At 38.8% G+C, this 72,089-nt stretch overlaps 1 pseudogene; it reads left to right on the top strand.

Annotated features, from left to right (window-relative positions):
- The first annotated feature begins 33,181 nt into the window (after positions 1-33,181).
- On the top strand, positions 33,182-34,112 carry LOC138097475 (beta-1,3-N-acetylglucosaminyltransferase manic fringe pseudogene; annotated as a pseudogene).
- Positions 34,113-72,089: the final 37,977 nt, after the last annotated feature.

Below are 72,089 nucleotides of genomic sequence, written 5' to 3'. Positions count from 1 at the left end.
TGGTGACTACAGCCATGAAATTAAAAGACACTTGTTCCTTGGAAGAAAAGTTATGACCAAGGTAGACAGCATATTAAAAAGCAGAGCCATTACTTTACCAACAAAGGTCCATCTAGTCAAAGCTATGGTTTTTCCAGTAGTCATGTATGGATGTGAGAGTTGGACTAGAAAGAAAGCTGAGCACTGAAGAATCAATGCTTTTGAACTGTTGTGTTGGAGAAGACTCTTGAGAGTCCCTTGGACTGCAAGGAGGTCCAACCAGTCAATCCTAAAGGAAATCAGTGCTAAATATTCATTGGAAGGACTGATGCTCCTGCTGAAACTCCGATTCTTTGGTCACCTGATGTGAAGAACAAACTCACTGGAAAAGACCCTGATGCTGGGACAGATTGAAGATGGAAGGAGAAGGGGATGACAGAAAGTGAGATGATTGGATGGCATCACCTCCTTGATGGACATAAGTTTGAGTAGGCCCTGGGAGTTGGCGATGGACAGGGAAGCTTGGTGTGCTGCAGGTCATGGGATTGCAAAGAGTTGGACACAACTGAGCATCTGAGAGTAACTGAACTGAGATAAGTTGGTTTGGGTCAGACTATGAAAATAGGATTGGAATAGGAACATATGCAAGAGAATACAAAAAATAATTTGGAGAGAACAGTATTAGATTCAAACTTGATAGACTTCTAGACTATAGAAACCACAGTGAAGCTGCTTTTTATTTGAGGTAGAAATAAATAAAAATTACTTGAATTGTAGATACTTTAATCCAGTGATAACAATGTGAGATCCAAGTAGAAAGGTGTAGAGAGTTTTGAAGACAAGAGAATTCTTGGGGAATAAGAAATTGAGCCAGAGTAACAGTTTTAGTGGTCATCTACATGAGATTATATTCAGGATAGCTGAAGTCAGTGAGTTTTCCAAGGGTAAAGTATGTACAAGAAGAAAAAACTTAAACATAAATTGAAGTTTAAAATTATCCATAATAGGGCAAAGACTAAATTTTATTCATTATTATAGCCGTAACACCTTGAGAAATGTCTGGGATATGGAACAAAATTAATATATTTAATGAATGGATAAAGAAATGATGCAATGGAAGATGAAGAAACAATTACAAATATATAAAGGAGTTCCTTAAAAAATAAATGAATAAACAGGGACTCCAATCTTATTTGTTTCTCCCAATAAGATAATTAAATTTTCAAATTCCTGTGTTGCATTCCAGGCATCTTGATTTATCAATTCTGAAGTGAGGGCCAGATACCTGAAACAAGAATTTCAACTTCCTGATGAAAGGTCCACAAACCTTGCTTGGATAGGCACTGAGCTAAAGCATGAAAGCCAAGTGAGTTTCCTTTCACCACCTCCACCAACTTTTAAGGACTGTCTGGAGTTCTGTGCTGAGAAAGATTACAAAAGAATGACTCCCATGAGTGTACAAGAGTTACTGAAAAGTATGCAGAATGAATATTAGGCATACTAATATGCCTAAAGTATACTAGTACCTTCTGAGTATCAGTCATGGACCTTCTGAATATCAGGCATGCACCTTCTTTATCGTTAAGATTATTTAAGCCCTAACGAAATGAGAGAAAAACCATATGATCCTCTCAATAGGTACATAAAAAGTATTTGAGAAAGGCCAACAATTTTGACAAAAAATAAGTCCTCAAAGTTGGTAAAGATGGAATATAACCACAAAATAATAAAGACTACATGAGATAAGCCCACAAATAGCATCACACTCAAAAATGAAAAGATGAAAACATTTCTTCTAAGATTACTAATGAGACAAGGATGTCCTTTCTTGCCACTTTCATTCACCATAGTAAGTGTTAGAAGTCCTATCACAACAACTAAGCAAGAAAGGAAGAAATAAAAACTGTCACTATTTGCAGATGACATGATGCATTGTGTGTGTGTGTGTGTGTTAGTCACTCAGTTGTGTCCAACTCTGCAGCTCCATGGACTGTAGTCCGCCAGGGTCCGCTGTCAATGGAATTCTCCCAAGCAAGAATACTGGAGTGAGTAACCATTACCTTCTCCAGGGGATCTGGCCAACCGAGGGATCTAACCCACATCTCCGGCATTGCAGGTGGATTCTTTTTACCATCTGACCCACCAGGGAAGACTGATACTGTATATTGGAAACTCTAAAGACTCCATCAAAAAATCTTTAAAACTAATAGGTGATTTCAGTAAAGCCACAGGATACAAAATCAATATAGAGAAATCTGTGGCATTTCTGTACACTAATAATGAAATATCAAAAACAGAAATTAAGAAAAAAAAAGCCATTTACATTTGTGTCATAAAGTACCATAGAAAGAAATTTAACTAAGTAAGTGAAAGACCAATACACTGAAAACTATAAGACAGTGATGAAAGAAATTGAAGAAGATACACACACAAAAGGAAAGATATCCTGTGCTCATAGATTGGAAGAATTAATATTGCTGAAATGTCCATACTACACAAAATAATCTACAGATTAAACATGAAACCTATTAAAATTCCAGTGACATTTCATAGGCCTAGAATAAATAAATTTTGTATGGAAAACCAATATACACTCTCAAGAGTCAAAACAATCTTAATAAAGAAGAACAAAACTGGAGACATCATACACTTGATTTTAATCTTTACTACAAAGTGATGGTCATCAAAATATTATGGTCTTTTCACAAAACACAGACCCATAGATCATTGGAAAACCGAAAGTCCAGAAATAAACCTTACACATATATGGTGAATTAATCTATGATATGGAGCCAATAACATACAGCGGAGGGCTCTTCAGTGAATAGTTGAAGAGCCACATGCAAGACTACATGTGATAGCCTTGAAATCCACATGCAAAAGAATGAAACTAGAACACCGTCTTACACTATTTATAAAAATTAATGCAAAAACTTGAATATAAGAACTAAAATCATTAAAATCCTAAAAGAACACAATGGTAGTAAAATCACTGGCACTGACCTTACTGGTTTCTGTGGAACTGATGCCAAAGGCAAAGGAAATAAAAGAACAAATAAATAAACTGGACAATACCAAACTAAAAAGCTGCTGTAGGGTGGAAGAAACAATCATTAAAACATAAAAGTCAGCCTACTGAATGAGAGAAGATACCTTAAAATTATATATCCAACAAGGCATTAATATACAGAATATATAAAGAATTTATTAAAAAATCACAATGATCAGAACAGAAATAGGTGAAAAATAAGTGAAGGACACAGTAGTAAAAGTCAATAAAACTAAAAATCAGTTCTTTGACAAGAAAACAAATTTGACAAACGATTAGCCAGACTCGTTAAAAAAAAAAAAAAGATGAAGAAAAAAAAGACTCAAATCAATAAAATTAGAAGTATAAAAGAAGTTACAACAGACAGCACAAAAATACAAAAGATCTTAAGAGACTAATACAAGCAACTATATACAAATAAAATGGACAAATTCTTACAAAAGAAAAACTTTCCAAAACTGTACCAGAAAGAAATAGAAAATATGAAGCACTGAAACTGAAACTATGATCAAAAATCTTCCAGCAAAAAAGCCCAGGGCCAAATGGCTTCACAGGTGAATTCTATTAAAGTTCAAAGAACATGAAATATCCATCCTACTGAAACTTCCAAAAAATGACAGAGAGAGGAAAACACATTTCATTCTACAAGGCCACCATCATGCTGATACCAAAACCAGACAAAGATATCAATAAAAAAAGAAAATTACAGGCCAATGTGACTGATGAACATGGATGCAAAAATATTCAGTGAAATTCTAGCAAACAGAATTCAACAATCCATTAAAAGAATCATACACCATAATCAAGTAGAGTAAATGCCACATTTGGGATGGAAGGATTTTTCATTTTATGTAAATCAATCAATGTTATCCAACATACTAACAAAGTGAAAGTTAAAAACAATGTGATCATCTCAATAGATGTAGAGAAAGCTTTCAACAAAATTCAACACCCACTTAAAATAAAAACTCACCAGAAAACCAACATAGAAGGAATATACCTCAGTATAATAAAGGTCATATACCAGCATATTAAAATGTAGAGACATCACTTTGTCAACAAAAGTCTGTATAGTCAAAGTTATGGTTTTTCCAGTAGTCATGTATGGATGTGAGAGTTGGACCAACCATAAAGAAGACACAGTACTTAAGAACTGATGTTTTCAAATGTGGTGCCAGAGAAAACTCTTGAGAGTCCCTTGGACAACAAGGATATTAAACCAGTGAATACTAAAGGAAATCAACCCTGAAGATTCACTGAAGTGTTGATGCTGAAGCTGAAGCTCCAATACACTGGCCACTTGCTGTGAACAGCCAACTCATTGGAAAAGACCCTGATGCTGGGAAAGATTTACAGTTAGGAGGAGAAGGGGGCGACAGAGGATGAGATAGTTGGATGGCATCATTGACCCAGTGTACATGAATTTGAGCAAACTCTGGGAGATAGTAAAGGAAGGGGTAGCCTGACATGCTGCACTCCATTGGGTTGCAAAGTTTAGACTGAACGACTGAACAAAAACAACAGTGACAAACTTTCAGCAAATATTCCCAATGGTGAAAAACTGAAAGCATTTCCTCTAAGATCAGGAACAAGACAAGAATGCTCACTCTCACTAATATTATTCAATATTGTTTTGGAAATTCTAGTCACGGCAATCAGAGAAGAAAAAGAAATAAAGGGAAATGCAAGAAGGCAAAGTGGTTGTCTGAAGAGACCTCACAAACAGCTGAGGAAAGAAAAGAAGCAAAAACCAAAGGAGAAAATGAAAGTTATTCTGATCTGAATGCAAAGTTCCAAAGAACAGCAATGAGAGATAAGAGAGTCATCTTCAGTGAACAATGCAAAGAAATAGAGGAAAACAATAGAATAGGAAAGATTGGAGAACTCTTTAAGAAAATTGAAAATTCCAAAGGAATATTTCATGCAATGATGAGCACAATAAAAGGCAGAAAAGACAAAGACCTAACAGAAACAGAAGAGATTAACATGAGATGGCAAGAATACAGAGAAGAACTATACAAAAAGGGTCTTTTTGACCCAGATAGCCATGATTGTGTAATCACTCACCTAGAGTCAGACATCTTAAAGTATGAAGTCAACTGTGCCTTAGGAAACATTACTCTGAACAAAGCTAGGGGAGGTCACAGAATTTCATCTGAGCTATTTCAAATCTTAAAGGATGATGCTGTTAAGGTGATAGAAAGGATCAATTTTCATTCCAATCCCAAAGAAAGGCAATGCCAAAGAATGTTCAAACTACCATACAATTGCTCTCACTTCATGTGCTAGAAAGGTAATGCTGAAAATCCTCCAAGCTAGGCTTCAATAGTACATGAACCAAGAACCTCCAGATGTACAATCTGCATTTAGAAAAGGCAGAGGAACAAGAAAATTGACAACATTAGTGGGATCACAGAAAAACAAGGGAATTCCAGAAAAAAAAATTAAAGTCAACTTCTGCTTTATTGACTATGCTAAAGCTTTTGACTGTGTGGATCACAAAAAAAAAAAAAAAAAAAAACCTGTGGAAAATTCCTAAAGAGATGGGAATACCAGACCACCTTACCTGCTTCCTAGGAAACTTGCATGCAGGTCAAGAAGCAACAGTTAGAATAGGACATGGAACAATGAACTGGTTCCCAGTTGGGAAAGGAGTATGTCAAGCCTGTATATTGTCACCCAGTTTATTTAACTTCTATGCAGAGTACATCATGCAAAATTCTGGACTGGATGAATCAGAAGCTGAAATCAAGACGACCAGGAGAAATATCAACAGTCTCAGATATGCTGATAATACCACCCTGTGGCAGAAAGAAAAGAGGAACTGAAGAACCTCTTGATAAGGGTGAAAGGGAAAAATGAAAATGCTGGCTTAAAACTCAACATTCAAAAACTAAAATTGTGGCATCTGGCCCCATCACTTCATGGCAAATAGATGAGGGAAAAGTGGAAATAGTGACAGCCTTCATTTTCTTGGACTCCAAAATCACCGTGGACAGTGACTGAAGCTTTGAAATTAAAAGGTGCTTGCTGCTTGGAAATAAAGCTATGACAAACCTAGGTGACATGTTAAATAGCAGACACATCACTGTGACAAAAAAAGGTCTGTATAGTCAACGCTATGGTATTTCCAATAGTCATTTACAAATGTGAGAATTGGACCATAAAGAAGGCTGAGCCCTGAAAAATTGATGCCTTCAGTTCAAGTTAATCCTAATGGAAATCAACCTTTAACATTCATTGGAAGGACTGATGGTGAAGCTCCAATACCTTGAGTACCTAATGCAAAGACCTGATTCATTGGAAAAGACCCTGATGCTGAGAAAGATTGAGGGTAATAGGCGAAGGTGACAACATCGGATGAAGATGGTTGGATGGCATACCAACTCAATAGACATGAATTTGAGCAAATGTGAAGGACAGGGAAGCCTGGTGTGCTGTGTGTAGGTCATGGGGTCACAAAGAGTTGGACATGACTTAACAACTGATTAGAAAAGAAGTAAAATTCTCACTGTTTGCACATGACATGATACTGTGAATATAACACCCTTAAGATGCCACCAAAATGTACTAGAGCTAATGAATGAATTTAGTAAAGCCACAGGATATAAAATTAATACACAGAAATCCCTCACATTCCCATATACTGACAATGAAAATTCAGAAAGGGAAATTAAGGAATTAATCGCATTCACCATTGAAACAAAAATAATAAATTATCTAAGAACATACCCACCTAAAGAGGCAAAATACTTGACAGAAAACTATAAGACACTGATGAAAGAAATCAAAGATGATGCAAACAGATGTAAAGATATACAATATTGATTGATTGGAATGATCAGTATTGTCAAAATGACTATACTAACCAAAGCAATCTACAAATTCATTTCTTTGTCTATCAAATTACCAGCGGCATTTTGCACAGAACTCAAAAAATTTTTTCACAATTTATATGGAAACACAATAGACCATGAATAGCCAAAGTAATCTTGAGAAACATAAACGGAGCTGGAGGAATCGATCTCCCTGACTTCAAATTATACTACAAATCTTCAGTCATGAGGACAATATGGTACTGGAACAAAAACAGAAATATGGACCAATGGAACAAGATAGAAAGCCCAGAGATAAACCCACGAAATAATGGGCACCTTACCTTTGACAAAGGAGACAAGAATATACAATGAAGAAAAGACAACCTCTTTGATAATGATGCTGGGAAAACTGGACAGCAATGTGTAGAAGAAATGAAATTAGAACACTTCCTAACATCATACACAAAAATAAACTCAAAACGGATTAAAGTCTTAAATGTAAGGCCAGAAACTATAAAGCTCTTAGAAGAAAACATACGCAGTACACTCTATGACATAAATTGCAGCAATATTCTGTCTGATTCACCTCCTAGATTAATGGAAATAAAATAAAAAAATAAAGAAATGGCCCTAATAAACTTTAAAAACTTTGGCACAGTGAAGGAAACTATAAGCAAGATGAAAAGACAACACTGAATGGGAGAAAATAATTGTAAGTGAAGAAACTGACAAAAGGTTAATCTCTAAAACATATAAGCAGCTCATATATCTGATTGTCAGGAAAAAAAAAAAACTAATCAAAAAACAGGAAGACATTTCTCCAAAGACATAGAGATGGCTAATAAACATGTGAAAAGATGCTTAACATAGCTCATTGCTAGAGAAATGCACATCAAAACTACAAAGAAATATCACCTCACACCAATCAGAATGACCATCATCAAAAAAAAATGTACAAATAATAAATTCTGGAGAAGATATAGAGAAAAGGGAACCCTCTTTGCATTGTTGGTGGGAATGAAAACTGATTTAGCCATTATGGAGAACAGTAGGGAGATTACTTTAAAAATTAGCAACAAATCCTATTTTTGTGCAAAGCTTCCTTTTTCTCTAATAATGAGCTATGTTAAGCTTATAACACCCAGTAATCCTACTACTGGGCATAAACAATGAAAAAGCCACAATTCTAAAAAAAAAAAAGACAAAAAACACCCCAATGTTAATTGCAACAACATTTACAATAACCAGGACATGGAAGCAACCTAGATGTCCATTGACAGATGAATGGATAAAGAAGTAGTGGTATATTTATACAATGGTATATGACTCAGTCGTAAAAAGGAACAGATCTGAGTTAGTTGTAGTAAGGTGAATGAACCTAGTGATTCTTAAAGTGAAGTAATTCAGAAAGAGAAAAACAAGTCTCTTATATTAATGCATATATATGGAATCTAGAAAAATGCTACTGATAAACCTAGTAGAAAACAGACTTGTGGACACAGTGGGGAAGGTGAGGATGGGATGAATTGAGAAAATAGCATTGACATCTATATGCTATCATGTATAAAATACATGAAGTTGCTAAATAACACAGGGAGTCCAGCCTGGCACTCTGTAATGACCTAGAGGGCTGGGATGGAAGGAAGGGAGGGAGCCTCAGCACTAATTCAAAAAGATATGTGCAACCCCATGTCTCTAGCAGTATGGAAACAACATAAGTGTTCATTGATGGAGAAATGAATAAAGGAGATGTGTTACACACACACACACACACAAACACACACACAGGGAATATTATTTAGCCATGAAACAGAATGAAATTCTGCCATTTGTATCAACATGGATAGACTTTCATGGAACTATACTAAGTGAAATAAGCCAGACAAAGAAAGACCAATACTACATGATTTCACTCATATGGAATCTAAGAGACAAAACAGAACAAAACAAATGAATAAACAAAGATAAAACATATACAAACTTATAAATGTAGAGAATTTTAGTGTCCAGAAGGGTAGGTTGAAGGATGAATGAAATGGGCTAAAGGGGTCAAATACATGGTAACTAGACATGTGGTGGTGATCACTGTGTAGTTTATACAGATGTCAAATTATAATGCCGTATGCCTGATACTTCTACAATAAAATTTTAAACTAGATAACCATTATTTGTAACCTCTATAGCACCTAAGGAACAATCTGGTTCAATCTTTCCATTTCAGAATGATGGCAAAGTAGTAAATAGTTAGTGGCTGGTTCTAGACTAGAACCCACAACTCCCAATTTCTATTTCACTACTATATTTTGTATAACTGGGTTTTATTTTGTATAACTAAAAAATACCAATAACTATGGAATAATTGTAAGTTTTAAAAAGCTACTGCTTTGTGAAATAATGTTTATGAGGATATAGTTCTCATCTCTAGGAAGAGGAAATAGGATAAATTTCATTTTGCTTCTTTATATATATTTACATTTTCACAATGAATACATAATATTTTATATTCATATTTTTATTAATTTCTGAAACTGGTGATGGGTCAGTTCAGTTCAGTTCCGTCACTCAGTCGTGTCTGACTCTTATGACCCCATGAACCACAGCACGCCAGGCCTCCCTGTCAATCACCACCTCCCGGAATCCAATCAAACACTTGTCCATTGGGTCGATGATGCCATCCAATTATTTCATCCTCTGTCCTCCACTTCTCCTCCTGCCCTCAAACTTTACCATCATCAGCATCTTTTCAAATGAGTCAGCTATTCGCATCAGGTTCCAATGAACACCCAAGACTGATCTCCTTTAGGATGGACTGGTTGGATCTCCTTGCAGTCCAAAGGACTCTCAAGAGCCTTCTCCAACACCACAGTTCAAAAGCATCAATTCTCCAGCGCTCAGCTTTCTTTAAAGTCCAACTGTCACATCCATACATGACCACTGGAAAAACCATAGCCTTGACTAGATGGACCTTTGTTGGCAAAGTAACATCTCTGCTTTCTAATATGCTATCTAAGTTGATCATAACTCTCCTTCCAAGGAGCAAGCATCTTTTAATTTCATGGCTGCAGTCACCATCTGCAGTGATCTGGGAGCCCCCAAAACTAATGTCTGACACTGTTTTCACTGTTTCACCATCTATTTCCCATGAAGTGATGGGACCAGATGCCATGATTTTTGTTTTCTGAATGTTGAGCTTTAAACTAACTTTTTCACTCTCCTCTTTCACTTTCATCAAGAGGCTTTTTAGTTCCCCTTCACTTTCTGCCATAAGGGTAATGTCATCTGCATATCTGAGGTTATTGATATTTCTCCCAGCAATCTTGATTCCAGCTTGTGCTTCTTCCAGCCCAGCGTTTCTCATGATGTACTCTGCATAGAAGTTAAATGAGCAAGGTGAAAACACACAGTCTTGATGTACTCCTTTTCCTATTTGGAACCAGCCTGTTGTTCCATGTCCAGTTCTAATTGCTGCTTCCTGACCTGCATATAGGTTTCTGAAGAGGCAGGTCAGGTGGTCTGGTATTCCCATCTCTTTCAGAATTTTCCACACTTTATTGTGATCCATACAGTCAAAGGCTTTGGCACAGTCAATAAAGCAGAAATAGATGTTTTTCTGGAACTCTCTTGTTTTTTTGATGATGGGTACATACAGGTTTTTCTGCAATTGTTTGTTATTTATAGACATTATTGATGATTCTAGAGTAACATAAAGTTAGAATTGGAAGTTATTTCAGAATATCCAAAGTACCTCATTATATAGGTGAGATAAATTTCAGACAGTTATCTCATTGAAACCTGTAAATAGCATAAAACAAAAGTATAGGTATTCTGCATCTTAATTTAACTGTGGGATGTGCTTGAAAATTGATGTGTTATAGATGAAGCAAGGACTATATCCTTCCAGGAAGAAAACTAACATTTATTGAGCAGCTACTACATGACAGACAGGTATACATTCTTAATCTCGTTTCATAGTTACAATAATTGATGTTTTAAATTTTATGATTCAGGAAATCTGAATGTCAAAGTTTAAAATAGAACATGGGTTAGATTGCAAAAGAGATCTTTCAGACTCTTCTTTTGAGGTGAACCAGAGTTAGTATCCCATAAAAGAGAGATTCCTAAAGGCTCTTTTTGCTCTTTGTAGCATTAATCAGTAACGGTTAAAAGTTCAGTTGTCTGACCATTGCCATAGTACCTTTCCAAAATCTGTTGCCACCAGGCATTTCCAGTTGGAAGTGAGGTGGCTTTTTGATACACTTCAAGATTTTAAAGTCAAGATAGGCCAAAATGTGCCTGTGGGGATATTCATGTTATAACAATTTATCACTTTATGTTTCTAATTCATTTTATAATATTCAGTAGTTTCCACACAAGAGGTTAATATAATTGCTTGACAAAGTAGATCAGGAAACAGGACTTTGCCTAGGACTGAGGGCTTTTCTGAACATATGATTTCCAGTGCTAAAACAAGGACAGTCTTGGGCCAGTTGGAATGAGCTGATGATCCTGAGAAAGCTTAAATTTCTCATCCTCAGTCACATTGCAAGTTAGTGATGGGATTGGACTAGAACTCAGAGCTCCTAGCAACTAGTCCTGGACCCTTCCAACTAAATCACAGTGACTAAGTGATTATTAAATTTCAAAATACAGACTTTAACTCTTCATGTAAGTGTTATATGAAGTGATTATATGAAGTTGAGTGGTACAGACTCCACCTGCCAGTGCAAGGAATGCAGGAGACGTGGGTTCCATCCCTGAGTTGGGAAGATCCTTGAAGGAGAAAACGGCAACTCACTCCAGTATTCTTGCTCAGATGATCCCATGGACAGAGGAGACTGGTGGCCTACAGTCTATGAGGTCACAAAGCATTGGACATGACTGAGCAACTGAGCACACATATAACCTTGTATGTTTAAGGCAAATGGATGGCATATTAGCAATTAAAAAAAAAATTGATGACATCCTATTTTGTTCCATTCTCCGCATTCTGACTTACTTATTTTAATCAAGGACCTCACACCCTCAACTATGACAAGTGGCTGCCTTATGCAGAATGGAGTTTCCTGTCCTGGCTTTATTGCTTCCTTTCTAGCTGTTGCACAAGTAAACAACTCAGGCCCGTGCAAGTTCACACACAAAAGATTCTGCAATGGTAACATTTATCTTGTACATGTTCCATTTATCTTTGGCAAAAAGCTTCAAATCCAAACTATCTTAAGTGATCTCAAAAAGACAGTGATAAGTACCTTTCCCCGTCATTATTGCTCCATTTTATCACAGTGGTGATAGCAATAATGGTGGTTTTAACCCCCATCAAGTCCATTTAACATGGCTCATTTTCAAAAGCCACTCAATGCCTTGTGACAGTCTGGCCAGGCAGTTTGAAAAGATCACTTAACCCTGATGATCTGAGGAAGACTCTGAGTGGGGAAAGAAGGCCCTACAGTCAGAGGCGAGATGGTGAATGGAGGGATGGGATAAAAAAAAGACCATTGATTTTATGACAAGGGACAGAGTTACTGTCAAAACTGAGCAGCACAAATTGAAGGAATGTTTCAATTAGCTCTTTGCAAAAGAAATTCCTCAAAAGTTGTGATGCACTAGCTTGTGGTTATTGTTGGTTATGTTCATTCTTACAGTTTTTACATGTGTGTGATTTTTCTTAACACTAAAAGGAAAATCTGAGATTCGAATCTCTGTTAGTAATGAAAATCATTAAAGAAAGACCCATAGTAATTTTAATAAGATGTTTTATGAAGTGACAGTGACCTGGATAATGATAGCAGGCTGAAAGGGAGAAAGTGGAACCTATACAAGCCACATGTCACACACTCCAACGTGAGGTTGCCTAACACTGCTACCTGTTCTGCAATCCCACAGCTGGTCTCTGTAGGTGTCAAAACTGTTTTAAAAAAGCACACCAGTTTCTAGAGGTGCTGAATGTGGATGAGGGCAAAGGATGAGTAGATAATGACAGGAAGAAAAAAATCAACAGCACTCCTTTTGCACCTTATGCTTGCTCAAAGAATAACTCAGAGCTAGTGTTGCCTGAAAACTCTCAACTAAGAACACAGAAATATTCTCAAAGATAACACAGTTATTAAAGCAGCAGACTCAGGAGCCAAAGTACTTGGTTCAAAGCCCCCTTCTTCCATTTCCTGACCATATGACTTTAGGTTAAGATTTTCTCTCTCTAAGCGGAAATTTGTTTGTCAGAAAAATGGGAATAATAGACTGTATTTCATAATCCTGTTGTGAAATTAAAATAAAATAATTTATGTGGCATATTCAAAACAGTTTCTGTACTGTAAAGTACATTTTATGGAAAGGTGATTATTATTGTAATTAATTCATATAGCATACATAATTTTAAGCCTGATTTTCTAAGCATATGTTCTTAATGAATTAATTCTCTTTTCATTCATTGCAAAATGTAAGTCTTGCCATAAAATAGCTAAAAGGCATAAGGGTTTTTAAGAAAGAGCCTTTGACTCTGCATTTATGTTCAGGCTCCATTATCCATGGGCTTTATGATCTTGATAAAATACAATCAATATTTAACATCAAGGATAATATGACACAATGCTTATAAGCTGAAAATTTGGGAACATATTAATCTGGTTTTGAGTCATTCCACCACTTTCTAATGATAGAATATTTTATATATTCACATCACCTGTACAGTGGTGAAACTATTTGGATTTGAAATCAAATATCATTTCCTCCAGTTGTCTTTCTCACCCCCTATCTCATATTCTCGGGGCTCCCTGTACTTATCCCTTGTGACAGCTATCAGAATTACTATGAAATTAAGTGTATAATTACTGTCCAACTTTCCTAATAAATCACAAGTTTCAAGAAAGCACAAAACTTGTTTATTTTTCTTCATGCCAGAATGTCCCTGGCTGGCACATGATAGGTGTCAATTATTGAATGAATAAAGAGTTTTGAGTAAAAATGTGACATGATATGAATTATATTTCAATAGAATCACATGGGCTGCTCTCTTTAAAAGAAACTGTAAGTTTACAAGACTGGGAGCAGGAAAACTATTTAGGAAACTACTGCAATAATTTAAGTTAGAGATGTCGGTGGCTTGGACAGAGAGTAGTGACGGAAGTGGTGGGAAGTGATGTATTTGCTAACAAATTTGATATTAGGTATAAAAGAAAGAAAAGAGTCAGAAATGATTCCAGGGTTTGAATCCTGGGCCACTGGAAGGATGAAGTGTCATTATTTTAGACAGGAAAAACTACAGAGGGGCAAATTTATTGTAATAGTTCAGGAGTTCATTTTGGAACATGTTAAGTTATAATGCCTATGAGGCATTCAAATGAATATATCAAGCTATCCACTGTATGCCCAAGTCTGTGGTTTAGAGGAGGGAGATCTGAGCTGAAGATACAAAGCTTAAAGTCATGAGACTAGATGAGCTCACCAACAAAAGAGAAGAGAACTAAGGAATATGTTCTGAAGCAATATAATGTTAGAGGTCAGGAGATGATGAGGAACCAGCAAAGGATAATGAGAATGAGCAGTCAATGAGGGGAAAAAAATAGATGCTGGAACCCTTATGTGACAAACCACATAAAATAATAAGGGGACTAAGGATTTCTCATTTGACCTGCCAAGATGAGGATTGTTGGAAACCTTGACAAGAACCATTTTAGAGTGAATTGGTGCAGGCAATTCCCTCATGTAAGGATTTAAAAGAGAATGAAACTTAATGCAACATCATAATAAGATACCTTTTCACATTCACTAGAATATTAACTAAAATCAAAGAGACTACTCACTAAATATAGGTGAGCATGTAAAGCAAATGGAGCTCTCGTACAATTCTGATTGGAATATGAAGTCTTATAATTACATTGCAGAATTTTTTGGCAGATTCTTTAAATGGAAATATATAGTTATCATAATACCCAACACATACACCCAAGACAAATGTCCAAAATAAACAGAAACATATATCCACTCAAAGACTTATACAGCAGTACTCAGAGGAGCCTCTTCATAATAGCCAAAACTTAGAAAAAAACTAAAATATCCATCAACCGGAGAGTGGATATTCACATTGTGGTGAGAGCTTTCCTGCTAGCTAAGTTGGTAAAGAATCTGCCTGCAATGCCAGAGACCCCGGTTCGATTCCTGGGTCAGGAAGATCCATTGGAGAGGGGATAGGCTACCCACTTCAGTATTCTTGGGCTTTTCTTGTGCTTCAGATTGTAAAGAATCCATCTACAATGGGATAGAACTGGGTTTGATCCATAGGTTCAGAAGATTCCCTGGAGAAGGGAAAGGCTACCCACTCCAGTATTCTGGCCTGGAGAATTCCATGGGCTGTACAGTCCATGGAGTCACAAAGAGTCAGACACGACTAAATGATTTTCACTTTCTTTCACACTTTTGTATAGTGTTATTACTCAACAATACAAAAGAATAAACTGATACTGATGGACAAATCTCAAAAACATTATGTTGAGCAAAAGAAATCAGATTCAAAAACATAAATACTGCATGATTATATTAGGACATGAAGTCCAAAAGAAAACTATATGCAAATAGAAATTCATGTGGGGAGAAAGCTAATTGATTAGAAAAGGGCAAAAGGAAATTTTCTGGCTTGATGAATATGCTCTGTATCTTGTTTTTGGTGCTAGTTCCACGAGTGTAAGCACTTGTCACAACTCAATGAACTATACACTTGAGGGCTGTGCATTTTATTGAATGTTAATTAAATCTAAATTTTAAGAAAGAATCAGAGATGACTTGGAGTCAGTAAATTATAAGCAGCTCTTCAAATGGAAAGAGGATCAGGGAAGAAGATCAAAGGGATTAGGTGAAAGCTGGAGAGACACTGGAGTTAAGGAACATTTATTTTCTCCTATTATTTAAAATGAGTGGTGTTATTATATCTGCATGCTGATATATTAATAAATGATCCTTTGAGAGAAAAATAAATGATGATGCACAAGATTATTACACCTATCTTTCAGAATTGTTCTTAGGATATAATTATAGATAATGAGTGAGAAGGATTTATCTCAATACCTGGAATTTAGTAAAGGGTTCAGTACACCATAGCTGATTCTGCTATTATTGTCATGTAGTGATTATGGACTCTCTGCTTTCACTCTAAGTGTAGCACACATGATGACAAATTTTTCTTATGACTTTTACTTTATCCTTTCTTTGATAGCACCTCATGATTAGGCTGACGCCGCCACTAGTCCACCAACACTATTCACATTAAGGTCACTTGCCACGCTATCAGTAAGTCTGAAATTTCAATGACTTCTTCCCCTTCCAATTTGCTATCTGTAATCTGCAATGTGCTGTATAATCCAGATTATCAAATTGCTATAACTGAATCTGTCAAAGAATGGTGAATAGGCTAAGAGAGAAAATTATGCCATTTTAACTAATCCTTCTTCCCAACTTGGCCAAGTCAGTTTCTATTCTTTCTTAAAGGGTCCATTTAGATTTCACTTAACCAGAGAAGCTTTTTCTGACCACCAAAGACTAGGTTGTCTAGGTCTATAAGTTAGGAATTTTTCAGCTACAAGCAACAGAAACCCAACTAAAATTAGGTCTCAAAAACTATTTACAATAGCCAAGGCATGGAAGCAACCTAAATATCCATCAACAGATGAATAAATAAAGATATGGTCCATATATATAATGAAATATGACTCAGTACAAAAGAGAATGAAAAATGCTATTTTCAGCAACATGAACTGACCTAAAGATTATCATACTAAGTGAAGTAAGCCAGACAAAGACAAATATCATGCAATATCACTTATAAGTGGAATTTTAAAAAATTAAACAAATGAACCTATATACAAAATAGAAATAGACCTACAGACATTGAAAATAGACTTACAGTTTTAAAAGTTGGAATAGGGGGAGAAATATATAAGAAAGTTGGGATTAATGTATATACACTACTATATCTATAAAAGGTAAACAACAAGGATCTGTTTATACCACAAGGATGTATATTCGATATTTTGTAATAAGCTATAATAGAAAAGATTATGAATATATATATAAATATATATATATAGTTTGACTGGATTGCTTTGCTGCAGACTTGAAACTAAAAACTTTCATTTTAAGTAGTTGTTGTGGTTCAGTCACTCAGTTGTGTCTGACTTTGCCATCCAATGGACTGCAGCATGCCAGGCTTCCCTCTCCTTCACCATCTACCAGAGCTTGCTCAAACCCATGTCTATTGAGTCAGTGATGCCATCCAACCATCTCATCCTCTGTCATCCCCTTCTCCTCCTGCTTTCTATCTGTCCCAGCATCACGGTCTTCTCCAGTGTGTTGACTCTTTGCATCAGGTGGCCAAAGAACTGGTGGTTCAGCTTCAGCATCCATCCTTCCAAAGAATATTCAGGACTGATTTCCTTTAGGACTGATTGGTTTGATCTCCTTGCAGTCCAAGGGACTCCCAAGAGTCTTCTCCAACACCACAGTTTGAAGTCATCAGTCTTTTTTATCATGCAGCTTCAGCACTCAGCCTTTTTTATTGTCTAACTCTTGCATTCATACTGCTGAAAAAACGCCATAGCTTTGACTACACAGACCTTTGTTGGCAAAGTAATGTCTCTGCCTTTTAATACACTGTCTAGGTTTGTCATAGCTTTTCTTCCAAGGAACAAGTGTCTTTTAATTTCAAGGCTACAGTCACCATCCACAGTAATTTTGGATCCCAAGAAAATAAAGTCTGTCATCACTTCCATTGCTTCCATGCCTTGAAGTGATGGGACCAGATGCCATGATCTTAGTGTTTTGAAAGTTGAGTTTTAAGCCATCTTTTTCACTCTCATCTTTCACCTTCATCTAAACATCCTTTAGTTCTTCTTCACTTTCTGCCATAAGGGTGGTGTGATCTGCAAATCTGAGCTTATTGATATTTCTCCCAGCAATCTTGATTTCAGCTTGCGCTTCATCCAGCCTGTCATTTTGCATGATGTATTCTGCATCTAAGTTAAATAAGTAGGGTGACACTGTAGATTCTTGACGTACTCTTTTCCCAATTTTGAACCAGTCTGCTGTTCAACATTCAGTTCTAACTATTGTTTCTTGACCTGCATACAGATTTCTCAAGATGCAGGTAAGTGGTCTGGTATTCTCATCTCTTTATGAATTTTTCACAGTTTATTGTGATCCACACAGTCAAAGGCTTCAGCATAGTCACTGAAGCAGAAAGAAATGTTTTTCTGTAATTCTGTTGCTTTTTATATGGTCCAACAAATATTGGCAATTTGACCTCTAGTTCCTCTGATTTTTCTAAATCCAGCTTGAATATCTGGAAGTTGTCAGTTCACATAGTATTGAAACCCTTACTTGGAGAATTTTGAGCATTACTCATATGCAGTAGTTGAATATTCTTTGGAATTGAAATGAAAACTGACCTTTTCCAGTCCTGTGGCCATTGCTGATTTTTCCAAATTTGCTGGCATATTGAATGCAGCACTTTCACAGTATCAACTTTAGGATGTGAAATAGCTCAGCTGAAATTCCATCACCTCCACTAACTTTGTTCATAGTGATGCTTCCTAATGCCCATTTGACTTCACAATCCAAGAGTTCTGCTTTACGTAAGTGATTACACTATCGTGGTTATCTGGGTCATTAAGATCTTTTTGGTATATTTCTTCCATGTATTCTTACCACCTCTTCTTAATATCTTCTACTTCTGTTTGGTCCTTACCATTTCTGTCCTTTATTGTGCCTATCTTTGCATGAACATTCCGTTGGTATCTCTAATTTTCCTGAAGAGATCTCTAGTATTTCCAGTTCTATTGTTTTCCTCTATTTCTTTGCGTTGTTCATTTAGGGAAGCTTTCTTATCTCTCCTGGCTATTCTTTGGAACTCTGCATTCTGATTACCTTTGCTACATTGCCTTTCACTTCTCTTCTTTTCTCAGCTATTTGTAAGGCCTCCTTAGACAACTGTTTTAAATGGTAGAAATGGGTGTTAATTCATATAACTATAACATTCCAGAGCTAAATCTGGACAAATGTGGCTAGATTTAAGAGTTAAAATATGTTTTAGGAATCTGTGCGTGCCCCCCCCCCCCACCCCCCACCATCCGCACTTCTTCACATTACTCCTAATTTCTGGACTCTAGTTTCCTCTGTTTTGCTTAATTCATTAAAAATGCTAACACAGGTGATCAGGTAAGTTGTTGAGACCTAAAGAAGTATTAAAAAGAAATTCTTTTTTCCCATTAATTCTAGCATAGGTTCAAGGTGATTTATTTTTCTGATTTTAATGAAGTGTCCATCAAGTGTCCCTTGGGTGATAAGTTTCTCTGAATGACAGTATGTCTGGTCCTAGGAGCAAGGAGGTAGTATGAGCCACAGATATGAATTCTTGACTAGGAACAGGAAATTCATTCTGGACAGGTTAAGATAGGGTCTCCATGTTGTCTGCCCTAATCACTCCAAGATACCTTGAATGAGCCCTATATTATCATTTAAAAATAACCACTACTGCTAGTATCCACTAAAGACTATACTGAGAATGTTACAAACAACATTTCAGTTAATTGTTGCAAAAGCCATTTTGTTACCATTTAGTTCTATTTTACAGATAAGGAAACTAAAGCTCAGAGTTGTTCAATACACCCAAGGTGAGGCATGAAGAAGAAAGAAATGGGCCTACAGACCAAGGACCTATTCTTACTGATTCTGGAGACCCTTTCACCATGCACTCCTGATGACTTTGATAGGTGGTCTGTCCTCTGCAGCTTCTCATGGAAACATACCATTTTTTATTTTTCCAGCCATTTATAGTGCATGTATTACAACATACTTAATTCCCTGGACATTTGACTCCCACAATCTCCACAATCTGCAGTGCTAACTGCAGCATTAGAACTTTGTTCAGTGTGAGTCATGGCTTTTTCAATGCTTCAGGGACAGGGCTGCCATCTATGGGGTCGCGCAGAGTCGGAGACGACTGAAGCAACTTAGCAGCAGCAGAAGAAGAAGCTATATTAGTAGCAATTTTACACAGTTTCTTTAGGTCCAGAATACTAAATCATATATGTCAAGAAGCTGATGGACCACATTTTGTCAGAACTCTCCACCATGACCTGTCCATCTTGGGTAGCCCTACACAGCATGACTCATAGTTTCCTTAAGTTAAAGAGGGCTGTGATCCAGGTGATCAATTCGTTTAGTTTTCTGTAATTGTGGTCTCCATTCTGTCTGCCCTTTGATGGATAAGGATAAGAGGCTTGTGGAATCTTCCTGATGGGAGAAACTGGCAGGTGGTAAATCTTTAATCCACTTTTCTGTTGATTGTTGATTGATTTTCTGCTGGGCAGTGTTCCCTCACTGTGGTAGGGGTAATGGTGGCAATGGAGACCTACTTTAAAAGGACTTGAGCCAGGACTGCTGTACTCAGTGCTCCTGATTTTCACAAGACAGCAGAGTAGAAGAATATGTGCTTATCTTCTCCTGTGAGAACTCCAAAATTGCAAATAACAGCTGAAGAACCATCAACAGCAGAATGTTGGATCCCACCAAAAAAAGATACCCCACATCCAAGGGCAAAGGATAAGCCTGAACAAGATGGTGAGGGGGTGGTGAAATCGTGTTTAGAATCAAACTGCATAGCTGCCAGATGCTCAGAGGGCTCAAACAAAACCTTGAGTACCCTAGAACCCAGGGACCCCACAAGAGCTGTGCCAGACCTGCCTTTGAATGTCTGAGTGTCTTCCTGTGAAGGCACAGGTCAGCAGTGACCTGCTGCAGGGACAAGGGCTCTGGCTGAAGCAGACCTGGGAGATGCAGCATGTGAGAACCACCACAGAGGCCCAAAGCAGACAACCCACAAACTGGAGAACAATTATACCAAAGAATTCTAGCACTGTTGTGAAAGTTCTAGGGACCACAACAGATTTCCCAACCTGGGGATCTGACAAAGGGACTGAGGATCCCTAGGAAATTTGACATTGAAGGCCAATGGGATTTGATTACAGAACTTCCACAGGACGGGGGAAAACTGACTCTTGGAGGGCACAAACAAAACTGTGTGCACACCAGGACCCAGGAGAAAGGAGCAGTGACCCTGCAAGAGACTGAGCAAGACTTGTCTGTGAGTGTCCAGGAGTCTCCAGCAGAGGCATGGGTCAACAGTGGTCTGCCATGAGGTCAAGGGCACTGAATACAACAGTCCAGGCATAAGTACTTTTGAAGGAGATTGCCATTACCATAACCCATACCGTTGTTTGGCCTCAGGCCAAACTGCAGAAAGGGAACACAGCCACACCCATCAACAGAAAAATTGTTTAAAGATTTATTGATCATGATCCCACCCACCAAAGCAAGAACCAGATTTCCCCACAGCAGTTTATCCCATCAGGAAGCCTCCAAAAGCCTCTTATCCTTATCCACCAAAGGGCAGGCAAATTGGAAACTACAATTATAGAAAACTAACCAAACTGATCACTTGCATCACAGCCTTGCCTAACTCAATGGAACTATGAGCCATGCTTTGTGGGGCCACCCAAGGCAGATGGGTCATGTTGGAGAATTCTGACAAAATGTGGTTCACTGGAGAAGGGAATGGCAAACCACTTCAGTATTCTGAACCATGAGGTTCTCAAGGACAGTATGAAAAAGCAAAAAGATATGACAGTGAAAGATTAACTCCCCACATAGGTAGGTGCCCAATATGCTACAGGAGAACACTAGAGAAATACCTCTGAAAGAATGAAGAGGCTGAGCCAAAGCGAAAACAATGCCCACTTGTAGATGTGACTGGTGATGGAAATAAAGTCTGATGTTGCAGTGGAAGTGATGGAATTCCAGCAGAGCGTTTTCAAATCCTGAAAGATGGTGCTGCTAAAGTGCTGCACTCAACATGCCAACAAATTTGGAAAACAGCATGCACCACAGGACTGGAAAAGGTCAGTCTTTTTCCAATCCTAAAAAAAAAAGCAATGCCAAAGAATGTACAAACTACCACACAATTGCACTCATCTCCCATGCTAGCAAAGCTATGCTCAAAATTCTCCAAGTTAGTTTTCAACAGTGTGTGAACCAATAACTTCCAGATGTTTGAGCTGGATTTAGAAAAGGCAGAGGAACCAGGATTAAATAGCCAACATCCACTGGATCATAGGAATTATAAGATAATTCCAGGAAAACATCTATTTCTGCTTCACTGACTATGCTAAAGTCATTGACCATGTGGGTCACAAAAGAACTGTGGAAAATTCTTAAAGAGATGGGAATACCACACCACCTGACCTGCCTCCTGAGAAATCTGTATGCAGGTCAACAAGCAGCAGTTAGAACCAGACATGGAACAACAGACTGGTTCCAGATTGGGAAAGAAGTATGTCAAAGCTGCATGTTGTCACCCTGCTTATTTAACTTGTATGCTGAGTACATCATGTGAAATGCCGGGCTGGATGAAGCACAAGCTGGAATCAAGATTGCTGGGATGGGGAGGGAGGTGGGAGGGGGGTTCATGTTTGGGAACACATGTAAGAATTAAAGATTTTAAAATTAAAAGAAAAAAGAAACAAAAAGATTGCTGGGAGAAATATCAATAACCTCAGACATGCAGATGACACCACTGTTATGGCAGAAAATGAAGAGGAACTGAAGAGCGTCTTGGTGAAAGTGAAACATGAGAGTGAAAAAGCGGTCTTAAAATTCAACATTCAAAAAACAAAGATCATGGCATCCGGTCCCAACACTTCATGGCAAATAGATGGGGAAACAATGGAAACAGTGAGAGACTTTTTATTTTCTTGGGCTCCAAAGTCACTGCAGATGGTGACTGCAGCCATGAAATTAAAAGACGCTTGCTCCTTGGAAGAAAAGCTATGACAAACCTAGACAGTATACTAAAAAGCAGAGATATCACTTTCCTGACAAAGGTCCATATAGTCAAACTATGGTTTTTCCAGTAGTCATGTATGGATGTGATAACTCGACCATAAAGAAAGTTGAGCGCTAAAGAACTGATGTTTTTGAACTGTGGTGTTGGAGAAGACTCTTGAGTCCTTTAGACAACAAGGATATCAAACCAATCAATCCTAAAGGAAGTCAGTAATGAATATTCATTGGAAGGACTGATGCTAAAGCTGAAACTCCAAAACTTAGGCCACCTGATATGAAGAACTGACTCATTGGAAAAGACCCTGATGCTGGGAAAGATTGAAGGTGGGAGGAGAAGGGGACGATAGAGCATGAGATGGTTGGATGGCATCATTGACTTGATCGACATGAGTTTGATCAAGCACTGGGAGTTGTTGAAGGACAGGAAAGCCTGGTGTGCTGCAGCCATGGGGTTGCAAAGAGTCAAAACACCACTGAGTGACTGAATTGAACTGATATGTTCAAGAAAGAGTTTTCAGGGACTTCTCTGGTTATTATCCAGTGGCTAAGATTCCACACTTCCACTGCAGGGGGCACTGGTTTGATTCTTTGTAGGGGAACCAGGATTCTGCATGCTGTACCATGTAGCCAAAAAGTTAAGCAAGCTCCCAGGTCAATAAATTCTTTTCCATAACATTCTGTGTTTGAGGACTCTGGACCTAAACTGCTAAGAATCTAGCCTCAGGAATACAGTAAGTCCCCTGCATAAGAACATTCAAGTTGCAAACTTTCAAAGATGTGAATATGCATCACTGGAATGTTTTTTGAAGAGGGTGAATTGTGCTCAGTTGCTTCAGTCATGTCTGACTCTTTGACCCCATGGACTGTAGGCAACCAGGCTCCTCCATCCTTGGGATCTCCCAGGCAAGAATACTGGAGTGGGTTGGGGTAGATAGAATTGAATTCAGCAAGGAGCAGAACCTGTGCCATCAACATCAGGTGTGAGTGAAATTGCAGCTTGCCCTCCAACTCCTCCTTCTGATGATCCTTCATCTCTACTATCTTCCACTTTTCTCTCCTCCAGTCAGTAATTCTTCTTGCCTGTTCACTCGATACCAACCCCTGTATGCCAGCTATTGTACTATAATACTGTACTTTCAAGTATATACTGTAAGATTAAAAATGCTTTCTTTCTTGTGTTTACTTTTTAGGTATTAATTTGTGTGAAAATTTATTAAAGTATTATGTAGCTGGTTGCATTAGTTGTGTACCTGGGCTTACTTTGTTGGCCTTACAAACAAAGGAGACGTAGGAAGGTGCTCCAGGAATAGACCTTGTTTGTATGTAGAGGACTTACTGTACTGTGAGTGTATGTCAGCTCAATTATGTAGTTAATTTAAGTCAGAGTCCCTCCTCTCTCCAAATCAGGCCCAACACAGATCCAGGTGGGTGAAAGGGGAATCTAGGCAATGTGTCTTAATGTCCATCATATGTCACAAATCACTTAGTCTGCTAGAGCAGATTGCAAACTTGGATATATTGTATGTAACAATCAATTTGGTGAATATAGTCTTTTGTTTATCAAGCTAGAAAAAGATTTTAAATAGTTTACATTCATATGGAATGAACAGTGTTATACATTAAGAGTTATCTTCTTAAGCTATATTAACTCTCCTTCCCTAGGTCATAATATAATTCAGAGACAGCTGGCGACATGCCACAAAAAAATCACATTGATAACATTAGATTGATTGGGCCAAATAAGCAAGAACTGACTGGAGCACTGGAGGCCTTAGAAAGGCATTGTACATACCTTTGCAAAGGAAGATGCAGGAATCAAATACATCTGTAAAATCTGTGGTTGTTCAGTGGTTATTACTGTACCAGGACAGTTGCATCAAAGTAAAGACAATCATTGTATCTTGCTCCTCTTACCACAAAGAATAAAGCCTAAATCTCATGTCCTAGAAGCTGCATGTTCTACGTCTAGGAATATGGCTTTGCCCCTTATATAGAAAGAGGCAAGATGCTATCAGCTTTGACTAGGCCCAAAGTAAGAGAGGACTTTCCAGAAGATCTAGGCTGTGGTACCAACTGGTAGCAACATAGTCCAAGGTATCACTTGGACTGTGCTCCTCTGGTGTCAGAAGTATCAATGATGGGAAAAGATGCTGCATGGAGTTTGTGAGAGAATAACATGGCAGCACTTGGGATTCTGAAGTGGGACTTTGCCATCTGCTGAAGACAATTATACTCCTTTTGAAAAACAACTCTTATTGTGCTTCTTGGACCTGGTAGAGCATAGGCGTGACCATGAGACGCAGGTGACCATGCACCTGAAACTTCCCATCATTAACTGGCTCCTATCAGACTCACAACATTTTGAGGGCAATGACCCTGTGATCATCCACTGTGGGATTAAGTGTCACTTCTAAGACTGAGATCAAGTAGGATCAGAGGGAAGAAGGAAGCTGCATAAATAATAGCCAAAATTTCCCATACTATCCAACATTGTTGTAACCTTCCTTGGCTTGCATCTAGAGCTCTGTGGGGATTCATGAAGGAGGAAGGAAAGTTCCTAACTTGGGACAGTGCCCCTGTTCATGCACTTTGTGCTGAAGGAGAGGTGACCCCACATTAGACTTCATGGGCAATGGTAAATAACTGACCAGATGGCAAGGAGCCTAGAAGGAAACAGATTGAAATACTGGGGATAAGTCAATCTTGGGTACAACCACATAAAAGAAGATATTGGAGTGGATATAAAGTATGAATGTCTTTCAAACACAAGGTAACACCCACCAAAGAGCATTCCCCACATAAGTATTAAATAAAAGAAAGGAAAAAAGTGAAAGTCATTCAGTTGTGTCCAACTCTTTGCGGCTCCATGGACTATACAGTCTGTAGAATTCTCCAGGCCAGAATGCTGAAGTGAGTAGCCTTTCCTTTCTCCATAGGATCTTCCCAACCTAGAAATCAAATCCAGGTCTCTCATATTCCAGGCGGATTCTTTACCAGCTGAGCCACCAGGGATCCAGACAAATAAGTATATCAAATGACTTTATATAATGGACAAATGAACAAAGTGTCCATGTTGACAGAGATGGAGGCTATGCATGGACTCGAGTGCATGAATTCCTAATAACAAAGACTGATATAACTATTGCTGCCATTGGAGGTTTAAATGGCAGCAACTGAAACCAGTACTTGACACCTTCATGGCACTATTTCTCTAAAATACCATATGGCCACTTGATGACAAGTAGACCACACTGGGTCACCTATATTCCAAAAGGGCCAGCAGTTTATCTTCACAGTGACCCATTTGCCATATGGGTTGCCCTTTCTTCTTTACAAAGTCTCAGTCATCACCACTGTCTTACAGAGTGGCCAAGGCTGGGGCCCACTTCACAGGGTCCTCAGTGAGGGCACAAAGCAGGATCCAATGGTCATCTGACATACTCTAATGGCAGAAGCAGCTGGCCTCATAGAATGCTGGGATGGCCTACAGAGGCACAGTTACAGCTCCAGCTCCAGCAGAGAGGCTATAATTTTAAGAAAGGGTTGGCAAATTCAGTCTGCCACCTGTTTTTGTAAATAAGTTTTATTGGAACACAGCCATCCTTATTCGTACACATATTGTCTACGGCTGCTTTCGCACTACAAGGGCAGACTTGAGTTGTTGTCACTGAAACCATATGGCCCACAAATTCTAGAATAATTACTATCTGGCTCTTTACAGAAAAAGTTTGCCAACCCCTCTGCTAGACGATGTGTTGCCATCAACTGGAAAAATGTATACACTGTGCCCCCAGTAAGAAAAAAAGGTATAGTTCCAGGAATCAAGAGGTGGAGGCATCAGTGGTCTTAACCATCACAAAGAATGATTCACTGGATTTTGTGTTTCCAGTATCTAGTACTCTGGGTTATAGGTCCTGGTTTTCAAAAGTGGCACACTTTTTTTTAGGGGACACAGTAATTGTCCCACTGAATTACATGATAAAGTACTACTGTATGGAAAAGTGGATCTGAGTGGCATAAACAATGGAACATAGTATATAGAAAGATGAATTATCCATAGTCTTTTGCAAGGAAGAACCTAATACCATTCTGCACGGAATGCAGTCAAAGATTCCTTCTGCCTTGTTGAAAATGGGTTTGCCCAAAATCATGACCTTTACAGAGCACCCCATATCCAGAGACTTTGCAAAGCAGAGGAACAGAATTCTGGCTACTGGGGTCTGATGCAGCTAGTGATTAGCTGACACCATCTCACAGGAATTGTGTGTATACATTTCCTCTTTATTCCCCACTCAATGGCATCACATTTGTAGTTTCAAGTCAGCCATGGTAGAGGAATTTAAGTGATGGAAATTGGCAAATACTACAAATCCAAATCGGGATTCCACCCCCACAGAGAACTAGCTATTAAATATTTATCAGCACAGCACCAAGACACCAGTTGGGCAATAGTCACTCTAAGTCACTGCCAGGGTGAGTGAGGCTTGGTGTCATAGCTTTCCTCCTTCCTCTAACCAACACTACTTCCTCCCTTCCTTCCATACGTATTGAGCACCAATAGAAGTGTTAAATTTTATCTTATGTCTGCTTCCAGAAACTCCAGGTTGCAATTTAAGATTTTTAGAATAAATATTACTATTAGTAATCTTGGCGTATAAATAGCAAAGGAAGTTGTATTTATTTTAAGTGGTGTTATATATTGCAATTATATATTTGAATCAGGTTTTTGAACACATCAGTATAGAATTTTAACTATTAGCACTCTTAGAAAACCAAATGGCAAGCAAAGGACAGCTAACTTAAAGCTATGAAATCTTGTACTATTTCTGAAGGGCACATCAGCATGAAAATAGGGGTACTAGAACCAAATATCACAGGGAAAATTATTGTAGTTCAATTAAAACCTCATAATTAAAAGTCTTAGTTGAAATAGCCTAATGGAACTGCTCCCAGTACTAGTTAATCAATCACCTCTATACATAAAAATAGCTACAACAGACCTTCTTAACGACATTTTAAGATCTTCATTTCAGTTCAGCCGCTCAATCGTGTCTGACTCTTTGCGACCCCATGAATTGCAGCATGCCAGGCCTCCCTGTCCATCACCAACTCCTGGAGTTCACTCAGACTCACGTCCATCAAGTCGGTGATGCCATCCAGCCATCTCATCCTCTGTCATCCCCTTCTCCTCCTGCCCCCAATCCCTCCCAGCATCAGAGTCTTTTCCAATGAGTACAGTCTTCGCATGAGGTGGCCAAAGTACTGGAGTTTCAGCTTTAGCATCATTTTTCCAAAGAACACCCAGGACTGATCTCCTTTAGAATGGACTGATTGGATCTCCGTGCTGTCCAAGGGACTCTCAAGAGTCTTCAACACCACAGTTCAAAAGCATCAGTTCTTCAGCACTCAGTTTTCTTCACAGTCCAACTCTCACATCCATACATGACTACTAGATAAACCATAGCCTTGACTAGAATGACCTTTGTTGGCAAACTAATGTCTCTGCTTTTTAATATGCTGTCTAGGTTGGTCATAACTCTCCTTCCAAGGAGTAAGCATCTTTTAATTCCATGGCTGCAATCACCATCTGCAGTGATTTTGGAGCCCCAAAAAATAAAGTCTGACACTGTTTTCACTGTTTCCCCATCTATTTCCCATGTAGTGATGGGACTGGATGCCATGATCTTAGCTTTCTGAATGTTGAGTTTAACTTTTTCACTCTCTTCTTTCACTTTCATCAAGAGGCTTTTGAGTTCCTCTTCACTTTCTGCCATAAGGGTGGTGTCATCTGCATATCTGAGGTTATTGATATTTCTCCCGGCAATCTTGATTCCAGCTTGTACTTCTTCCAGCCCAGCGTTTCTCATGATGTACTCTGCATATAAGTTAAATAAGCAGAATGACAATATACAGCCTTGATGTACTCCTTTTCCTGTTTGTAACCAGTCTGTTGTTCCATGTCCAGTTCTAACTGCTGCTTCTTGACCTGCATACAGGTTTCTCAAGAAGCAAGTCAGGTGGTCTGGTATTCCCATCTCTCTCAGAATTTTCCACAGTTTATTGTGATCCACACAGTCAAAGGCTTTGGCATAGTTAATAAAGCAGAAATAGATGTTTTTCTGGAACTCTCTTGCTTTTTCCATGATCCAGCCAATGTTGGCAATTCGATCTCTGGTTCCTCTGCCTTTTCTAAAACCAGCTTGAACATCTGGAAGTTCACAGTTCATGTATTGCTGAAGCCTGGCTTGGAGAATTTTGAGCATTACTTTACTAGCATGTGAGATGAGTCCAATTGTGCAGTAGTTTTAGCATTCTTTGGCACTGCCTTTCTTTGGGATTGGAATGAAAACCAGATCTTAAAATATAATAAATACAATCACTCACCCATGATTCACAAAATATTCAATAAAATGTTGCATAAAATTCTCAGTTGCTCTTAAGATTGAAAAGCATTATTTTTCATGGATGCAGTCACCAATTCTTTGTGCTTGGAGAAATAGAATGTGGACATGTTGATGCCAAAGGAGCCATTCCTAATCTGAAATGTCCTAGAAAACTAAGGGTAAAAATGTAGGGCCAAGCCCCTAGGTCCAATACATGTTAAGTATGGTCTTAGATCCTAGATTAATATAGTCATCTGTAGCATACTACCAACACACACACACACACAAACACAAACATACACACACACACAAAACCCTTGCCTCGAAGCTAGATACTACCACATCCAAAATGAGTATTATTATCTTATCTGTTTTCTGTGGCTTTCGCATATTAGGGAATATGTTGCAGCTCTTTCTCCATACCCTTGAATACAACGTTTTAATTTATCTTTTACTTTTTAAACTGCCCCAGCCCTGCTTAAGTAAACAACATATTTTGCTTGGTGTCCAGCCTAGATGTTGGTACCTACCCTTTACCAGATTTAGACTTTAGCTCTGAGCAGCAGATGCAGGCTGGCTCCATTCACTTCTATATCTCTCTCCTGCAACCACATGTGGCAGGATGTTTCAGCCCTCCCATACCCCTCTTCACTGCTCTAGCTTCCAGAAAGAAGGCACCAGTCACTAACTCTTCATGACTTTGGAGAATAGGAATAATAGCAACACTTCTGAAACAAGAAAGCTACATTTTTATCAAGTTTGGAATGTTCCCCATTAGAATTACAGTGCTGTTGACTCTTATGATAAAAACTGACATGATAATAAGACAAGATTTCCAAAGGGCTGTTCCCAGCAAGGGAGACCATGTGTCAAAACTCAGCCTGTGAAGGTACAGAGTGGAGTTGTCAAAAGTGGACAGAAAAGCAATGTTGAGACAGGAAGAATGGAGGTAGGGAATAAGGGAGTTAGGGAGAGAAATACAGCCTTTCAAAGAAGAAGATGCATTTAAAGAGAAATTTTATGTATATATGTATTTCTGTTTTCTGTATTGTAGGTTGCCCTTAATGATACTTATGGCACTTTTACAGAGATCTAGACTAAAGACCTATGTTATTCTTCAAGGTTTCTGGAGGCAGATTATCATTTCATTAAATATTGCTATGAAGTTATGCTATAAGGCAGTTAGGTTTCTATAAGTAAGATGGAGAAAAGTATATAGCCTACATTGAGTTCTTCATTTTTGTCAGTATACATTTAAACTGAATTAGCTGGAGTAAAAGCCAAATAAATGAAGATTCAGTCCACACAACTTGAAAAGCTCTGTGATTCTAAGATGCTCTATATTTTAATGAGATGGAATGTTTTTATATATATAATTCCAAAATTTGTGCCTAACGTATAATCAGAGCCCCATAAAGATTTATTTACTTTCCCTACTTATCTCTTCTCTCCAAATGATGAATAATAATTCATCAAAAATAGCACATCAAAATAGTTGAGAATACTATAAATTATGCAGAAAAAGAGAACAAAGAGGGTAAGATGTCAACCATGAAGAATTAAACTGTTAACTGACTTCCAGCCTTTTAGGCACAGTGAGGGTCAGTGTGTCCTAAGACCCTAAAACGCTTTGATTATGCTAATCCTTGGAGTTGTTTTTAAGAATACTGTCTCCAGTTTCTCTTTAGTGATATCAGGCTCTTCCTTTGTAGATACTACTTTTTTTCATGTTTCCATTTTTTCTGTTCCACCTTTCTTAGGCACTCAGCACCATTGTCCCAAGTATTTACATCTTATAGTAGGGAAAAAACTGGTTATCATCCTATTTGTCAGCTGTAGTCAGTTCATGTAGTGACTCCCTGAAGGCTGCCTCAGAATTCTTCTCAACATATTACTGGGCAGAATGTGAGGGGAAATGTGCTGATTAATCAGTTTACTCACGATGCTTCTGATGGGTTGGAAGGCTGATGGTATTATTGAACAGCTTACCTGTCATATCAACTTTTGTGTAATTTTAAGTCATTAAGCTAGTAGCCTGGCTTCCCACTCCACCAGAATACTTTAAATATTTAATATTTTTAATTTTTATTATGAAATATTTTAAATATTTATTTAAATATCTAATATTTTTAAAATTTTTATTATGAAATATTTTCGGAGAAGGCAGTGGCACCCCACTCCAGTACTCTTGCCTGGAAAATCCCATGGACGGAGGAGCCTGGTAGGCTGCCATCCATGGGGTCGCTAAGAGTCGGACATGACTGAATGACTTCATTTTCACTTTATACTTTCACGCACTGGAGAAGGAAATGGCAACCCACTCCAGTGTTCTTGCCTAGAGAATCCCAGGGAGGGGGCAGCCTGGTGGGCTGCCGTCTATGGGGTCGCACAGAGTCGGACAAGACTGAAGTGACTTAGCAGCAACTATGAAATATTTTAAAGATTTATTTAAATACCTCTAAACACAAATAGAGATATTTAAATATCTTTATTATTTAAATAGAGATATTTAAATAATAAAACTGATTTATCCAAAATTTAGATCCATCTCATATCAGTACATGGCCAGTCTTCCTACAGCTATTTCTTGAAGCTCCACATTCTCTTATTTCAAGATTATTTTGAAATAAATCCCATAAATTAGACTATTTCATCTGAAAATATTTCAGTATGTATCTCTAAAGAGACAAGTACCTTTTTAATATTTGTATTATCCATTTCCTCCTAGTAAAGGAATGAAAGATTCCACAGTAGACATTTTGGGGAAGCAGATGTTCTCCTCTGAATTGCCAAAATCACATAGAATAGCATTTCCTTGCCTTTTACAAAACTGGTGATTCGAGAATTGCAGGTGATTGTGTTCAATTGGAAAGGAGATTTTTGTCTGCTTTTTCTGACTGGGCAGACTCCATCGCACATGTACAGGCAGAAATATGGGAAATGAGAGTGGAGCAGTAGGCAATGTGAGACATGATGTGAACCAAGGCCTTCCAAACACTGATGAGGATGAATGATCAGTCCGGATCCAATTTCATTAAGATAGAAACCAAACTGGCTCCTGGCCAACAAAAATGATGCTCCTCTCCTGGGTTGGGGTGGGTGGGGTGTTCTTGTTGAAGCAATGGTTCAGTATTATACAAAATATTCAATAAAGAGTCTTATTAGATTCTGGCTTCTAATTCTATAAAGTATCAATAAAAGTTAAGGAGAGTCAAGAAAACTATCCTCATGTTCCACTTCCTAAGAGGAGCTAACCTGGAGGTTGAATTTTAGTCACAAGGACTGGAATCAGGTTTGTGTCTGTGTGTGTGTGCTCAGTCACTTCAGTAGTATCTGACTCTTTTGAGAAACCATGGATTGTAGCCCACCAGGCTCCTTTGTGCATGGGATTCTCCAGGCAAGAATACTGGAGTGGGTTGTCATTTCCTCCTCCAGAGGATCTTCCCAACCGAGGTGTTAAAACTGTGTCGCCTGTGCCTCCTGCATTGCAGGCAATTCTTTACCCCCTGAGGTTTGCATGTAACTACCTTATCTGCTCATTATTGGTGAAGCCATCACAAGTAAGCAAATATCAAGGCCACATGAACTTGATTATTTGAAAGGGGTATTTCAACAAGCCAAAATTATAAAATCATTTTCTCTCAAACCATGGTTCCTTTTTTTTTTTTCCTATAGCCAAAGCTTAAATGATCATCTCAGTTTCTAGCAAAATAAAGTGATTTTTATGTGCAATGTTTGCTTGCTCTCTGCTTCTTCTTCATTTCATGTCAGCAACCCAGGTGTGTCTCACTCTTTTCCATCACATGGACTGTAGCCTGCCAGGCCTTTCTGTCCATGGAGTTTTCCAAGTAAGAATACAAGAGTTGGTTGTGAAGCAGGTGGAGGGCTGGCAGCCACGGGGCTACGGTGGCTCGGCCTGTGGGTCCAGAGCTCCGACTCCCACCTCTCCCCTCCAGGCCCTCCAGCCATGCCTGCCAGCCCTTTGCCTTTGCCAGGGCTCCCACCTGACCAGCCTCCCTTCCCCGTCTGGTTGGGATTTGGGAGCTGAGCCGTCTGGGGCCCTAGGGCCAATGCAGTGCCAGCTCCTCTGGGGCCTGGCTGGAGTCCTCCTCACCCTTCTGTGCATGGGGCTCCCCTCCCTATAGTACCACTCAAGCCTGTCCCCACAGCGTGTGCCCAAAACCCCTGAGCTGAGCCCACCAAGCCCTCGGCCCTCAGAGCTGCAGCTCCATGATGTCTTCATCGCAGTCAAGATGACCCAAGTCTTCCACCACTCCTGCCAGGAGCTGCCGCTCAACACGTGGACCCGGCCATTCATCTTCACTGACAGCCCAGATGAAGGCCTCCAGGAAAGACTGGGGTCCCACCTTGTGGTCACCAACTGCTCTGCAGAGCACAGCCACCCTGCCCTGTCCTGCAAGATGGCCGCTGAATTTGATGCCTTCTTGGCCAGTGGGCTGAGATGATTCTGCCATGTGGATAACGACAACTATCTGAACCCAAGGGTGCTACTGAAGTTGCTGAAAACCTTCCCCCAGACCCACGACATCTACGTAGGCTGACCTAGCCTGAATTGGCCAATTCATGCTTCGGAGCCCCAACCTCACAACCACACAAGGCTGATAAACTGCACAAGACTGATAGAGTTCTGTTTTACCACCAGGGGAGCTGGCTTCTGCATCAACTACAAACTGGCTTTGAAGATGGCCCCCTGGGCCAGTGGCTCCCACTTCATGGACACATCTGCCCTCATCTGGCTGCCTGAAGACAGCACCGTGGGCTACATTGTTGAGTGCAAGCTGGGCAGCCTGGAGACCCTGCAGCTGCTGGAGGCTGCCCAGCTCCCAGAGCAGGTCACCCTTAGCTACAGCATCTTTGAGGGGAAACAACGTCATTAATCTCCATGGCCCCTTCCCGCCTGTGGAGGGCCCATCCAGGTTTCACTCCCTCCATTGTCTCCTCTACCCGGATACTCCCTGGTGCCCACAGCTGGTGGTCTGATGAATCCTGAATCTCTGGGCAAAGACTGGGCTGAGGCTCTCTGGTTGTCCTTAGCCTCCCAGGAAGCCTTGAGGGCCCATGGCAGGTCTTGTGTGCGTGTTGGGGGGCAGTCCCTGGCAGGGCCTCTGAGAGATGGGCAAGCCCAGGATTTGATGATGACTGGTGCTGAATGCATCTCAAGCCCCTGGGAGGCATGTTGCACAGCCCAGGATTGGGGGCACCAAGTAAGGGCCGGAGAGGTCTCAATGGCTGAGCCTCCATGGGCCCAGGGTGGCTGAACTGAATAAGAATGGAGGGTCCTTAAGCTACTTGGACTCAGGAATCCTAACCCTCCAGAGAATTACCTGGGCCCCTGGGTGTGTAGAGCCCCCAGCTCTGGTCTCTCAGTTCCTCTCCTGGGATCAAGCACTGGGCCACTCACTCCTGGCTTCCTTGGCTGGATCCTCAAGCACTGAGGAGACCCAAGTGGAAAAAGGGCAGAATCCAGAGTCTGTGGCAGATAATGTTGTTGCTGACCAGTCTCCAGCCCCTGCTCCCCACCTGATGTTGTTTGGAGCATCAGCATGTCCAGATCCAGATGATGAATCAGAATGGGTCCCAGCCCATCATGAGGTTCCTGTTGCTCACTTTCGCAGCTTCCCATGCTATTAGGAACTACTACAAGGCAGAGGAACCAGAGATCAAATTGCCAACATCCACGGATCATCAAAAAAGCAAGAGAGCTCCAGAAAAACATCTATTTCTGCTTTATTGACTATGCCAAAGCCTTTGACTGTGTGGATCACAACAAACTGTGGAAAATTCTCTAAGAGATGGAAATACCAGACCACCTGACCTGCCTCTTCAGAAACCTGTATGCAGGTCAGGAAGCAATAGTTAGAACTGGAGATGGAACAACAGACTGGTTCCAAATAGGAAAAGGAGTACGTCAAGGCTGTATATTGTCACCCTGCTTATTGAACTTATATGCAGAGTACATCATGAGAAACACTGGATTGGAAGAAGCACAAACTGGAATCAAGATTGCCGGGAGAAATATCAATAACCTCAGATATACAAATGACACCACCCTTATGGCAGAAAGTGAAGAGGAACTAAAAAACTTCTTGATGAAAGTGAAAGAGGAGAGTGAAAAAGTTGGCTTAAAGCTCAATTCAGAAAATGAAGACCATGGCATCTGGTCCCATCACTTCATGGGAAATAGATGGGGAAACAGTGGAAACAGTGTCAGACTTTATCTTTTTGAGCTCCAAAATCACTGCAGATGGTGATTGCAGCCATGAAATTAAAAGATGCTTACTCCTTGAAAGAAAAGTTATGACCAACCTAGATAGCATATTAAAAAGCAGAGACATTACTTTGCCAACAAAGGTCAGTCTAGTCAAGGCTATGGTTTTTCCAGTGGTCATGTATGGATGCAAGAGTTGGACCGTGAAGAAAGCTGAGCGCTGAAGAATTGATGCTTCTTCTCCAACAGAAGTGTTGGAGAAGACTCTTGAGAGTCCCTTGGACAGCAAGGAGATCCAACCAGTCCATTCTAAAGGAGATCAGTCCTGTGTGTTCTTTGGAAGGAATGATGCTAAAGCTGAAACTCCAGTACTTTGGCCACCTCATGCGAAGAGTGGACTCATTGGAAAAGACTCTGATGCTGGGAGGGGTTGGGGGCAGGAGAAGGGGACGACAGAGGATGAGATGGCTGGATGGCATCACCAACTCGATGGATGTGAGTTTGAGTGAACTCTGGGAGTTGGTGATGGACACGGAGGCCTGGTGTGCTGCGATTCATGGGGTCGCAAAGAGTCGGACACAACTTAGTGACTGAACTGAACTGAACTGACTTGGCCCAGCTATGGCCAGAACTGGATCTCTGTCTGTCAGTGAGAATTAAATAAAGCCAATAGAGAGGCTTCTGGGGAAGGTTTTGTAGCCCTGTACCCCATCTTCCTACTGCAAATATGTGTGTGATGTCTGGATCTAGGGAAGCCACCTTGCTGCCGTGAAGGGAATGCCAAGACAATCATTTCCACAGCTGTCTTTTCCAACATCTTGTTCTCTAAGAAGATTACCCCTTATTTGTTAAAAAAAAAAAAAAAAAAGAGTTGGTTGCCATTTTCTATTCCAGGGGATTTTCCCAACCCAGGGATCAGACCCAAGTGTCTTTTCTCTACCACGTTGGCAGGTGGATTCTTTAACACTGCACCACCTGGGAGGCTCGTACTCTCTGCACTGCTCCTCATTTCCACACAAATTCAAGAACCAGAACTGCACGAACTAATCAGTACTGTTCCTCTTTGCTTGTCTAAGACTCCATTGCTCTATCCAGGACTTCCTCATTTTCAGGGAATTTCCATTCACTCAAGCTGCTCATGGAGCCATTTTATTCCCTCTCCTCAGATGTATGCCTATCCATGAAATGTCTATGAATAAGACTCTGATTTCATAAAGCACATTAAATGAGCCCCTGCATGATTTTGCATCACTTATTCCCCCTCCCCCTTAGAAAGTGGGTAACTCAGAGCAAGCTGACTGGCTACTAATAAGTGTATAGCAGACAGCAAGCAACATCATGTCCATAGTTGCCTGCGTCCCTCCACCTTGCACAAGGTAAAGTCAGTTCATATCAGTGAAGGAACTATCTGTGTGTTGATCTCTTTTATGTGTATGTTCTTGATCTACTCCTGCTCCTATAACAAAATACCATGGATTAGGTAAGTTATAAACAAAAGAAGTTAATTTTTCACAGTGCTGGGGGCTGAGAAGTCCAAAATCAAGGTACCAGTAGAGTTGGTGTCTGGTGAGAGTCTGATTCCTGATTCATAGATGGCTCTCTCCTTTTACTGTGTCCTCACATGGTTGAAGCAACAAGGGAGCTCTCTGTGATCGTTTATAAAGTCACTAATCCCATTCATGAGGCTCCACGCTCATGACTTAATCATTTCCCAAGGGCCCCCCAACCTTCTCACACCATCACATATGAATTTGGAGGGTAGGGTATACAATCATTCAGTCTATAGCACACATCTTGACTATGCATTGCTATATGCCTTAGAGTTAATACATACAGTTTTCTGAAAGTGTTTTGTGATGAAAGGTATGACACAAATATAAGTTCTCACTATTGCTTGCATTATAGCTTTTATATAATCTACTTTACTAGAACAATCATAAAATTACATATTTTCCAATCATCAGGTGAAATATAGAATATTCTTTCCTAAGCACAAAACAAACCCATATTGGATTTTATAACTTGGATAGATACTATTTTATTGTTACTCTTATATTATGCCTCTGTACTTTCTTTTATGCATCACCTTTTCACAAAATGCAAACAATGGTCCCTCAGTGATTGTTTAATCTGACTGTATTGCAAGTAAAAAGAAATATCTTCAATCACCTCTTCCTTCTTACAAAGGAAGCAATAGCCTCACAGACAAGGAAGGCTCACAGACAGTATCAAAGGAGACCATCACTGAAAATGTCAAAGTCCCCTCATTTGAACCACATTGGGAAGAGAGCAAGTGTAGGGATGTTTCAACCCACTGCCATAGGCTTCATGTGGTTCTTCAGAGCTTCATGTGCAAGAATTGTGGCATCTGCAGAAAAAAAAATTAAAGTTACAGTAATAGTTTATAGCGATAAATAACTAAACATAAAAGGTATTGCTTTTAATTAAATTATTTAAACTTCAAAGTTTCATAGGAGAAAAAAAATTCATCAGTGGTGTGGTTGATTTACCATAGAGGGCATAATTGCCTTACAAAATGGTGAGATTGAAGCCATTCAAAAAGTTTAATAAAGATGATAATTTGTCAGTCACGCTGAAGAAAATATTCTAGGCATCCTTGATTGCTCTCTTTTCCTTACATTACATCTACCAGTGCCACGAGTTCTGAGGCCAACCACAAAGGTTAAAAAGTGGACAGTTGCCCAATTCCTGGAAATCCCCCCGCCGGTTCCCCAAATAGTTGGAATAATCCTCCCATTCATTTGCCTATGAAATTACCCAGCCTATAAAAATTAACCATGCCATATTTCAAAGCCGCTGTCTCCTTCTGAGATGACCCACACTCTATGAGTGTGTTTCTCTCTAAATAAATCTGCTTCTTACCTAAAAACAAACAAACAAGTAAATTATTTCTAAAATCTTCTGAAAATTCTGCCTTTTAAATTATGTAGATCATGACCTAGTAGTTATGTCATACAAACAGAAGATATTTATGGGCTGACAAAAAAAATTTCAGAATTACCCTCTGTCCTATGATATTTTTTTTTTCTCCCAGATACGTTTTTTTGGGTGTGTGTTTCTCTGCCATGCTTTATATCTGCAGTAGGACTGCCTTTGTAAACAGCATTCCTCATATTCCTGTGCCAGCTGGCAATGGGAGGCCTTCACTGGAGACTGGGAGATGAAAGAAAAAGATCACGGCATTTCTTCCTTATTTGCTCCACTCCTAAGGACAGCTCAATTTCTATGCTTCTGGTTTTCCCTGAACATTCTTTTTTGTTTTACCCCTTAGCTAAAAAGTGGTCCCTTCTTTAAAGTCTTTTATCTGAACCATCTGAGGTGAGTTCTCTTTTGCTGTGTCCTTGACTTTTATACAGGCTCTCCCAGTAAATCAGATGATAAAGAATCCACCTGCAATGCAGGGCACCAAGGTTTGATCCCTGGGTTGGGAAGATCCCCTGGAGAAGAGAATGGCTACCCACTCCAGAATTCTTGCCATGGGCAGAAGAGCCTCTTTATGGAGTCATAAAGATTCAGATAGGATGTAGCAACTAATGCTTTCATTTTTTTCTACTTGACTTCAATACATCTAGAACAACTCGGGGTAGCTAAGACAGCCAAATTCCCAAAGATATGAAGATTTAAGGTAAAATTTCTCCATGATCTGGAAGAGTTTAAGGAAAAATGCTGATCATTAGCATCAAGGCAAAGATAGATTAAGGTAAATCTAAAGTGAAGAGCTAAGAACAAATCCATAGTATAAGAGAACAATAGTAAAAAATGAGTGAAAAAAGCCCTGGGAAATAAGAGTAGTGATGATAACTAAGAATGCAGAGTATTTGGGAAGGTGCTGTATCACTAAAGAAAAATCTCAGAAAGATATATTATTAAGCCTTATAAAATGAATACATTTAAATTTTATGTTGCAACATCATGCCAACAATTTTTTTTTAGTTAAGGATTTTTAATTTTTGTTAAGGATTTTTGCATATATGTTCATCAGTGATATTGGCCTGTAGTTTTCTTTTTGTGTGTGTGTGTGGCATCTTTGTCTGGTTTTGGTATTCGGGTGATTATAGCCTCATAGAATGAGTTTGGAAGTTTTACCTTCCTCTGAAATTTTCTGGAAGAGTTTGAGTGGGATAGGTGTTAGCTCTTCTCTAAATTTTTGGTAGAATTCATCTGTGAAGCCATCAGTCCCGGGCTTTCGTTTGCTGAAAGATTTCTGATTACAGTTTCGATTTTCATGCTTGTGATGTGTCTGTTAAGATTTTCTGTTTCTTCCTGGTTCACTTTTGGAAAGTTATACTATTCTAAGAATTTGTCCATTTATTCCAAGTGGTCCATTTTATTGGCATATATTTGCTGATAGTAGTCTGTTATGATCCTTTGTATTTCTGTGTTGTCAGTTGTGATTTCTCCATTTTCATTTCTAATTTTGTTGATTTGATTCATCTCCCTTTTTTTCTTGATTAGTCTAGCTAAGATTTTGTCTATTTTATTTATCTTCTCAAAGAACCAGCTTTTAGTTTTGTTGATATTTGCTATGGTCTCCTTTGTTTCTTTTGCATTTATTTCTGCCCTAATTTTTATGACTTATTTCCTTCTATTAATCCTGGAGTTCTTCATTTCTTCTTTTTCTAGTTGCTTTAGATGTAGCTGCTGCTGCTGCTAAGCCACTTCAGTCATGTCCAACTCTGTGCGACCCCATAGACTGCAGCCTACCAGGCTCCTCCATCCCTGGGATTCTCCAGGCAGGAACACTGGAGTGGGTTGCCATTTCCTGCTCCGATGCATGAAAGTGAAAAGTGAAAATGAAGTTGTTCAGTTGTGTCCAACTCTTCGTGACCCCAGGGACTGCAGCCTACCAGGCTCCTTCATCCATGGGATTTTCCAGGCAAGAGTACTGGAGAGTTAGGTTATTTATTTGATTTCTCTCCTGTTTCTTGAGGTAAGCGTCTATTGCTATGAACCTTCCCCTTAGCACTGCTTTTACTGAATCCCATAGGCTTTAGGCTGTTGTGTTTTCATTTTTATTCGTTTCTATGAATATTTTCATTTCTTTTTTTTTATTTCTTCTGTGATTTGTTGGTTATTCAGAAGTGTGTTGTTTAGCCTTCATATGTTTGATTTTTTCATAGTTTTTTTTTTTTCTGTAGTTGACATCTAATCTTACTGTATTGTGATTAGAAAAGATGCTTGAGATGATTTCCATTTTTTTGAATTTACGAAGGCTAGATTTACAGCCCAGGATGTGATCTATCCTGGAGAAAGTTCCATGTACACTTGAGAAAAAGGTGAAATTCATTGTTTTGGGGTGAAATGTCCTATAGACATCAATTAGGTCTCACTGGTCCATTGTATCACTTAAAGTTTATGTTTCCTTGCTAATTTTCTGTTTGGTTGATCTATCCATAGGTGTGAGTGGGATATTAAAGCCACTATCCTTTTCTGTGTTTCCCGTCTAGAGAAGATCCTTTAGCGTTTGTTGAAGAGCTGGTTTGGTGGTGCTGAATTCTCTCAGTTTTTGCTTGTCTATAAAGCTCTTGATTTCTCTTTATATTTGAAATGAGATCCTTGCTAGGTACAGTAATCTGACTGTAGACTTTTCTCTTCCATTACTTTAAATATTTCCTGCCATTCCCTTCAGGACTGAAGAGTTTCTATTGAAAGATCAGCTGTTATCCTTATCAAAATCCCCTTGTGTGTTATTTGTTGTTTTTTCCCTTGTTGCTTGTAGTATTTGTTATTTGTGTTTGATCTTTGTTAATTTGATTAATGTGTGTCTTGGGGTGTTTCACCTTGGGTTTATTCTGTTTGGGACTCTCTGGGTTTCTTGGACTTGGGTGGCTATTGTCCTCCCCATTTTAGGGAACTTTTCAACTATCATCTCCTCAAGTATTTTCTCATGGTCTTTCTTTTTGTCTTCTTCTTCCGGGACTCCTATGATTCGAATGTTGGGGTGTTTAACATTGTCCCAGAGGTCTCTGAAGTTGTCCTCATTTCTTTTCATTCTTTTTTTTCTTTTTTCCTCTCTGCTTCATTTATTTCCACAATTCTATCTTCTACCTCACTTATCCTATTGTTAGTTCCATTATTCTATTGTTGGTTTCCTCCAGAGTGCTTTTGACCTCAGCTATTGCATTATTCATTATTGACTGACTCTTTTTTATTTCTCCTAGGTCCTTTAAAAATTGCAAAAATTATAAAATATATATATATGAAATCTGCTTTAAAAATACAGTCTTTTTTCAAGGTAATAGTAGTTTTTTTAATTAAAATTAAAGGAGTAATAAAAAACTTTAAAAAAATTTTAATTAAATTTAAAAATAATAATAGTAAAATATATCTAGGAATTTCTCTGGAGCTGTTGACGGCAGTGTGGGGTCAGTTAAGTTTCAGTTAGTTCCTTGTTCCAGCTTATACTTCTCAAGGTCTATAGGCCCCTTCCAATGTAGTCAGTGTTAACTACAGGGTTTTAATCTATTGCAGCTATCACTTCCAAAGCTATTCCCTCTTCTTTTATTTTGGCTTACCTGTTTGCAAGTCTCTTCAGTGTCTAATTTCTGCCCTGACACAAGGGGGCAAAGTTCAGTTCAGTCATTCAGTCGTGTCCAAAAAGGGGCGAAGGTGGTCATTTATTAAAGCTCACTTGTTCAATTGTGCTGTGGGGAGGAAGGAACACTGGGGAGTGCTCTCAGTGTCTGGGCCACACTGGCTTTGCCCCCGCTCATGGCGTATGTGCTTTCCCAGTCTACACTACTCTGGCTCCAGGTTGCTCTGCAGGGGAACTGTCTAAAGCAAGCCCTGGGCTGTGTGCACTTCCCAGGTCTAAGCCTCTCAGGTTCAGGTTCTTGGGTACTCCATAAAGGAACAGACTTGATTGGGCCTGTGTTTTGTGCCCTTCCCAGGTCTGAGCAGCTCAGGTGACCAGGTGCTTGGCGAGCCCACTCTCCTCAGGTGGGAGGTATGTTTTATCACCTCCTCCTTCCCAGCTGCTCAGTTTCCTAGGTGCACCACAAGGGCGACATCTCAGGTGTGCCATGTGTCTCTTCTGGGAAACTGATTTCTGACTGTGACCCTCCTGGCAGATGTCATCTGTCCAGGATCCCAGGAAGGCTTGGTTAGTAACAGGAAGCCTGCTCACAGGTTGGTGGAGAATGCCATCTCTGGGGCTGAGATTGCCCATTGCCTTCCGGCTCTGGCTGTCACCCGCCTGCCTCTCTGCCTCCAGTGGGTGGAGGGGGTCTGGCCACAGCAAGCTAGCTTCCTCTGGTATTTGCTCAGTCCTTTGTTCTGTGAGCGGGCCAGCCTGTGCCTTAGAGCTTTTCATGGGAAAGTTCTCTCTCTCTCCCTTTTTTTTTTTTTTCTCTCTCTCTCTCTCTGGCTATCCCACAGTTTGGGTAGCTATCTCACATTATCTCCCTCAGAATGTCCTCAGATCATTCAGGCCTAGTCCTTACCCTAAGCAATGCAGCCCACATCTCCCTGTTCAGCCCCCACTCACTGCTGGCAGATGTGTGTGTCTGGGCTACTTTTCCACTGAGAGTTGCAGTTAGGTGTATAATCCATGGGTATTTTTTTTTCCCCTCCCAGTTATGTTGCCCTCTGAGATTCCAAAACTCCCCACAGACACACCTGTCAGAGGGTTTCCTAGTGTTTGGAAATATGTCCTTCACAACTCCCTCATGAAGAGGTCTCTACTCCTAACTGTTTTGTCTCTTTTTATATTTTATATTTTGTCCTACCTCCTTTCAAAGAGAATGGGCTGCCTCTCTGGGTGTCTGGTGCCCTTGCCAGCATTCAGAAGTTGTTTTGTGGGATTTGTTCAGTGTTCAAATGATCTTTCGATGAATTTGTGGGGGAGAAAGTGGTCTCCCTGTCCTATTCCTTCACCACCTTAGGACTGCCAGCTATAGTGCGCTTATGTTAAAAATGCACTTCCTAAAGAAGCATATGCTGGTCCTTGCTTTTTATTCATTTTGACAAGCTATGTCTTTTAGTTGAGGGTATATGATCCATTTACATTTAATGTGGTTACTGATGTGATTAGGATTAACTTTATCTAGAAGACAATTTATTTTTCCTCTACTCTTTCTTCTTTTTGATTAACTAATGGCTTTTTTAAAGTGTCATTGTGTTTTTGTTGTTGTTGTTTTTGAATTTTTAGTTATAAATCTGCCATGTTATTTTATTTTATTTTTTTTATTTTTTATTTTTTTATTAATTTTTTATTTTTTTTTTTAATTTTAAAATCTTTAATTCTTACATGTGTTCCCAAACATGAACCCCCCTCCCCTCCCTCCCCATAACATCTCAGTGGGTCATCCCCATGCACCAACCCAAGTAAGCTGTATCCTGCGTCAGACATGGACTGGTGATTCAATTCTTACATGATAGTATACATGATAGAATGCCATTCTCCAAAATCATCCCACCCTCTCCCTCTCCCTCTGAGTCCAAAAGTCCGTTATACACAGTTGTGTCTTTTTTCCTGTCTTGCCTACAGGGTCATCATTGCCATCTTTCTAAATTCCATATATATATGCAAACTAGTACAGCCACTATGGAGAACAGTGTGGAGATTCCTTAAAAAATTGCAAATAGAACTACCTTATGACCCAGCAATCCCACTGCTGGGCATACACACCGAGGAAACCAGAATTGAAAGAGACACATGTACCCCAATGTTCATCGCAGCACTGTTTATAATAGCCAGGACATGGAAACAACCTAGATGTCCATCAGCAGATGAATGGATGAGAAAGCTGTGGTACATATACACAATGGAGTATTACTCAGCTGTTAAAAAGAATTCATTTGAATCAGTTCTGATGAGATGGATGAAACTGGAGCCGATTATACAGAGTGAAGTAAGCCAGAAAGAAAAACACCAATACAGTATGCCATGTTATTTTAGAAGATGATCTGGGGGTTGTAGCATCCATTTTTAACATATCAGTCTAGTTACAAGTGACAGTATACTGCTTCACATATAACACAAGAAATTTATATTAGTATACTTCAGCGTCTCCCCTTCTGTCCAATATGTTATTATTGCCATACATTTCACTTTCACATATGTTATAAATCCTGCTACATTAATATTATTTTCTTTAAATGTTTATTATAGTTTACATACTTACTTAGTAATATTTTCTTATTCTTGTATATTTTCCCATGTTGCAACTGTTTCTAGTGTTCTTCATATCTTTATTGAGGTTCAACTTATCATCTGGTATTGTTTTCCTCCTCCCCAAAGACTTCCTTCATCATCTTCTGTGAGTTAAGTGTGCAGATATTGAATACTACTTTCAACTGCTATGTATCTGGAAAAGTCTTTCTTTCACCCTCAAATTTGAAAACTACTCTTGCTGAATATAAAATTCCAGAATGATATCTTTCTCTTTCAGTACTTAAATGATATTGCTCTACTGTCTTTTGCTTGAATTTTTTCTTACAAAATAAATACTATTTTGGATCCTTAGAATTAAATGTGCCCTTTGTCTCAGTCTTCCTTTGTCTTTATTATAATAAAGATGTTCTTTATTATTTGAGCAAATCATTGTACTTTGGTATAATTTTCTTCATGCCTCTTGTGCCTAGGGTTCATAAAATCTTATTATCTGTGAGGTTATAGGTTTCATTGCATTTAGCAGATTTTCTGCCATTATTTCTTCAAATATTTTTCTTCACCACTCCCCTCTCTTCTGTGCATTCTATTTGTATGTATATTAGGTCTCTCATGCTTTTCAAAACTCACAAATATTGCTTTAATTGCATATTTAGTTTTTTTTCCCCCGATGTATAATTTGGAATATCCCCACTGCTTTATTGTATTACACTTATTGATATTTTCTTCTGCAGTGTCTAATCTCATCTATGATTCATCTCAGACATTTCAGTTTTTCACTTTATCTTTTTAGATGCTGGCTGTTTTTGTTTTCCTATACAGAGTCAAATTTTTTTCTAAAATTAACTTACTTTAAGTCAGTTAAACTTTGAGGGGTCTTGTTTCTAAGATTTGTTAAACAGGTCTAGATTATGATTAATCTAGAAATAAATATTTTATACTATTGAGGCAATATTCCTCTGTATATTCTACTCAAATGTTTCATAAATCATGTGATTTTCTAGTCTTATTGGTGGGGCCAGGAACATCTCCTAAATGTAGGTATGTTGCCTCTACTTCTTTCAGATTACTCTTTCCCCAATCTGCCAGTTTCCTCACACACGTATGTTGATCATTGCTCCAGTAAACACTCAAGAGTAACCCTTTGCATATCTCTGAAATTCTCTGGCTGTGCAACTTTCTCTTCTCTAGTTGTCTTTCCTATGAACTCTAGCTACCTTCATCTTCCTGCTTTCTCAACAATATCCCCTCTACTCAGCCAGAGGGCTAGAACCACCATCAGTTATCCTTTCTTACACCATGACCCATGAACTCTCCATACAATAACATGAAACAATCATATTTCACCTGATTTGTTTGACTGATGTCCAGTGACTTATATATCAGCTCAGTTCAGTTCAGTCACTCAGTCATCTCTGACTCTTTGTGACCCCATGGACTGCAGCATGCCAGGCCTCCCTGTCTGTCACTAACTCCCAGAGTTTACTCAAACTCATATCCATTGAGTTGGTGATGCCATCCAACCATCTCATCCTCTGTCATCCCCTTTTCCTCCCACCTTCAATCTTTCCCAGCATCAGGTTCTTTTCAAATGAGTCAGCTCTTTGCATCAGGTGGCCAAAGTATAATTTTTCCTATACTTTGTTCAATTATTTTATGGGGAAAAAGGAAATGCAATTTCTGTTATTCCATCTTGTTTGAAAGAGTAAGTACTGTGGTTGCTTTTATTTTTATATTGTTTTACTTTTTAATGGAGAGTTTGGAGAATAAATAGTTTAAGTCTAGAGAGTAAAAAGAATAAAGCAATAGCCAAAAAAGTGTGAGAGACTGGGATAGGCAAGATCTTAGTTCTCAGGAATGACTCATGAGGGAAGGGAATAGGAAAGAAGAAAGAACTATAAATATGACTTCCCTAGGCTTCATTCATATGAAAATTTAAGAATAAGCAATTAAATTTGCATTATTTTAAAATTACTTTTTGTTGTCAGCCTGTCTTTTGTTTTGATTTATTTTAAATATTGTACTATGTATAAACTGAGCCACTGGCTTTTATGCAGGTTATAAATATTGTCCTGCACTTTCAAAAGTCTACACTTTCCCACGTGTAGAGTTTTCTTTCCATTTGGAATCTGATTCCACCTTGACCTCACTCAACTCTTTACATCCTTTTACATTCAGCAGATTTCCTCTGTGAAGCCTTTCCCCTCTGCTCTGAGGCTAAGCCTGTTTCTCTCCCTTTTCTGCTCCTACAGTTCTTTGTTCATGTATACACAAATTCTAGCACATACTACTTTATATACCACTAAAAGTTTATACAAGATTTCCTCAGCAGACTGAAAGCATATGAAAGGTAGGAACCACATCTCAACCACTTTGGATTGAGCTCCTCAGTACTTCTCTGAAGTATTGTATACTATTCCCCTTTTCTCCATGTTTAATATTTATTAAAATATTCTTTATCCAATAGACATATAGTTTATTCCTGAATTTTAGTCACAAATTTAATCTTGCAAAAGCTACAATTATTATTTGGTGCAGCCTTACAAGCTTTTAAAGTAATTAATTGCTTTTACCAATTTGTCATTACCTGAGGTATGTGTTTTATCCCATAATTCCAAACCTGGCTGTCATCAGAATCTCCCATCAGAGATTTAGCAAATAAAAAATTTTATAAGAGCTATTCATAGGAATATATATATATATTTTTAAATAGTCACTAGGATGAGTGTGGTCATTGACAAATATCTGAGTTTGTTCCTGGTTAAATATGCAAATATCTGGGATTGCATTTCTGAGCTAAAATATTTTATAATTGTTGGTTGCCCAGGGAACTACTTAAATTTGAAGATTTATAATAGAACTGTGGTGGTAAAGAACAAAAAATGGGGTGGAGATATAAAAATTAATATACACATGTATGCACCTCTATTTCCTACCTAGCATGGTAAGCATAGTTAGTAAATATGCATGCATTTATTGAAGGATAGAAAGAACTAAATTATAGTACTTGCTATTTCAACAGTGAGTCTATCAAGAATAAATCATGCATGGTCACTTTTCCTTTTTTTGTCCTTCTTTAGCCATTTTCTAGGAATTGCATCCCATAATTTGGTTGTAATAAAATGTGACTGCTTGGGAAATGTTCACAGGGTTGGCATTCATTTGCATGCTGCTGCCATTTCAGCCCAGGGCATTCTCTCCTTCCTGGTTCTCCCTCATCTCCCCTGCAAACCCCCCTTGCAAGGCACTGATGAGATGTGACAACAGAAAACACAAGTGCATTTCCTAGAGATTTACCAACATCCAGAAGGAAAGCTCGGAGGAAAAAGAACAATAGAAAAAGGGGACTTGTGGAGGGAAGAAAGTTCCTAAGCCTATCATTTGCAAATGTCAGCTCCATTCTCAGGGAGCTCTAGAGACTGTTAAGCAAACCTGTTTCTAATGAATACAACAAGAGCCATTTGAATCCTCCAGACTTGAGCCAGTCACATTTAACAGATCACCCAGTCTATCTTCTATTATCCTCAGGGGCAGCCTGGGCCTTACCCAGTCTTTTCAATTTCAGCTTCAAATGGCCCAAGCTAAGCATTTCCAAAGAATTCAGTAGGAAACTGATGTCAGAGGGTTAACATATTTTCCCTACTACAGTATATAATTGCTATATGCTTATAATATTATGTACCATAATATTATATAAATATTATGTATGATATTATATAATTGTTCTATACTTTATAATAGTATCTCCCATAATTTATATACATATTATGTACAATATTACATAATTGCTATTTATTTTAGTCATCCCATTCTCTTTGCACTTTGGTTTCAGTGACCAACTAGTCTTTATTATTTATTTATAGTATCTGGACAGCAGCACTAACACATGTAGAACCAGTAGACCTCGATTTTCTTCTCCACTTCAGCATTCATTATTTGCTCATCCTTGGGTAAAATACATCCTCTCCAGGCCTCAGTTTCCACATCTGCATGAATGAAATATAGTTTTATTTTACCTAAAATGCTTGCTGAAAGAGTAAAAGGGAAGGATATATTTTATAAAGTAATATAAAATATGAGTTAGTATAATTAACGGCATGATCATCTCCAAATAACTAAAGTTGACTTTTCACCTTATTGAGCTCTTTCTTGAGTCACATTCTATAAAAAAATTGTATTCTTCAACATTACTGAGTTGAGCATGCTCATCATTCCTTTAGCTGGCTGCTTTGATTCACAAATCATTCTTGTCATTCCGAATTCTCTTCTGTTTACCACTATATATCTGATCCTAGGAGGTCCATTGAGCAAGAATATTAAATAGGACACAGAGCTGGTAAGATTCTCCATCACCTTCATTACTTCATTACATCACAAGAACATTACTTCCACTGAATCCAGTCCATATTTATTTCCTCCTGTGAAACTACAAGCTTGACTATAATTTTCCCTTAATATAAAAATTATTGCAGTTCTCCAGAACAAACAAAAAAAAAATTAAGAAACAAATGATGATTTTTTAATGAATCAAGGCACCAGTCCTGAATAAGGATCTATATACTTTTTGGGATTTGTGAAAATATTTACATATATTGATGATAATACATACTGTCCTATGTTAAGTAGTAATTAGGTAAATAGTTACAGACACTATCATGCTACTGTATGAACTGCTTCATGTCCAAAATAATTGAGCTAAATACACCACCCCACTATTGGGAATTTCTTGAAGAACCACACGACTTTTATTAGTCTTGAGGTTGAAGTTCCACTTAGAATCTAACATGATAATGTTCTTGTTTTAGCTACTTTCAAACAGAAAGAAAAGACAACTCATCAGCAATCAAGGAAAAGGAAAGAAAAGGAGATGAGCAAGAGGACAATGATTAAGAAGAAAGAGAAGAAAGATAAAAGAGAAGGAAAAAGAAGAGAAGCTGTAAAGTATGAGGAAAAAATTGCTGTGGGTTGTAGGTGGCATACTGGTATATTTATGAGAGGAATATTCATTTTAATATATATTAAACACAGATTTTTCTTTTTCTCTTCCTTTCTCAGCTCCCATTGGCAATGTCTGGAAATGTGAACAATGAACATGTGTTAGAGTTTGCAGATTCAATAGCAAATGATAGGGGATGCAGAAATGGAAACACTTTCTAAGACAAATATAAAGGCTATATTAAACATGAACTATAGTGATGCTTTAAATGCTTTAAAGTGCTGAAGACTCATTTTTCAGTGCTAGAGCATCTCCACATTTCATTTTATTTAATGAAAAGTGTCAGCAGAATCATACTGAATATTTTCTTTGGAAGGTGGTTGACGCCCCTTAAAAATCTTGGTCCAAACTTGTTTCCACAGAATCCAGATTCAACCCCACTCAAACTAATTGAACTTCGTGAGATGATTATAATTGGCAGGTTATATCTGGTAAGATGGTATAAATAGGAAAAAGTAGTTGTCATAGACTGTTCAACCAGAGATAGTAGCATGTTCAGTCCAGCCAATGAGCAGGGAACACTGAGACTATGCTAGTAGTTTATGCCTAACTTCTCCCTGACAAACTCTGGGTTTCAGGTATCATCATGAAGAGGGGACATGAAGAAAAGGAGACTGGCCTGGATAGATTTGAAAATGGCCCCAAGTAGAGATTCATTCTTAGTTGAAAAGAAGAAGCATTATGAGGATTAGGATACAAATCCTAAACCACCAAAGCTGGCTTTATGCTGAATCAGGTGAATAGTGAACAAAAATTTCACAAATCCCCATCATGGAAAGGAAGGATTGGCCCAGATATTGAGGCAAATGAGTTTACAGATTTATATCTATGGAATTAAGGAAGATTATAAACTCAAGATGTTGCTACCTTCTCCAGTGTGGGGCTAAGATTCCCAAATAATCCCATTTATCCCACTGAATTATAATATCTAACTTTCATGTAAAATTGAAATTTGGAACTGGTTGAAAATTTGAAAAACACTATACAAGCCGAACAAAACATTTCTGAGGGCAGTCAGTTTTAAATTGCTGTAATCTTCTGTGGAATTTAGCATCTGTTTCTATTTACTCCCATAAATTTCTCTACTTTTTACTGTATGTTATTGTTTTCTTGTCAATTAAATTTTAGGCCAGGCTGTCATCTCATTGCTGTTCATAGGTCTCATAGTACCCAATGCTGCATCTAACAAATACTGGAAGATTCAAGTACTATCATATGAAACTATTTCATATCACATGTTCTACTTCATATAGTAGTATATGAATGAAGATTAAAATATAAGAATTATTGACATATTGCTAATGGAATAGAAAATAATAACTTTTTGCTAACATCACTTAGGTGTTAAGAAAGCATACCAGAAGGAAAAGATCTCTGTGTCAATAAAGACAGGAATATGGCAATTCATTGTTTTAGGGGGAAAAAAGAATGTTAAAATCTGCTGAAAGGAACAACATGACCAATAACCCTGGGGCTATTTTATGGGATAAATATTTGTAGATGATTCACTAGTTAACTGAAAACTGGAGAAAAGCAGGAGAGGGTTGGGGAGAGAAGGGATGAAGATTAAAAAAAAAAAAGGAGAGAGACAGAGGAAAAGAAAGAGAAAGTATGTTGAGGCAGAGATTAAAAAGTAAAAGTTTGAGAATATTCCAGTATTCCAATACATCAGACATAACCTCAAGCAAGAAAAGGTAATATAATGTTCCCAGAGCCATCTCAAACTAGCTGGTAAGAGTTGAGGTCTCCCATTTCTACCAACAGCTTGTCCAATGACTCACACTCGCAGCTTGAAATCAGCTGTCACCAAAGTATTGAATCCATGGAAATCAGCAGAAGCTACAAATAAACGCTCTTTCCACTTTCACCCCCAAACCCTCTTCCCAGCAGATTGTTAAACACTTACCAATATATCAGTGTATCATAGAGAACTGTGATTTCCTATTGTTCAAAAATAACAATTGGGAATTTAGAGGTGTTGACTGTCAGTAGACAATGAAGAACCAGCCTGAGCAGCCAACAGTCCCAAGTTCTGGGAGATATTCAGTACCCTGCCCTTCCCACCATCCCCCAGCTCACTAGAATTCTCTTACTGACTCCCTGACCTCACTGATCCTCAGCTTTGTTCCTTCTTAGAACAACATTACTCACCAGTCTCTGGGATAGGACTGAACTCTCTAGACCTATGGTAAGTTTCAGGTCAGTTACTGGACCTATCCCTACCTTCCCAGCCTGATATATCACTATTCAGGTGTCAGGGTGATACAAAGAGAGACTGACAAGCCTACAGTGAAGGCAGTGCCTCTCCTTAGAAACTTCCACCAGTCTGTGAAATAATGCCTTTTCATTCAGCAGGGATCAATGTGGATATGCCTCATTAAACAAAACCCCATACAAGAAAAGGTAAATTTGGTAACAAGTCTTTATTTTAATAAAGAATTCACCATAGGACAACATTAAATAACTAGCTTTCCAAATGCACTTACATAAAATTTCTTTAAGAGCACTGCCATTATAGAAAGTGAGCTAATATTTAAACTGAATATACAATGACACTTTAGGGGAAAGAGTGCTTAACTACTGAGAATAATTGTGGGACTGCTTTAAAATTTAGAAAGTCACTGGTTTCTATGGCTCCCTATAATAATTTCTCTGTTCTGCACTATGGCTGACCCATCAGAAAATGTGCAACTGACATAGAAGATGGTATCCTAGATGATGGTTATCTTTAAAGGATAGAAGGAAGTAGGAAAATGGACATAATTTCAAATTCTATCCCTTTGTCAACATAAAGGAATTATCATTTATATCTCAATTGAAATGAACATTGAACACATTTGCAATAACTCAGTAGATTCCCATGTCTAGAAAATATTGAAATTGAAATTCTATAAATACAAAGTCATTAAAAATATTAAAGTTCAGTAACAAAGGGAATATAAATCCTGTCCAGTTTTCATTGATCAATTTTGTCCTGCTATTCTTAAAATTCTGCTAAAATTGCTATCCTTTATATGATTGTTTGAAATTTAACCAAGTACTACTAGACAAATGTAATTTTTTTTTTCCCCAGTGCAGAAAAACTGATGCAGTGGAAGGTGGCAGGAAATAAGAGAAGGGATAAGAAGGGAGAATTTAAAGAAGACTTATTCTATGACAGATTGCAGTAAGCCATTTCATGTGATTTATTTCCCTCGTTTTATTTTTCCGAAAAAACGAAACAAACAAACTTGAAGACATTTTGGTACATCTGTTTTACAAATGTGTTAACAAATTCTGAGAGGTTAAATAGCTTGTCCAAATTCACAGAAATGATTTTTCACTGTCAGATGGGATTTTGAGTCTATTTGACTCAAAAACCTGTTATTTGGGTAGACACTGTTGATGTTCCCAAAATAGTGCATATTCATTTTATAAATTTAGAAAACAATGAAAATATTCAAAAATTAGAAACATGGGCTAATTATTTAACCTAGATGTGCTTATGGTTTACAGATAGCCATTGCCCTTTAATTTCCTTTTTGCGCATATTTTTCTGTTTTATAACATTTTGTTTTTCTTCTTGTAGAAAGAGTACATCTCCATTATAGAAAACACAGAAAAGTGTAGAGAAAGTAAAAGACATCTATTATTAGCTATAGTTCCTGGGCCGTACACAATAGATCATTAATAAGTGGTGTGATTTTTATTTAGATTGAAATTATACTATATATGTAGAGAATTCTGTACCAGTTTAATAGATCTCTTGCAGGACATTTATTGCTTTCAAAATGTCTATTGAGAATTTTGGTCCATTATTCATTAAATGATACAAATTTTAACTGAGTTAAAGCTGTATTTTGCATTATTTTATTGTAATTCATGATGAATTTTGGCTTTCACATTTACTCTTGTTCTTCCTAGTCACGTTCATCAGGATTACTCTTAAGTCACTGAGTGATTGCTCTCAAGGATGTATTGGCCTGATCATTGGTTTTATATCCAGTATAAGTCAGTCAGTTCAGTCTCTCAGTTGTGTCTGACTCTTTGCGACCCCATGAATCACAGCACGCCAGGCCTCCCTGTCCATCACCAACTCCCGGAGTTCACTCAGACTCACGTCCATCGAGTCTGTGATGCCATCCAGCCATCTCATCCCGGGTCATCCCCTTCTCCTCCTGCCCCTAATCCCTCCCAGCATCAGAGTCTTTTCCAATGAGTCAACTCTTTGCATGAGGTGGCCAAAATACTGTAGTTTCAGCTTTAGTATCATTCCTTCCAAAGAAATTCCAGGGCTGATCTCCTTCAGAATGGACTGGTTGGATCTCCTTGCAGTCCAAGGGACTCTCAAGAGTCTTCTCCAACACCACAGTTCAAAAGCATCAGTTCTTCGGCGCTCAGCCGCTCATCCTTCTTCACAGTCCAGCTCTCACATCCATACATGACTACTGGAAAAACCATAGCCTTGACTAGACGGACCTTAGTCGGCAAAGTAATGTCTCTGCTTTTGAATATACTATCAAGGTTGGTCATAACTTTTCTTTCAAGGAGTAAGTGTCTTTTAATTTCATGGCTGCATTCACCATCTGCAGTGATTTTGGAGCCCAAAAAAATAAAGTCTGACACTGTCTCTACTGTTTCCCCCTATTTCCCATGAAGTGATGGGACCGGATGCCATGATCTTCGTTTTTTGAATGTTGAGCTTTAAGCCAACTTTTTCACTCTCCTCTTTCACTTTCATCAAGAGGCTTTTTAGCTCCTCTTCACTTTCTGCCATAAGGGTGGTGTCATCTGCATATCTGAGGTTATTGATATCTCCCCCGGCAATCTTGATTCCGGCTTGTGCTTCTTCCAGTCCAGCGTTTCTCATGATGTACTCTGCATATAAGTTCAATAAGCAGGGTGACAATATACAGCCTTGACGTACTCCTTTTCCTAATTGGAACTAGTCTGTTGTTCCATGTCCAGTTCTAACTGTTGCTTCCTGACCTGCATACAGATTTCTCAAGAGGATATCTGTCAACAATTTTCATTATATGCATTTATTTTGTTAGTATTGTCATGAAGCTGGTGGCCATATTTGAGTGTGACCGCCAAGGACCTGAATCGTAACGCTTTGCTTTTCTTCATTTAACACTTAAAAACAAACAAACAAAAAAAAAAACTCCAAACTGAAGGATGATGTATTACCATCAGCTTTTGAAATTTGCTATGACAGCCTTCCACTGTGTTGTTTGTTCTGTGACTGCTGTTCAGTGCTGATATAAAAATATTCCAAGTTTCTGGTGGAAATCTTAGAACTTGTGGTCTTATGCCTCTGCCAAGGCTTCCACAGACATGTACACTCACCACATGATCCATTAGGTCATCCACCTTTTTTCCTGCAATTTCCACAATGTACCCCAAAATTTCATTTACATCTCCCAAAGACACAGGTAGAAGTGCAGATAACAGGGATACACACACATGGGTGTTACTTTCTGTTATCATATTCTCAAATTCAGACACAAAGAAAGTTTTCACCACAGTGATAGTGAAAAGTGAATCAAGCACCCTTTTCCACTTGCATTTGACCGGTGTTGTCAAATCACATTCATATTTGCAAATCTCAAAATTCATTAGGCACAATGAAAGGTTATTATTGAGATTTCTTTCTGTACAAATGCAAGTATTTTCTCATTTGACTATCTATAAGTGTGTCCTTGCCTTTTCACTGCTAGTGCATAAATCAATGGCATATTTTCACCCAATAGTACACAGTGCACAGTAAATAACCGAGTGAACTGTGTTGGTGCCATCTTGAAGGTGCCATCGCTGAGTAATGTTGTACTGGCACTTGTGTTGAATATAGCCATAAAAAATAATTATTTCCTTATCTCGAGCACTGGAACCATGCATAAGAACTGGGTCTCTACTGGTTACTGGAATACTCCTCTGGAATTTCAGCTCCATGCAATGAAGTGGGGTTCAGGGGTTGACGTTTGTTTTAAATTCTGTTTACTTTCCTCTTTAATGAGTTTCTTTCTGATAGTATCAAAAGGACCGCTTCATCATAAATATCATGATGAGGTCTTCATAGTACTTGCGATGGTATTGCATTTGCTTCTTATTCTGTCATTTTAACATATTCCATGTTCTCTTACTTCCCCTTCAAGACCAATGTTGTGCTGATGTTTTCCTGTCTTACCTTGAATAACTGAAATGTTTTCCAAGTCTTGACTTTATATATCTAGTGTAGAAGATTCTCCTCTTTTCACAGCTTCAGTAGCTTTACTATAATTACTGTTAAGGACTGGAAATGGTAACAAAAACCGTTAAGATATAACACTGGTTTTTCTTTCCGAGAGTACACTATTTCTGCCATATTTTGCTTAGAAATTTCAAATAAAGGTGTCACATTTCCAAGCAAGAGGAGAAGTTATTTCTTTGCAGGCATCTGACCCATGGTTACTGGTTTACTAGCTGGGTAAACCTTACTGATATCTTATGCATCTGACACACTGTTCAACCAGGCTGAATCACCAGTAGGTAGGCACCAGCTGAGGGCATGGTGGTCCACAGTGATTGAGAGGTAAGTGTGGAAGTCATATCAACTAACATTTTCCCAAATAGCAGTAGGAAGCTCTTGCAGGCTACTGTAGTTGTGCCTCTGTAGGACATCAATTCAAGGGAAATATTGCCCAATAACCTTGAGCAACGGAATAGTTGTGTGTGGAGGTCGGCGGAGGGGTGATAATTAGATGCTGGGTATTCACTGAAGTTGGAGAAGCTCAATACATTCACCAAAAACAAGACTTGGAGCTGATTGTGGCTCAAATCATGAGCTCCTTATTGCAAAATTCAGATTTAAATTGAAGAAATTGAGGAAAACTACTAAGTCATTCAGGTATGACCTAAGTCAAATCCCTTATGATTATACAGTAGAAGTGGCAAATAGAGTCAAGGGATTAGATCTGACAGAGTACCTGAAGAACTGTGGAGAGAGGTTCATAACATTGTACAGGAGATGGTGAATAAAACCATCTCAAAGAAAAAGAAATGAAAAAGGCAAAATGGCTGTCTAAGGAGGCCTTAAAAATAGCTGAGAAAAGAAGAGAGGAAAAGGCAAAGGAGAAGGTAAAAGATATTCACGTGAATGCAGAGTTCCAGAGAATAGCAAGGAGAGATAAGAAAGCCTTCCTAAGTGAATGATGTAAAAGAAATAGTGAAAAACAATAGAATAGGAAAGACTAGCCATCTCTTCAAGAAAATTAGAGATACCAAGGGAACATTTCATGCAAAGATGGGTGCAATGAAGGACAGAAATGGTATGGACCTAACAGAAGCAGAAGATATTAAGAGGTAGCAAGAATACACAGAACTGTACAAAAAAAGCTCTTAATGATCCAGATAACCATGATGTTGTGGTCACTCACCTAGAGTCAGACATCCTGGAATATGAAGTCGTGGGCCTTAGGAAGCGTTATTAAGATCAAAGCTAGTGGAGGTGATGGAATTCCAACTGAGCTATTTCACATCCTAAAAGATGATACTGTTAAAGTGCCACACTCACTATGCCAGCAAATTTAGAAAACTCAGCAGTGGCCACAGGACTGGAAAGGTTGATTTTCATTCCAATCCCAAAGAAGGACAATGCCAAGGAATGTTCAAACTACCATACAATTAATTGCAGTCATTTCACATGCTAGGAAGGTTATGCTCAAAATCCTTCAAGCTAAGCTTCAGCAGTACATAAACTCAAAACCTCCAGATATAAAACATGAATATAGAAAAGCCAGAAGAACTAGAGATCAAATTGCCAACATCTGCTGGATCATAGAAAAAGCAAGGGAATTCCAGAAAAAAAAACATCTACTTTTGCTTCATTCACTACGCTGAAGACTTTGACTGTGTGAATTATAACAAACTTTGGAAAATTCTTAAAAAGATGGGACTATCAGACCATCTAACCTGCCTTCTAAGAAACCTGCATGCAGGTGAAGAAGCAACAGTTAGAAGAGGACATAGAACAACAGACTGGTTCCCAATTGGGAGAGGAGTACATCAAGTCTCTATATTGTCACCTTATTTATTTGCACCTTGTATGCAGAATACATCATGTGAAATGCTGGACTGAATGAAGCACAAGATGGAATCAAGATTGCTGGGAGAAATTTCAATGACCTCAGATACGCAGATAATAATACCACTCTAATGACAGAAAGCAAAGAGGAACTAAAGAGCCTCATGATGAGGGTGAAAAAGGAGAGTGAAAAAGCTGGCTTAAAACTCAACTACAGAAAACTAAGATTATGGCAGCCAGGCCCATCACTTCATGGCAAATAGACGGGGAACAAGTGGAAACAGTGACAGATTTTTTCTTGGGCTCCAAAATTACTGTGGATGGTGACTGCAGTCATGAAATTAAAAGATGCTTCCTCCTTGGAGAAAAGCTATGATGCAACTAGACAGCATATTAAAAATCAGAGACATCACTTTGGCAACAAATGTCTATATAGTCAAAGCTGTGGTTTTTTCAGTAGTCATGTATGAGTGCAAGAGTTGGACCATAAAGAAAGCTGAGCACCAAAGAATGATGCTTTCAAACTGTGGTGCTAGAGAAGATGCTTGAAAGTCCCTTGGATTGCAAGGAGATCAAACCAGTCAATTCTAAAGGAAATCAACCATGACTATTCACTGAAAGGACTAATGCTGAAGCTGAAGCTCCAATAATTTGTCTACCTATTGCAGAGAGCCAACTCATTCAGAAAGACCCTGATGCTGGGAAAGATTGAGGGTAGGAGGAGAAGGGAGCAGCAGGGGATAAGATGGCTAGATAGCATCACTCAGTGGACATGAGTTTGAGCAAACTCCATGAGATGGTGAAGAAATAGGTAAGCCTAGTGTGCTGCAGTCCATGGGGTGGCAAACAGTCAGAAATAACTTGGTTACTGAATAACAACAATCTCCCTCATGACAGCTATGATCACTTGACCCCTTCTCACGCCTCCCAAAAAAAGGAAGACAATTTATGGAAAATTTGCCTCAAAGTATTTTCTATCTGTTTTACCCAGAAGCTTGACCAAGCTCCTTCTTTCAAGCTCCACCCTTATTGAACAATCCAGCTACAGCCAACCAAAAGCCCAGTAACCTATTAATACACCGTGCATCACAAGAGTCCATCCTCGAGTTATTCTCAGCATATTTCTATAACTGTAGGATTCTTCCTTGGTAAATATAATTAATATAAATCCAGCTTTTCTGCATGGTTTGATCCCAAGCCCATCTACCTACATGATTACCAGCTAGGTTACTAAAGCAAAAAGAGTTATTAGTGGCAATATAGACCTAACACAATTATTGGACCAATAAAACATGGTGGATGGTATTTTTACATAGTAATTCTATAAACCAAAAATATAAATAAATGTTATAGGCTATTGGAACCCAGAGATGCTTTCTGAGGGTAGAGGTTTTAAGAGGATCAAATATCAAGGGTTGTTTGACATGGACCTGATACACTCATGGACATTCTTGACAGGACCAAATTTTGGTGTGGACCAAATGTCTCAGTGAACATTTTGGACAGGACCAAAAGTCCACTTATCAACAGCTCATAACTAGCCTTTGTAAAAGACTTCATGATTTTCTATTTTATGAATTTACTCTAATTTATGGAACCATTCTCTTTTTATTGGAAAGTTAGGTCATTTTCAGTTGTTCGTTACTTTAAATAATGCTGCAACAAATATGCTGGCTCATAGCTCTTTAGTTCCATCTCAAATCACTTTTGTAGGATAAATTTTTACAAATGAATCATTAGGTTAAAGCACCTGAGAATTTTCTTAAAGTTCTTGAAATATAGGGGCCAAACTACTCTCCGAAGTGATTGCACCAATTATAGTCCCATTTGCAGAAACCAAAACTGATTTTAGCTATAATAAGCTTTTTATATTGGTCAAAATTTGTTGCCTCTTATTATTTCTATGGACTCTAATCTTTTTTTCTTAGTACTTAAAACTTGTAAGTCTTTTTGCTTATTTGTTGAATATAAGCCTCTCATTAACAGTAACCCTGGTGAAAATAAGAAATGAGTCTTTTTTTTTTTTTTTTTTTCACCATTACACAGCCAGGTCTAACATAGGGTCTAACAGAGACCACTGCATTTATGTTTCCTGAATAAAGGGAGAAATTTGTCCAGTAGAGGATTATTTTTCTGAACATTTAAAAAACAGAATCAACTAAACAAGATAATAGGTCTGAAAGAATTTTTTAAATAATAGAGTTTTTTTTTAGTTTTCTTCATAGTGAAAGATGTATTTGCTCTAGGATCCAGCGTGTGATCTAGTGCCAGGCTCTGAGAAAGTAGGCAGTAATGTCATAGCAGCCCAAACTTTCTGAGATGCACAGGGTATTGTAGATTGCAGGAACCTCCCACTATATTCTCATGGTAGAAAGTGAGGAGAGGGAGGAAGAGTGGAGGAGTGGCCTCATCATTTACACAAAAGTTGTGATGGTTCTATCAGGTACTTATAAGTATAACCCATACGAAGCAAAGACTGCAGTCTTGGAAGCCAGCCTCCTTCTTAAAAACAAACAACACTCACAAAATCATTAAAGGATAATGATAATTTTTGCAACCAAAACAAAAATTATTAGACACAAATTGTGGGATGGTCCCATATGTAACTGAATTGCTTTCTCCCACTATGTGTGTGTTTGTGTGTGTGTGTTTATTCAAAGGATGAGCTTAACTCTTGCCATTGGGTAAAATCCTTGACTGCTCCATGAATTTCCTGGCCCTTTGTGATATAATTGATAGTCACTTAAACTGAACATAGCTAATGGTCAGTTTAAGTTGCTGAGTCTTGATTCAGAAACCAGAACACCCAGTCCAATACATATGGAGCACACGCTTCAATTTTCCTGGCTTCAGCTAGGGCCTTGTATAAGGTTTCTTCAAGGACCTCCTTTAAGGAAGGGAATGTAGTGTATTTTTTCTCTCTCCCAAAAATCTCCTCTCCAACTTTTAGGTTTTGTTATTAGTTTCTAGGAAATGAGGCATGAACAGAGAGGAAGAGTAGTGAGGATACAGACATTTTTTTTTACTTGTGTAACTGTGGTTATATAACTCTGGGTTTTCTGGGTCCTGGTAAATGTGTGAAGCAGTCTTTCTCCTGCAGCCACTGATGCACCCTGCTCTGATGTGCTCTTCCAAGTGAACTGTGTTTTTACAGAATTCAAGTCCTGATTTCACAGGCAAAGTCCTGTGTTGCTCCAGCTGCCCCCTGCTTCCCCACTCAAGGACTCTCTCCAGGTTCCATTGATCTTCCAGGCAGTTTTCCTGCTGCTGCTGCTGCTGCTAAGTCGCTTCAGTCATGTCCAATTCTGTGCGACCCCATAGACGGCAGCCCATCAGGCTCCTCCGCCCCTGGGATTCTCCAGGCAAGAACACTGGAGTGGGTTGCTATTTCCTTCTCCAATGCATGAAAGTGAAAAGTGAAAGTGAAGTCACTCGGTCGTGTCCAACTCTTAGCGACCCCATGGACTATAGCTTATGAGGCTCCTCCATCCATGGGATTTCCCAGGCAAGAGTACTGGAGTGGGGTGCCATTGCCTTCTCTGCAGTTTTCCTGAGCCAGAATCAAATAGCTTCAGCCAGTGGTCCCTGCCTTTCCCCACCCATAGCATACATCTGATTTTTCTGAAAAGCACTTATAGATCCTTTGCTCCCACAAGTGGGTCACAGTGCAAGAGCTCCTCTCCTTTGCTTCCCCCAGTGCAGCACAGACACTTGCTTTTCTCCTCTTACCATGCAGGAGGTGGCATCTGTCCTTGTACTCAGTAATCTTGTGGAAGTCTTCACCCTCTGGTTGAAGGAAGGAGACAGGCAGACCCTATATTTCTACCCACTTCATTCACCTTGGAATTTGTATTTACTTCACAACTCTTTGGGGATATAAATGATTAGATATCCTCATTAGGCACAGTGAAAACCCCAACATTGCCAAATACCTAAAGGCTTCCAAAGGTATACAACATTTTGAGCTGAAAGTGGTGGGGAGTGAGAGGATACTAAAGAGTGATAAAGACCAGTTATGGTGGCTAGAATTGAAGAGGTGTGAGTGCTTGGTATCAAATGCTACACAGAAGCTGAATAGTTTGAGGACTGAAAGAAGCCCATTTGAAGAAAAAAAACTGGAAAACAGTGGCACTTTTTGAGAGAACTATTCTGGTAAAGGTGTAGGACCCAAAGTGAAAATATATGCACTTCTTTATCGCTGTCCCCAAGTTCACATCTGATACAAATGTAGGCATGGTAAAAGCAAGCACAAGTGTCTAAAATGGCTTTATTCAGTATGTTTCAGTCTTTTTCCCTTTTTTACCCTAGAAGCACATCCTTATGATGTAAACCTGGCTTTCTTTTTCTATATCCATCCATTCACTGTACTATTTATTAGTTCACTTGTATGTCCAGGCCTCTAATAAGTCTCCAGCATAAGCCTCTCCCCTGGCTTTACAGGCCTGGCCAAAATGAAGCCATAAACACACACAGTGTGACAATCCTCTTCCTGTCCCATGTGCCTCTGTAATATCTACTGTGATCATCTCAGAATAAAATTATCCCTTCACTGTTCAAGTTCTTTTTACATGCTCTCTTATGTTCATTTTCTTTCCATCTGCATATTTATCTCCTGAAATAGAGTTAAGACTTATACACTTGAGAGATGGACTGTGTCTGATGCAGTGTCTCCACACCAAGCTGTTCTGCCTTAATTTTAAACATTCCATTTTTTCCCCTTTTCTACAGGGCAAAGTCTAAAGCTCTGAGCATACCCTACAACTGCATTATGTTATAACTAGTTGTAACATAATTGGAGTTTTATGCTTCAAAGCTTTGCACATGCACAGATGGAAAGCAAACTCCTGGAATTCCCTTAGTAACCATGATTTAGGCTTAGTTGCTCAATACAGAAATATTAAATATTAATTGTGTGCCAGACCCCAGACACAAAGGAACTATCTTTAAGGAGCTTGCATCATGCTGCTTGTATTAGTTCTCTATTGCTGTTTTGAAAAAATAGCACAAGCTGAGTGTCTTTAAAACAGCACAATTATTATCTCAGAGTTCTGGAGACTAGAAGTCTGAAATTGTTTTCACCAGGCTCAAAACCAAGGTGTTGGCGGGGCTATATTCCTTCTGGAAATTCTTAGGGAAAATCTGTTTCCTTGCCTTTCCAGATTCTAGAGGCTGCGTGTGTTCCTTGGCTTCTGGCCTCCTTCCATTCTCGAAGCCAGCACTCAAGCGTTTAGACCATATATCGCATTACTCCAACTTTGTTTCCACCATCACATCTTTTCTGACTCCATCTTTTCTGTCTTCTTTTCCACTACTTTTAAGGACCCTTGTGGCTTCATTGGACCCACTTGGACAACCCAGGAAATTTTCCTTATTTTAAAATCAATTGAGTATCAACCTTAATTCTCCAGTAGCCTATAATGTTACACACTCACAGATTCTAGTGCTTGGCACGTGGACATCTTTGGGGAGCATTATTCTACCCACCGTACTGATAGAGCTAGTCTGTCATACATGAGTAATGTAAACTATTTTATGATGTAAGTGAAGTCTGTATAGAAAGAAGTAGAGCAGGAAAGACAGAAACTATCCTGTGATCATTTCTGCCTGGTGGAGGGTCAGATACTACTCTAAAATGAGAAGTCATTGAAATTACAGTCTAAAAAATGATATAACTTCTTACTAGGCTGAAGAGATGAAATAGAGTTAGAGAAAAGTAACTCTCAGCAAACACGACAGCAGGAGCAAAAATGCTTATTCATGAAACAGCATGACAAGTTAATGCAAATTGAAAGAATTTTAAACACTGTGCAAGAATGAAGCATACCAAGAAATGAAATTAGAGAAGAAAGCAGAGGCTGTTTAAGGGAAACCCTTGCATTATACATTAAAAAGGTGGGAATTTGCCTTAAAAATAACTAACCCTTGAGAAGTTTTTAGCAATAAATCAGTATGATAAGGTTGGTGTTTTTAGAACAATTACTCTAACCAAGATTAACACAGGACCGGAGGTAAGAAATTCAGTCAAGATATAATGACAGCCTGAACTTAGGGAGTGGCAGTGAGGAGGGAAAAACAATTTGATGAAAAAATAATGAGTAGAATTTGTTAGACTTGGTGACTGGATGTATACAGTAAAAGAGGAGAAAGTTTCCAGGATGAGTCACAGGATTTGTTTTGAATGACTGGTATGATCCAGTGAAAAGGGATCATAAAGATAAAGAGCATGTAAGATAAGGTTTAGTTCTATTAATTTTAAGATACTTGTAGGAAATCCAATTATAATTCCCAGGAGGTTAGTTAGTTGTACTAATCTAGAAATAAGACACATATGGGCTAGAAATTTAGATAGAAGAGACAATATTATACAGATGCTAGTTGAAGCAATGAGTATAAAGTAAGAGGAAAAGCTGGCCAAGGACAGAACCGTGGGTAACACCCACATTTATAGGATGGATAGAACAAAGGATGCAACTAAGGAAGCTAACAAATACTGAGGAATATGAGGGGAAGCTTAGAAACAGGTAAAAAAACTGCCACGGAAGTCAAAGGAGGAAAGAATTTCAAGAAGAGAGTAATCAATAGTGTCAAGCATCAGAAGAAGGTCAACTAAGAAGATGATGATTAAAGCCCACTGGACTTGGTGATTAGGAGAACACTGCTGACCTTTGCTAGTTCCATGGGAGAGATGGACGAGAAACCTCATTGCAGTGAGTTAAAGAATAAACTGATGGTAAGCAAGCTAAGACTATGCTTTCAGTGTTATTAGCTTTGAAGGAAAAGTCGGCAATAATTAGAATCAAGAGGTTTTCTTTTGCAGATAAATACACAAGGATTTCAAATCCTCACGAAAATCTTTCCAAATTGCTTCAAAAAGAATTGAGTGCTCCTCTGAACTCCCATAAAACAGCACATACCATTGTGAACTTCTCAATAACATATAATATCCTGCTCCAAGAGGTCAATAAACATTTTAAATGAATAAATAAATGAATGAACCAATGAGTGAAAATTTCTTTATTGGTTGGCTGAAATTTGGAACACAAAAATGATGACATATGCTGGTCGAAAAATAAATTTCAGTGATGTTGTTTGCTCACTGGACACCAAGAAATATGATGCTTAGGCAGTATTCAATATATTTCTTTATAACCAACAAGCAATAACTGGCAGAACATTTTCTACCTTAGGGATTTAATTTTCATTACCACGCTCTCTTTATTGCTCACACTACCCTTTGTGATAAGTAATCTGAAGTTAAAGAGGATTAGAGAGGTGATTCTTTGGAGAGAATTTCACAATTCTTGCTGCCTGACCCTTACCAGCCTCAAGGAATAAGTGAGACTACTTTATTTCCACGTTAAACCCAGTGAGAGGAGGACTTCCTTGACACCCGTTGGAGGATTTGGCATATTTCCCCTAAAGTCTGAGGTATTTGTCACCTAAGAAAGACTAAAGGGAGAAGAGATACCTGCTTAGAGAAATAGAGAAGAGGAGAGCACTAAATTCAGATGCACTTCTGCCAATGGTTAGATGAGAATATGCTTTGTGAGTACAAGCTGCAGAAGGGCCCCAACCGCACTGTGTGGGGTTGTCCAACAGACAAAGACTCAGGATATGCAGCAAATGATGAGCCAGAAGAGAGGCATTTCCAATGCCAACAGAACAGAAACCGTTGGGATCCAGAGTGTGGTGGGAATGTATGAAATAAAACAATAGAAGCAAGTAGTGGAGGATTCAAGAGACATTTTAAAAGCAGAATAAACAGAACTTGATGACCTAATAACTGGGGCATATAGGTGAACAGATCAAAGGATGGCACTCAGGTAACATGTGATGCCACATACGAATGTCAGGCAGACAGAACATCAGATTGGAAGGAGAGAAAACAAAAAGTAAACTCATTTTAGATATGTTTTCATCATTGATGCTTTCTTTAGTCATAAAGCAGGAGCAGTTAGTATCTCAACATCGTGCAGCCAGACTTGCTTTTTTATCATTGTGATAAGAACACTAAACAGGAAATCTACCCTCTTAACACATTTTAATTGCATAATCCAGTATTGTTCTCTGACTATAGGTACAATGACATATGGTAGATCTCTAGAATATATATTTTTTAGTATGTAACTGAAGCTTTATACCTATTGAATAACAGCTCTCCATTAAAACCCTTAAATTTCAGTCCAAGAAAACTCTCTTCCTGGCTTGTAAACAGCTGCCTTCTTGCTGTGACCTCACATGGTAGAGATAGGAAACGTGGGTGTCACTTCATCTTCTTATAAGGGCACTAGTCTCATCGTGATGCTATCCTGGTGGCTCAGCTGGTAAAGAATCTGCCAGCAATGCAAGACCTGGGTTCAATCCTTGGGTTAGGAGGATCCCCTGGAGGAGGGCATGGCAACCCACTCCAGTATCCTGGCCTGGAGAATTCCATGGACAGATGAGTCTGGTGGGCTACAGTCCATGGGGTCACAGAGTGGGACATGACTGAGTGACTAAGCACAGTCCCATCGTGAGTGCTCCATCCTCGTGACTTCATCTAAACAAATTCTTGGTCCCAAAGGCCCCGCCTCCTAATACTATCTTATTGGGCACTAGAGCTTCAACATATGAATGGGGAGGGGGAACACAAACACTCAGTCTATGTATTCTTCTTCTTCCTTTCTTCTCAATTTTGACATATGTCCTGGAAGTTGGAGAGGAAATTAAATATCATTCTTGAAATGGGCCCGGAGGTCAAGGGAGGACAGGTCATACTTAATCATAATAATCTCTCCTTTGTAACTTCCTTTTTTTTTGGGGGGGGGGGAACAACTAAATAATCTTTTTTTTTTTTTTTCCGAGATCCAATCAGTTTATTTTATTTTTTTTTTAATTTTAAAATCTTTAATTCTTACATGTGTTCCCAAACATGAACCCCCCTCCCACCTCCCTCCCCATAACATCTCTGTGGGTCATCCCCATGCACCAGCCCCAAGCATGCATAGACTGGCGATTCAATTCTTACATGATAGTACACATGATAGAATGCCATTCTCCCAAATCATCCCACCCTCTCCCTCTCCCTCTGAATCCAAAAGTCCTTTATACACAGCTGTGTCTTTTTTCCTGTCTTGCATACAGGGTCGTCATTGCCATCTTTCTAAATTCCATATATATGTGTTAGTATACTGTATTGGTGTTTTTCTTTCTGGCTTACTTCACTCTGTATAATTGGCTCCAGTTTCATCCATCTCATCAGAACTGATTCAAATGAATTCTTTTTAACGGCTGAGTAATACTCCATTGTGTATATGTACCACAACTTTCTTATCCATTCATCTGCTGATGGACATCTGTAACTTCCAATATGATATAATCCATGTCAACACTCCTTCATATGTGTGCTCAGGTCCCCAGGATTACCCAACATTAATTCTCTTTTCCTGAATGCCAAGTGCCCTTTGAGATTTACAAGCTTACTCTCAGATTTCTCAAGCTCTTCCTCTGAGTTCAAAAACTATCTATGAATAAGTTCTAGGGACATAACATACAGCATGCTGACAACAGTTAATGATACTGTATTGCATATTTGAAAGATGCTAAGAAAGCAGGTTTCAAAAGTACTCATGAATGCACACATGCTAAGTTGCTTCAGTCCTGTCCAACTCCTTGTTACCCCATGGACTGTAGACTGCCAGGCTCCTCTGTTCATGGAATTCTCTAGGGAAGGATACTGGAGTGTGTTTCCATGCTGCCCTCCAGGGGATCTTCCCAACCCAGGGACTGAACCTGAGTGTCCTGCATTGGCAGACTAACGCTACCTGGGAAGCCCTTAAAAGTATGCACCAACACACACACACACAAAAATGTGTAACTATAGGAAGTGATAGATATGTTAACTGGCGTTATTGTGGTAATCATTTCAAAACACATACATATATCAAATCATTGAATCATTTATACCTTCAATTTACACAATTGTTGTTTCTCAGTGGCTAAGTTGTAGCAGACTATTTGTGATCCCATGAACTGCAGCACACCAGGCTTTCCTGTCCTTCACTATATCCTGGAATCTACTCAACCTCATGTCCATTGAGTCAGTGATGCCATTCAATCATCTCTTCTTCTGTTGCCCCTTCTTCTGTTGTCCTCAAACTTATGCAATGTTATATGTCAATTGTACCGTAATAAAGCTTGGGGAAAAAGAATTCTGTAGTTTTCCTCACATCATACTGTAATGGATAACTTTGTACCGGAATAAAAACGTTTCCTTGATCCTCTTAGGGTCCTTCGCTGGATCTGAAAATTAGACCAACAAAGACTAAAGAGATAAACCGAAGGAGAAAATCATATAAACATACTTAATATAAATTTCACATGATACAGGAGGCTTCATAAGGAAATGAAGACTCGAAGACCAGTTTAAATCTGAGTGATTTTTTGCTAGGTTTGATGAAGAGTGGAAAGTCACAGAAAGATATGATAGGATGAAATCGAGCTAATGGCAATAATCTCAGCAACTCCTGTACTTTCAGATTCCTCTCTCCGTTTCTTCTTCTTCAGAGACAAGAATGCTTCTTTCTTCTAAATATAGGACAGACACATCTCATACGACGGTTTTATAACATATAAGGTCAGAAACTTCTTGCTGCACATGCCATTTCTCAAATCTGTCAGTTTGAAATATTCAATACCCCATGGTGCCATATTGGGAGGGCAGTGTGTTTTGAATCCCACCACCTCGTAAGGCCCATCTCCTAGGCACGTCTCAATCTTGGTTGCTCTTCGGCTGTAACAAAATTCTGGCCTCAGACTTTGACATCCTTTACACAGCCTTCCCAGGCTATATGCTGGAAAGCGAAGTACAGTTTTCTTGCTCTGAGATTCCCCTCATAAGGACCTGGGTTTATATTTTCTACCTACCCATGCCCAAGGATCCTATGATAATAGAAGACACTGTGCAGAATGACCATCGACTGCCTTTTCACTCTACTCCTCCTCCACAGGAGACAAAAATTCTTTGACCTACTCTAGGAAGAGTGTATAGCCCCTTTCCTAGAAGGAGTGGAAACGAGACTAATTAGGAGCCAAAATCCTGATTCTTAATGCTGAAAAACCTTTTTCATTAAGGAATTTTACCCACCATCAAATTGGTACAATACTATCTGGAGAAGCTGGGAGGCTCACATTTTGACTCTTTGTTCTCTCCACATTTTTGCTTCCCTGAGAAAGGTAATAGAATGGTCATACTACTGCCTAAATGTTGGGGAAAGGAAATGTTAGTGAAGAATCTTTAGTTACAATATCAGAATTTTGTCTGAGTTATATCGTAGGTCCACATAGCAGCCCTTTGGTTGCCGTGGCCACACAAATGTGGCTCAGGCTTTGATCGGTTTTCCACACTTCCCCAATAGCTCAGTGGTAAAGAATCCACCTGCAGTGCAGGAGATGTAGGCGATGTGGGCTTGATCCTTGGGTTGGGAAAGTCCCTTGGAGAAGGAAATGGCAACCCACTTCAGTATTCTTCCTGAAAAATCCCCATGGACAGAAGAGCCTGATGAGCTACAGTCCATAGGGTAGCAGAGTCAGACATGATTTAGAGACTAAACCAACACTTTAAAAAGCCATGTTTCCTAGCTCCCACCCAGTGACGTGAGGATCTACTGCCTTATTAAAACTTTCAGTATGTCGATAATTAAGTTATCAGGATCACTGTGTCTCTGAGCCAGAAACAGAGACTTAATCTCCCAGATCATTGCATTTAGAGAAGTCCAGGTGAGCACTTTTCCCCATAACATCCGTCCCTGCCATCCTTGAGAAAATATTTTAAGCGTTATTTTTTAATGGAATTAAGAAAACGTTTATCCCGTTTCCTTTCACAAAGGAACAGTCAACCTCACACCGAGGGGCTGATGTTGTCAAGTCTCCACTTGGAGGACACTACAGAAGGATCGAGCCCCCCTCTCTGGCTGTCTCTCTCCCTCACACTCACCCTCTGGATTGTCAGGAAAATTCTCTGTGCCTCTCTTCAAAGGCACCTCAACAGCTGTGAACTCCTGACCTAATTGTCCTAATGGCATTCCCAAGCTCCCCTGCTCAAGGCCAGGGAAATCACAGCCCTTTGGACCTCTGGCTAGTAATTCATGGTGCTTAGTAAAACTCCCTCCCCCATGCCTCCAGCCCCTCCTGCTGCCCCTCCCCTTCCTCCTGTCCCCTGGCTCTCTGGCTCTCCTCCTTCCTCACACCAGTCTGAAGCAGCTTGATCACCTGCCAACCGGTATTGATTTTTGCTTCCCAATCTCCAGGCTGGATGGAAAGAAAAGATTAAAAACAGTTTGTCAGTTTGAAGTTGAATAAGAATTCGGCACAAGGGACATCTTAGAAATGTGAGGAAGTGGCGGGGGAGGTTGAGAGTGTAGGCAGTCAAGGCCAAAGCAAATCTTAAGGGATTTTAACCCTTTGTCCCAACCAGCCCCAGAATTTCTGAGGCAGGATTGAGCTATAACCCTGCTGCACACTCCCCTTTTGCTGTGTCTCATGCACTCAGATCCTCTCGTGGTTTTCTTTTAGCCCACAATATCAGCATAGATTTGATTGGGACTGGCCCAAGTTCTTGGCTTCTCTGGTGGCTCAGATGGTAAAGAATCTGCTTGCAATGCAGGTAGACCTGGGTTTGATCCCTGGGTTAGGAAGATCCCCTGGAGAAGGGAATGGCTACCCACTTCCCTATTCTTACCTGGAGAATTCCATGGACAGAGGAGCCTGGCAGGCTACAGTCCATCGGGCTGCAAAGAGTCTGACAACACTGAGCAACAAACACTTTAACTTTTTCATCCCAAGTCCTAGGACAGGGCCCTCATCAGCTCAACTTATACCTCCTGTCAGGTCAAGTGGACCTTACCAAGAGGTACTGTCTACAACTTCTCAATTGTAGGGGTCACTGGGCCTGTACATCTGAGCTCTGCCAGGGGACTCTGTTAGTATTCATGGAGCAGGGTTTGTTGCTGTCCTTGTCCAGACAGATTGGGGAGACCAGAGAAATTTTCCTTTCAAAAAAATGAGTACCATTGACTCATGAAGGATCTTTTTGGTTTCTTTCTCAGAGGTAGAGATGACAAATGATTTACAAGCATCAGTAGAAAATCTGAAGCGCCAGAGTACAGACAAACAGCATGTGAAGTGAAATCCAGGGCACTAAAATTTGACTCAGTCAACAGCCAGGTTACTTACCAGTCTGCTAAGAGCTCAGGGGCTAAGCTAAAGAAGGAAGTTCACCTTTCTCTCCCATGTAAGCATAACAGTTAAAACCAGGTCAGACCAACTTGCAGCCAAGGAAAACGGAAATGGGAGATATCGGCACAATAATGAGGACTATGCCAGTTATTCAAAACATAGCTCACTGATGGGATCCAATTCCCTTTTCTTTCCCAGTTCATTTCCACAGGGTTTGGTATCAGTGATTTGTACAGTGTACAACATAATCAGACAAAGATCAGTCTTGTTAACAAGTCTGGATGGTGGGCTCTTCTAATGATTTTGCTCAGTTTGTACACTTATATTTGTATGTCTCTAATTAGCAACTATATTCTATCTTATCCAAATGGTCTTTTTTGTGTAAAATGTAATATTTAACAGTGTTCTATAAGTCAGAATCTCATGAAGACAACAAAATATGTGAAGAATGATTAAAATGATGCTGAATATTAGGAGTTCTACTCCATTTATTCAAAATATTTAGGCAAAATCAATAATTAATAGGAATCTCTAGCTCATCCTCACCACGCTTGCTATGGGCAGGTTTCTGGTCCAGATAGCTTTCTATTTGTTTCACACTTTCTTTGTTTCATGCCATAGGCTTTGCTATGTCAGTTAATTTTCCCAAAATCTTTAATATTTGACTCAGATTTATCTTTTGCACATATTCTAGCTGTCATCTTCAAGTCCTAACTGTTTTACTGGGAAGCTGAATTTTCATTGCTTGAAATTACAGCATACTATAAAGCCACAATAATATAAACATTATAATACTAGTGTAAGATATCTAGTGAAACAGAATTCCAGGGGAAAAAAAAGCTGGCATTCTAAAATACTAAAGAAGTTTGATTTTTCAACCAACTAGTTCTGGGAAAATTAGTTAACTCTTAAGAAAACATAAATTAAACGCTCTTTAATAGCAAAGTAAACTCTAGTTAAACTATCTAGAACTACATATGAAATAAGACATAATGAAATTATAATATAATTAATGTTTTTAAAGCGTAAAGAAAGAAGAAACAATAACATATATGTTCAAACTTTTGCACATGAAAAAATAATTACTGTAAACAAAAAAGCAAATGGGAAAGTGGGGAAATATTTTAACTTACATGAGAAAGAAAAAGGTTAACATTTCTACTACTTAAAGACTAACATCCCTAATATAAAAATAATTCTTAAATAACAAGAAAAGTACATTAAAAAAAAGAATAAAAGGTTTGCAGAATGAATATATTTACACATCAGTACATTCATAATGCATCAGTTCAGTTCAGTTCAGTTCACTTACTCAGTTGCATCCAACTGTTTGCCCATGAATTGTAGACGCCAGGCCTCCCTGT

Source organism: Capricornis sumatraensis, chromosome 2, assembly GCF_032405125.1.
Source record: "Capricornis sumatraensis isolate serow.1 chromosome 2, serow.2, whole genome shotgun sequence".
Classification (NCBI taxonomy): domain Eukaryota; kingdom Metazoa; phylum Chordata; class Mammalia; order Artiodactyla; family Bovidae; genus Capricornis; species Capricornis sumatraensis.
This window is presented reverse-complemented; position numbering and strand designations above follow the sequence as displayed.